At 44.5% G+C, this 72,089-nt stretch overlaps 1 protein-coding gene and 1 non-coding gene across 14 annotated transcripts; both read right to left on the bottom strand.

The window, feature by feature from the left end:
• Positions 1 to 2,397: 2,397 nt before the first annotated feature.
• On the bottom strand, positions 2,398 to 21,619 carry LOC145537512 (ubiquitin-like modifier-activating enzyme 1). Of its 13 annotated transcripts, none has more exons than XM_081568190.1 (25): positions 21,474 to 21,619; positions 18,997 to 19,055; positions 18,727 to 18,895; positions 18,468 to 18,602; positions 17,730 to 17,836; positions 17,429 to 17,519; positions 17,190 to 17,322; positions 14,780 to 14,877; positions 14,531 to 14,677; positions 14,226 to 14,402; positions 14,019 to 14,123; positions 13,848 to 13,928; positions 13,335 to 13,490; positions 11,330 to 11,495; positions 11,014 to 11,210; positions 9,349 to 9,413; positions 8,788 to 8,983; positions 7,791 to 7,865; positions 7,491 to 7,677; positions 4,062 to 4,150; positions 3,742 to 3,834; positions 3,425 to 3,616; positions 3,055 to 3,156; positions 2,848 to 2,948; positions 2,398 to 2,689 (listed from the first exon to the last, which is right to left on the bottom strand). In XM_081568190.1, exons 2-25 carry the CDS (start codon positions 19,050 to 19,052, stop codon positions 2,554 to 2,556), a joined length of 3,054 nt encoding a protein of 1,017 aa, XP_081424316.1. In that variant the 5' UTR covers positions 19,053 to 19,055; positions 21,474 to 21,619; the 3' UTR covers positions 2,398 to 2,553. The 13 variants fall into 13 exon arrangements, with proteins under 13 accessions (XP_081424316.1, XP_081424315.1, XP_081424317.1 ...); XM_081568189.1 differs by having other exon boundaries at positions 8,785 to 8,983; positions 21,474 to 21,604; XM_081568191.1 differs by having other exon boundaries at positions 21,515 to 21,591.
• TRNAW-CCA (transfer RNA tryptophan (anticodon CCA)) lies at positions 15,235 to 15,307 on the bottom strand. The gene has a single exon. It is a non-coding gene; the product is annotated as a tRNA-Trp (tRNA).
• Positions 21,620 to 72,089: the final 50,470 nt, after the last annotated feature.

Genomic DNA, 72,089 nt, shown 5'->3' on the forward strand with positions numbered 1-72,089 from the left:
AGTTGTTTTGTGTGTTTGGACCGGGAAGAGGGGTGGAGGGTCTGAGGAGTCACCCAGAGCAAATCATGTGGCTTGGGGCTTTGAAACCCATGCCTGTGGACCCCTCCGTTTCTGGGGATGTGAGCCGGCCTGCGGAAATGCTGGCCATGCCTACGACAGACCCAGGATGGTGAGGAGGCTAAGGTCCCGCGGACAAGGGCTGAGACCCAAAGGAGGAAGAGGCACAGAGAGCCAGGTTCACTGGAGATTTGTTCCACACACGTGAGGAGGAGACTGGGGAAGGTACTGGGCAGGGCTGCCAAGGATCAGCCCATCAGCCAGCACCCTGCCTCCCTGAGGGTGGCACACCCTGGCACAATGCGAGACGGAATGCGAGACGTGCTGAGGGAGGATGTCTGTGCGAAAACATAGTCATCCTAGGAGAGACGGGCTGTGTGTGTGGCATGCCACCAGGCACTTCCAGCCTCCCTGGCAGTGCAGAAAGGCGAGGAAGGTGCAGGAGTAGGGTGTACGTGTGTGCCCCTCTGCAGGGTGTGCCTGTGAGGGAGGGACCAAGGAGAAAGCAAGGGTGGTGGGCTGGTTGCCTGCAGAGTCCTTGGGATTGTGAGAGACGCGTTGGCATGTCAGCTCCCTGGGGGTCAGTTCAGAGCCTGCTGTCATCCAGTTCCAGGGACTAGGCAATAGCGGTCCTTCTGAAGATGCTCCATTCCTCGGCCTTAAAGTCCTCACGTGAATTCTTTGCTTTGTCTGGGGTCTTGTCCTTGGCAATTTGTTTGTCTCCTGAGTGATTCAGAAGTTGATGGGAGATGAAGGCCAAGGAGCAGGGACATTTTGCTGTTCATTGCAATAGCCCCTTTCTACATGTATATATTTCAAGTTACAAAAAAATGAAGCATTAAGTTAATCAGTAGCAGTAGCCTCATTTCAAGTGCTAAACAGCCCCATGAGGTTTAAGGGTTGTAGTGCTGAGCACTGTTTGCCCAGACAGTCCCGTAATGCCATGCTTGAGGATCTGGACCTATGAGAGTGGAGAAAAGAGGTAGAAGAATACAGTTTCTAGGCAGCCTTCGAACACTAGGATGATGGAAACCATGGATAAATGTTAGTGTCTTCAGTGCTGTAGAGCAATGAGGATGCCCAAGTGCCAATCCTGGAGAAACTTCTCCATTTAAACTCGACAACTAGCACCACCATTCAGTAAGATACCAGAGGTAAAGAAAATCTGCTCATTGTGTCCATGGCTTTTCTGGGAACAAAAAGAACCTATGGAAGAACTGAGGTCACCTGGAAGATTAATACTGTGGTGATGAAGAGTCAAGGACATACACAGTGTCTGGCCTGCAGCTGGCCCAGACAGTAGCCTGGATGTTGACAGGCCTGCCTGGTTCATGGACTTGCTTAGCTAGTTCCAATATCCAGGTTTGAGTTAGGAATGAGGGCTGTTTCTAACTGCTGTGTAAGAACAAGGGTCTTACATATCTGGGTGACATACCGAGGGTTTGAGTAGTTACCTTTAAGCACCCAAGCTGGTACCAGAGGGTAAGGAAGAAATACAGTGGCAGCTGAACACACTCGTTCCTTCAGCTGTCTGGTCAGTGTGCCTGCTGTGCTCTGTGCTCTGCAGTGGTTGTGTGTACTCTCACTGTTCATCTATGATAAAACCCTTTTAAGTTTTCCCAGCCTGCTGATATCGAAGAAGGAAACAGGGAGACCCAGGGATGAGGGCATCAGGGTACAGCAGACAAGGACTTTTCTTCTCTGGTCAGTAATTTCTTCATAAGTGTACATCTTAAGGCCATGAAACCTCAGTTGAGCAGAGCTTAAGATGAGGATCCCGCACAGCAAAAAGGCACGGTTATAAACCATCTGAGTGCAAGTAAGCTAGAAGAGGACCAAGCTCTAGGACACAGAGAAGCTAAAGTATATTCTCAAAAAAAAAAAATAGTATCATGTGCAGTACTACTTGCAACACTTATAGGTATTAATTAAATCTTTTTCTTCTTGCAAACAACTCTTTATCTGATCACTCAAGAGATGAAACAAAGAATATTCACACTGGCAAGATTCAGACCCATAATCCAGACCCAAATTCTACCACCTTGCAAACTGTTATTGCAAGAGAGTAGAACTTGAATCAGATATAATGCATGCGGTAAGGCTAGATATGCTCTACATCCAACCTACAAGTGTCTCTATTTGTCTGTAAGCAGAGGACAGGAGGAAAATGGAGCAAAGCAAGCTCTGGCAAAACAACTGGATTTAATCTTATCTGATAACCCTGGATTTAAGACAAATTCCATGCTGGCGCAGTGCGGAGCCTTTTGGATTAATATGTGAACTTGCTCCTTCCAAAGGCAACTAGGTTCAGGCCTTTGCAAAAGGAAGGATACGGCACACTTGGATTAACACCTCTTTATTAAGAATTCCAACACTAAACACAGGAAGCCACAACAACAAGTTCTCCAAAGGACTTGAGGCTCAGCTTTTGCCAGAAATATAGGGAAAATGGAAACACTGAGTTGAATGAAAACTTGGAAGAGGAGCATAAAGGAATTAGCAAATGGTGTATCGTACATAAGGAACCTCCACATCTTTGCCATCCTCATTATTGCACCACAGCTCAAGCGCCAATGTTTGCACGTGGTGTCCCAGCTTTCGCTTTGATACTTGGCTCACAATTTCTGTCACCCTAGTATGAGGAATAACAGGGTCAGGTAAGTAGAAAAAGAGAAAAGGACATATAGGGGCAAATAACTAAGGAAAACAGTAAATATGAGTTGCATAGAGAGCTGCTACTTCCTAGCCCAGACAGGACCTCTTTCTCCCTGCCCAGGGAGCCCAACTCACGATTGATCCATCCGTTCTTTCAGCTTGCTGGATGGCATGTAAAGGGCGTAGAGCGTGGATACACCGTGGGACAGCATGGTGATCTCCAATTTGTGCTCTGTCTGAAGATAGTTAAAAAGGAGGGACAACCATGTCACTAGGATGGACAAAACCAGGAACCAGGGCAAGCACTACCCTACATGTAGTAAGTGAAGAAGGGGGCCTTACCTTAAAGTGGTCAAGGAACTGCTTGAGGGTCATCTCTTTACCATTAGGCTGCGGCCCCTGCACCTCAAAGCGATCCCATAGTGTCCACTCTTGGTTATAAAACTGTGGGATAAAGCACAGTAGGGTAAATCGGAGGAGAAGCCCAGGTTTTACTCTCCTCTTTCAATCACAAATATGCCAGTTTCACTTCCACAGTGCACAGGTTCAAACAATGAACACAGGATGCACAAAATTAAAGCAACCCTCCAGAATGATGAAAACTAGAGCCACTTCTCCAAGGGTAAGATACATATACCACCTACTCATATACACATATAGTATCACTCACTGATGCGTAATACCAAAAGTTTCCATAAAAACAAGAGTTTACCTGGTGACGGGGTGGGGCAAGGGGCCCAGAGAAGCAGAAAAAGGGCAGGGCCAAGTTGATGAAGCTGTTCTTATAGGACTTAAGCTGTTGGTGTCCCTGTACCACTTTGTACAACTCCAGACATACAAGGCCAACTATAGCTGCTGTGGTTGTAGCAATGGCTGGGATGATCTTCCCTGCAATCAGCTTACTCTAGGACACAGAATGTGATGAGCAGAGGTGGTTGTTATGAGAGGCTGAGGGGCCACTGAAAAGGTCGTTATGTGGCAGATTCAAATTTGGAAAGGGTTCCAGGTTAGATCCAAATTTTTAGTTACCTTTTGCCGGTCTGCGGGGGGAATGTTGTAGTTCTCTGCCCGGAGATTGGATGCAGCCACAATGAAATCCATGTGAAAGTTCGTGTCATCATCCTATTGTTGAGTGGAGACAGAGGAAGAATAGAGGAAGCAGATTAGGAACAAAAGGTTTTCAGCTAGTATGGACTGACATCTATTCTCCTCCATCACCTGCCAGTCCAGCCAAAGATGTCCAGACCACAAAATAACTGGGCCATATGGTAGGCATGTAAACCTCACAAAAGCTAAAGATGGCTCAGCCCGTCCTGTTCTCCTGCTGAGAGTCACCTCCTCCTAATCACCTTCTCAAAGTTGATGGGGTACATCTTGAACCCAGAAAGTCTCTCTGGGTTTGGCAGCATGGCCTTGAGCTCCTGTAAGCTGTTATCATCTGCAGAGAGCAGATAGTACATGTCAATCCTCAGATACATATTCGATTCCATGCCACGGTCTGAGGTGAAAGCAGGAGTCCAAAGTAAGGCAGAGAAAGTTCACACAGATAAAGGATTTAAAAAGGGAAGACACCTTGGAAAAGAGTAAAACAAAGCGGGAAAGGTAAGGCAGAAACACCCCAAAGAAAAAAGAAGTAGACAGGTGTGTGGGTCATGAAAATTGAGTATATCTAGAGACACTGAGGGAAAAAGACTGACGCTAAGAAAGGTTTAGACAGCGATACTATTTGTAATAACGAGGGAAGCAGCCCAACTTGCTCACTGATGAATGAGTGGATGCAAAGATGTGGTCTATCCAGTCAGTGAAACATTAAGCCTCCTAAAAAAAGGAACATTTGCAATCCTGGCAGTTTACCAGCATAAATGCACTCAGAACTACATGCTTAGCCAGAGATTGAAAGGCAAATATTGCATAAGGTACCTAAAAATCAAAATCATAGAGATGGAATATACAGTATTGTTTGCCAGAGGCAGAGGGGAAGAGGTCTGGGGTGTTACTGTTTAATGGGTATAGAGTTGAAGATTTGCAAGTTAAGTTCTAGAAATCTGCTGCACCATATAACTGTATTTAATACTACTTAAGAGTCTATTTAAAAATGATTAAGACGGTAAATCTCTTGTGTTTTTTACCACAATAAAAAAGAAAAACACAGGATGTCAATGAGGACATAAATATAAGACATTTTAAAGAAGAAAGACAGAGCCAAGTGGAGATAAGAAAGAAACCACAAAGGCAAACAGGAGACCAGGGGATAAAAGATACAGAAAGGGATATTGCCGGGAAATGCACCAATAGGAAAGAAGAGAGTAGTATGAAATGGGATAAACAGGACACATCTGAGAAGGAAGGAGGAGAATAACAGTGCAGATTGAAAAAAAAAAATGTATAGGAAAGAAGACAGTAGAAAGTATCTGAAGGGGAGACAGGTAGGGAGATGCATAAAGAGAAATTTAAAGAGGAGTCGGTGAGAGTAGCTATTTCGACCGAAACTGCAAGAGATATATGAGGAGGGGAGAGATATACAAGGGAAGAAATTGAGGGATACATACAAAGAAGATAAAATGTAGACAGGGGCTTATAGATCACGAGACGGGTAGGGGAGACATGGAATTTTAAGTTGGGGGACAGTTACAGATGGGGAGATGAGGAATATCTTGAGAGAGAGGTGAGGAAAGATACCCAGCGATTAATAACAGGTTACAGATACATATCAAAGAGAAGCAGGGATGTAGATGAGGAGATCTGTCAAGACGAACCAGGGAAGAAATCAGGCAGAGAGAGACTAGTGGTAGAAATCACATCCATTTCTACCTCAGAAGAACACAAAAACTAGTGGAGGAAAATAGAACAAAACAAAGAAAAAACACAAAAAAAGACATGGTCCACCTGAGAGAAGGAGAAGAAAGAAGTAGTGCAAGAGAGAATTTGTCTCAATCAAACCCTACTGGATTCCTCCAGTTCCATTCTTCTTCCTCAAGATTGCTTTGGCTATTCGAGGTTTCTTATATTTCCATACAAATTGTGAGATGATTTGTTCTAGTTCTGTGAAAAATACCATTGGTAGCTTAATAGGGATTGCATTGAATCTGTAGATTGCTTTGGGTAGAATACTCATTTTCACTATATTAATTCTTCCAATCCATGAACACGGTATATTTCTCCATCTGCTTGTGTCCTCTTTGATTTCTTTCATCAGTGTTTTATAGTTTTCTATATATGTCTTTTGTTTCTTTAGGTAGATATATTCCTAAGTATTTTATTCTTTTTGATGCAATGGTGAATGGTATTGTTTCCTTAATTTCTCTTTCTGTTTTCTCATTATTGGAGTATAGGAATGCAAGGGATTTCTGTGTGTTAATTTTATATCCTGCAACTTTACTATATTCATTGATCAACTCTAGTAATTTTCTAGTAGAGTCTTTAGGGTTTTCTATGTAGAGGATCATGTCATCTGCAAACAGTGAGAGTTTTACTTCTTCTTTTCCTATCTGTATTCCTTTTATTTCTTTTTCAGCTCTGATTGCTGTGGCCAAAACTTCCAAAACTATGTTGAATAGTAGTGGTGAAAGTGGGCATCCTTGCCTTGTTCCTGACTTTAGGGGAAATGCTTTCAATTTTTCACCATTGAGGATAATGTTTGCTGTGGGTTTGTCATATATAGCTTTTATTATGTTGAGATATGTTCCTTCTATTCCTGCTTTCTGGAGGGTTTTAATCATAAATGGATGCTGAATTTTGTCAAAGGCTTTTTCTGCATCTATTGAGATAACCATATGGTTTTTTTCTTTCAATTTGTTAATGTGGTGTATTACATTGATTGATTTGCGGATGTTAAAAAAACCTTGCATTCCTGGGATAAAGCCCACTTGGTCATGATGTATGATCTTTTTAATATGATGTTGGATTCTGTTTGCTAGAATTTTATTAATATGACCCAGCAATCCCACTGCTGGGCATATACACCGAGGAGACCAGAATTGAAAGAGACGCGTGTACCCCAATGTTCATCGCAGCACTGTTTACAATAGCCAGGACATGGAAGCAACCTAGATGTCCATCAGCAGACGAATGGATAAGGAAGCTGTGGTACATATACACAATGGAATATTACTCAGCCATTAAAAAAAAAAATACATTTGAATCGGTTCTACTGAGATGGATGAAACTGGAGCCCATTATACAGAGTGAAGTAAGCCAGAAAGAAAAACAACAATACAGTATACTAATGCATATATATATATGGAATTTGAAAGATGGTAACGATAACCCTATATGCGAGACAGAATAAGAGACACAGACGCATGGAACAATTTTATGGACTCTGAGGGAGAAGGTGAGGGTGGGACGTTCTGGGAGAATGGCATTGAGACATGTGTATTGTCATATGTGAAACAGAGCACCATTCCATGTTCGATGCATGTGACAAGGGCTCAGGGCCGGGGCAATGGGATGATCCAGAAGGATGGGATGGGGAGGGAGGTGGGTGGGGGGTCCGGGAAGGGGAACACATGTAAACCCATGGCTGATTCATGTCAATGTATGGCAAAAACTATTACAATATTGTAAAGTAATTAGCCCCCAACTAAAATAAATAAATTTATAAAAAAAAAAAAAAAAACCCTACTGGAAACAGAAGAAGCAAGGAAAAAGGGCACTGGATAAATCTCAGACTGGAGATGACAGAGAAGAGCCAGGGGCAAAACATCAGTGCACAGGAGGCTTGCATGGACATGGGCTGAAGTGGTGTGGTGGCTCCAGCCCAACAAATGTGCTCTCACCAGTGGAGGAACCGGTTTGCAGCGCCTGGTCAGAAACCTGGATCCTGATGCCAGACTTTGGGGTGAACTCAGGCAACTGCACAGACTGAATGAGTATGGTGATAGCAGTCCGGTCCTGAGAGCCCACCATCCCATAGGTCTGGGCAAACAGGTTGGCAGCAGCTATCACGTAGTCCAGGTGCAGGGGCTAAGAGAAAGCAAGGTAAGGAGGGGTAAGAACATCAGTACTCCCCTACAGAGGCTCAGCCTCCTTCAGCGACTTTGCACCCAACCACAGAAGACCCAGGAGAGTAGACTTACATTGTTGACATCAAAGATAAGCGGGTGTGGGCAGCGTTTAGGCCCCGACCAGAAAGGGGCTCCTGAACCTTTGAGCTAGAAAACAGAAAGATTTGGGGGAGCAGAACCTGCCACAAGAAGCCTCTCTCATAACCGTGACTCCTCATTTTCAGTCCTGGAAGGCCCAACTCACTATCCTTTGACACTCACTTTCTGCCAGATAGAGAGATATTTATGAACCTTTTATGGACAGCCAGCCACTTTGTTCTTACTGTTCAGACACTACGTCATGTCCAACTCTTTGTGACCCCATGGACTGCAGCATGCCAGGCTCCTCTGTCCATGGGAGTTTCCAGACAAGAATACTGGCATGAGTAGCCATTCCCTTCTCCAGGGAATCTTCCCGACGCAGGGATTGAAGCCAGGTCTCCTGCACTGCAGGCAGATTCTTTACCACTGAGCCACCAGGGAAGCCCACTGGGCAGTGTACTAACAATTTACTATTAAATAGCAATTAACCTTCATAAAACTCTCATGAAATTAGGAATCACTATGCCTAATTCCATGATGAGGATACCGAGGTGAAGAGAGGAACTGCATAACTTGTTCCAAGAGAACACAGCTAGATTCTATGCCATTTACCCTGACTTTTTTCTTCTACACTTTTGACAGTCTTGACTGGTATTTCTGCAATGACACATCCTATGTCTAAGGGAAACTGATAACCAAGTATCTGACGGCTAGAGGAAAGAGTGACTGTGGATTAGAGAAGAAGGGTGGGAGTCTTTGACCTCAAAAATCACTTGCTTAATCATTCTAAGAGCTCTCAAAGCCTTGCTGAGCTTGCCACAGCGGGATTAACTGGAATGAATCATGTCAAAAGCATAGCGGAAGCCAACACAATAGTGTAAAGCAACTATCATCCATTTAAAAATAAATTTAAAAAAATTATAAAACGCTGGGGCAGACTGTTTCCGGTAAACCTGTTGACAAATGGTCCCTGCAACTGTGTTACTACCTGGTTAGGAGGAAAGTTGTGCAGCAGCTGTCTGATGCTGTTGGAGTACTGGGTATGCCAGTGGTAGTACGCCCAGGTCACACAGTCAGCCCATGATTGTGGCCGTTGCAGCACTAAGCTGCGCTGCACATCCTTCAGCACCTCCAGAGGTTGGGTGCCTGTCAGGCGCAGCGTTCGTTCCACAAACTTGGGGTCTCTATCAAGAATCAGAGGGGAAACCAATGCAGAATTACACAGTGATCCCAGGAGTAAGCTTATGTCTGTGGAAAGTCAGTCCTGACTTCCAAAGGTATAAGGCCCAAGCAACCATTAATTTATTCAGAAAGTAGACCAGGGAATTCCCTGGTGGTCCTCTAACTGTGCTTCCACCACAGAGGGTATGGATTCAATCCCTGACTGGGGAACTAAGTGTCCACGTACTACTGTGTGATTCTTGGTGTGTCCCCCAAGCCCCCTAAAAAAAAAAAAAAAAAGTACAGTAGCTCCTAACTGTTAAGAAGTTACAGAGTGCTTTGATGGGCCAGAGACAGGGTGAGGAGGCATTTGGACCAAAGTGCTCACGTAAGGTATTGGTTGACATTTTCTGCTGGCTTCTTGAAGAGACGTTCAAACTCATCCCGAGCCCACTGCAGACAGGGCAGAAAACATTACGTGAGGTACAGGAAACGAATGAGATAACAAAAAGTTTCTGCAGGCATAAGAGAGACCATCAGGGAAATAAAGCAAACAGGAAGAGCATGGCTGCTATGGGAAAACAGGCATGAAGCCATCCCAATGGGACACCTCAAACTTTTGAAGCCCCAACCCCCATTCTATTTAAAAATCAATGATGTTAATCTGGGCAGAGATTACTACACAAGCCGAAGTTTGTGGTAAACTTATTCTGAGGTTGAACACGTTACCCTAGGTATGTCATGCCTAAATTATAAAAAAAAGTTCACCCCAACAAGGAAACATGCATTATCTCTCCACAATGATCTTCTGGGGACTTGGGAGAAATAATAACAGCACTTTGCCCCTGAGAATTAAAGAGATCAATAAATACAGTCCCAGGCACAGTGATATGAGGCATCCTGTTGGTGGAGATCCAGATTCAAATGCCAGCTCTGCCACACTTTTGTGACCTTCATGTACATCTTGACTTTTGTATCCTCCTTTCACAAGTCTGTATCACTACTGTCTATACCTCAAGGAGTGAATATCAAAGAATAAGCACACAGGTGTGTATTTAAAACTTATTTTGAATGTCACAAGGACATACCAATGTAAATGCTTTGCAAAAGTCCTGTGAGTAACTCTCAATGTAAAATTTCCATTTCACAAAGCTCTTTTATTGGCCTCTCTATATGTTAGTAGAAAGAAACAGAGTAACGGAAACATAACCTTGCATAGGTTTTACATATTGAGAGAAACAGACACATACACACCAACACATCTTTCTACCTCTCCCTCCGTCTGTCTCTGACTATAAATATATACATACACACACAGACATGGGAGGCATGGACAGGCAGAGAGACACACTGTGTACTGAGTCCATAAGTATAAACTCATCCTGAAAGGAAAAGTGACAGATTCAACTGTTTCTTCTCATTTTCTGACTAATCTCATACTTCCGACACATCCTCAAAAACTGCATTAGGAATTATTTGGGTAAAATGATGGTTATTTTGGGACCGAAAAGGAGACAGGAATTAGGGCTAGCTTCTGAGTTCCAGTTAAAGGGAGGCTTTTACATTGTCAATCTTGATGACAAATATGTTCATACATTTATATATGCACGTTACATAAACAGAATTAGTCTGACAAACAAGTTGCTAAATGTATTTTGGACAAAAAATCAGAACATCAGTCGTAAATATGTACGCAGTAGAGACAGGTTTAAATAACCAGCAGAGCTGATATTAAGAAGTTGATTTTCTTTAGCAAGAAAACTGTATTCTGTATATAAAGAAAGACATCTTCACTTTTTAGATATACACTTCTTATGTAAAATGTTTTATATAGTATACATAATACTTTCCTGTATGTTACCAAAATAAAATTCCCATGTTAAGAAAAAGCATTCCAAAAAGTTTAGGGTACTAGGTTTAAAGTGAAGGGAGGAGATTTGAAGGGAGGGCACATTTTATATACACTGAGGCTTGCATCATTGGAATAAAAAGAGCTTGGCACTGTCTAGAGGCCTGTCTTGTTCCACCTCTTTCTACCCCCACAGCTGATCACCTGCAAAGTGTGCTCGATGGCATTCGGGAAGTTCTTCAGGGTGCAGATGGGGATGGGCTTCTCAGGAGGGTCCTGGCTGGAGCTGTATGACTCTGTCAGGAAGGGGATAACCACTTGTACATTACCCTTGGTTCCCAGTGTACCTGACTCCAGAAGTGGCTTATGGTAGTAAACACAGCGGCGGTCCATGTATATGCCTGTGGGAAAGAGTCAACAGATGAAGGGGAGGTAAACATCAGTACAGGAGAAGATGACACTCCCTCCCGAAAACACAAACACGGCTCTGGCCTTGTTCTCACCCATCCAGCGCACTTACGGGCATCCACATTGTCCAGGGCATTGGCCACACCATCCAGGTTTTGGAAGAAATCATCATCATATACATGCTCTGTCTCAGGGCCCACACAGTTCTGATGGCTTATAATCCGGATGTGTGGATTTATCTGGCTCACAGCTGCAGCGGCTGTATCAGACTTCAATTTCTGGTTAGGGGCAGGGGAAACAGAATTGTCATGTATAAAATCACCCAACACACCTGTGCAGACCTCTTCTGAAAACTGATTAAGTAATGATGCTCAAGACCAACACTGTTAGTTCAGGGGGCCCTGTGGCATATGACAAGTGCCACAGACCTGAGGCTGAAACAAATTGGGAACAGGGCTGAAAAAGAAAATAGTAATACGATAGGAGACAATCGGTCGAGCCCCTGTTTCTTCTATCTACCCAATATGCATTGTTATTTTTAGTTGCCAGCACCCAGAATGCACATGGTGTGCATTCACTGCGAGAAAACCAAGATCCTCTGGTTTACCAAAAGCACAATCCTCTGAAACCCCGTGTCAGCGCAAGTTCGTGGTCTGTTCAAAACCTTCTATCGGTTCCCACTTTCAACTAAGGATAAGATGAGGTGGCCCCTATTACTTTTACAAGTTTCTTTATTCCCATGATCTCCCACTGTCTCTGTCTCTCAACCACAGAAAGAATATTTCAACCTTGAGATTTTCCTCATGCTGCTATCTTTATGTGGTATACTCTTTCCTGAGATTTCTTCCACTTCACCTGTATTATCTTTAATTCTCTGTGGAAATGCCACCTTTCCAATGAGAACTTTCTTTACCACACTGCAAACTATCCTCTCATGGTACTTGTTCTTTATCTTGCTTTTCATCCTTAGCCCAAAACATTATTTTTCACCCCATGTTTGAACTATACATTGTGCTATTGTTATTTATCCACTCTAGCACTTGGCAAAAGCAGAGCTCTTAGAAAGGTTTTTTTAATGTGATGCAAAGCCATCAAGATTCCCTACATTAGACATTTAAACAGAGAAATGTTTAAATTATATAAGTCTGTTTAAAAATCAGATAATTCCATTACATAACACAAATGTTAAGAAAAACATTGCAACATGAAACTTTAATATTAGACAGGAATCAACTGTATTAACAGTTTTGCAAATTTGTCTTAAGCTGTTTTAGAAGACAGATGAATTTTCACAAGTACTGCAGTCAATGCATTGTATATGTTGCTTAAAAGAACATAAGGGGTATTCAGCCTTGCCAAAAAAAGTTCCAGTAACAGTTTTCAGGTGATATTTAAAAAAATACATAAAAGTAGACAAGTGTTTACAAATGTAGTTGCAAGGTGAAATGTGGAATCCATAGCAACATCCACTGGTTTTCAATGCATTTTGAAAGGATCTCCTTTAATGCACAATTCTGTACCATCATACATTGATCTAGTCATTTGGAAAACACTGTGTCCTTTTCAGACAGCTTTCAAAAGCAGAGAGGAAGGTTCCCCATCCCACTGGTGAGATGAGAATAAGAAGAAAATAATATCCCCGTAAGTCTTAACACAGCTGTGGACTTGAGGAAAGAGCGCTGTCTACCTCCACCGAACTTTGAGACTCTCTCAATGTTATGTCATCACATCAGAGAAGAGCAGAAACTTCTCTACTTTCTTATATATCTCAACTATCAAAGTAGAGCCTAGCACCTGCATGATAAAATGAAAGGCAGACACCGAGCAGGCAAAAAATAACCCTGACTTTAACAAAAGACTTTCCTCTATAACCTAGCTTCTGTAATCTCACATAAGCAGTAACTAAAAATCAAAGGAAAAAAAGAGTAGGGAGAGATGTAAAATGGCAAATGCAAGATATAAGTACTCAGTGAATACCTGCTGAAAAACTGAACTGTAGAGAAAAATTAAGGGAAGAGCTGAAGGAAAGGGGGAAACACAAAAGACCTAAGTCAGTATGATGGATAACAAGAAAAAGGAGAAAAACTCAACAACTTAACCCTGTCCATCTCACTCACCGTGACATCCCAAGGACGGAACAGAAACTGTCGGTTCAGATTTGACTTCTCAACGACGTCCATGTCTGTAACTGTGATTGACCCACCATCCCCACAGCCGAGGCCAATCATGGCAAAGTTCTTGAGCAGCTCACAGCCAATGCCCCCTGCACCCACCTGAAAGGCAGTCAAGAAGAGAGAGAGGTAATGGTTAGGGGGCCTTGGGTAACAAAGCCACCCCTCAGTCCTTATTCTTTCTGGAGACTGTAAGAGAGGTTGGTTAACAGAATCTAAGACTGCATATTTAAGGCCCAGGAGCATAAAAATGCATGCTCATCAGGAAAAAGGCAGAAGACCAGGAATCAAGGACATGGTATGAAAACAAAACAAAACAAAACAAAAACACAACAACAGTAAACAGAAGAGATGATAGTACAATCAAACACCCTCCCTTCTAAGGCAAGGGGAGACTCCAGAAGAGGTGGCCAGAGCTAGAATAAATAAAAGTAGCTTTTGCCCAACAGGCATTCTCACCAAGAAGTATCTCTGCTTTCCCAGCTTCTCTTGCAGGCTGGAGCCAAATACAGCCGCTTGCCCATCGTAACGGTTCTGGCACTGCGTCATGTGAAGGGAGGAGAGGATTAGAGAAAAGGTCCATTAGAGAGGACAAAAGTAATACCTTCTCTGTGGGCCCCCATCACGTACTGGAAGGCATTTGTCCTCTGTGAGAGCCTCTTGGTCCTCAGGGAGACACTCAAGGGCATCAAAGTACAGCCACTGCATAATAGGCATGAACTTTCCAGAGCAGGCCTGAAGAGGAGGTAAGAAAGGGGAAGTGATCCCTGGCTAATCATAGCCTGACAGCAAGTAGCAGAGTCAGGAAGAAACCTGGCCCACTCCCACCACACCTACCTTCATAACCTCCTGAGCAGCCAGGCCCCCAATGAAGGCGTTCATGGGTGCTAGATCCCCAGCAGCCACGTAAGCCAGCTTCCTGATGAGGTCTTCACGCAAACTGTCTTGCTGCACTGCTGGCGGGGCTTGAGCACTCACAGCCTCTGCTAGGACCACCAGTTCTGTTGCATCCTCCTGGTAGGACACAAGAAACAAAGGCTCAGTCATGCCACTGTGGGGAGAGGGAGAAAAAGTAAAGAGATGGAAGAAGTAATGGCGGAGCTTTGGTGCAAGGACCCAGGCTGGCTTGATCACCCACCTACCTCACTGTGGGGCTGAGGGGGCCGGCCATGCTGAGCACAGAACTGGTGCAAGGCCTGGAAACCAATGTGCAGTTGAGCAGAGCGAGAATACTCGGCAATATCTGTTATCACAAAGTCTGGCTCTGCCAGTGAGTTGAGCAAGGATTTCTGGTGGAGAACAGAGAATAGCACATCAGAACTAGAAAAGCAAAATGAAACAAAAGAAAACATACCTGGAACCCTACAGTATACCCTCCCATACATACTCACAAAGCTTATCTTCTTAGGTATTTTGACCTGACTGACAATGCCTCCACGGATATAATCAGAGAAATTTGAAGTATCACAGATACTAAAGGTGTAGGGACCTAGAGGATAAAAAGCATGAAGGCTTATCTGTCAATTCACACCATCCCAAGATCAACAGGACTATCAAAACCAGAATGGCAAAACCTCCCACTCTCACTCTTCGCCACCTACCTCTACCTTGGATTGGAAATGGGATTAGCAGATGCAAACTATTACACCCAGGAGAGATAAACCATATTCAATACCCTGTGATAAACTATAATGGAAAGAAAGAAAGAAAGAAAAGAAAGGGAAGTCGCTCAGTCATGTCCGACTCTTTGCGACCCCGTGGACTGTAGCCCACCAGGCTTCTCCGTCTGTGGGATTCTCCAGGCAAGAATACTGGAGTGGTTTGCCATTTCCTTCTCCAGGGGATCTTCCCTGACCCAGGGGTCGAACCCGGGTCTCCTACATTGGAGGCAGACGCTTTAACCTCTGAGCCACCAGGGAAGCACTATAATGGAAAAGAATACATAAAAGAATATATATACAACTAAATCACTTTCCTATAAAACAGAAACCAACACAAAAGATGCTAAGTCAACTGCACTTCAATTAAAAATACTTTCATTAAAAACTAACAAACAAAAAACTCCACAATCCTGACTTCTTCAATACCATAGCTACTCGATGTCTAAATTGTCACTCTGAAGAAAAAGCAGCGAGCTCTTACAGGATCCAACATCAACGAGATAAGCTCAAAACTTATGAAAACAAGAAAATGTAGCTTGACAACTCTAAAATCCACAATTATGTTGCTTCCATCAAAAATTTCCAGATTATGGATCTCTGGCTTTAGTTTTCATCAAGTCTGTAAACTGTGAAGCATTATATCTTTAAAAAACATTTTTCTGCTCATGCCTTTGTTGGGATTCATTAAATTCCATGTATTTTTTTTCACTTGAAGCAGCTTGTGTTTTTTTCTATCTTCCAAATCACTCTTTACTTAATTTATGATTACTGAGAACTCCACTGACGTATGAAATGTTTTTATGACTTGACAGGGGTTGTTGTTGTAAAGAACCTGCCTGCTAATGCAGAAGATGTTAAAAGAGTTCCAGGTTGGATCCCTGGGTTGGGAAGATCCCCTGGAGAAGGAAAGGCTATCCCACTCCAGTGTTCTTGCCTGCAGAATCCCATGGACAAAGGAACCTGGCAGACTATGGTCTGTAGCGAGGCAAAGACTTGGACACAACTTCAGTGACTTAGCGTGCATGCATGCATGCGTGTGTGCACTGACTTTATATACTTGGTATGTTTGCCAAATTAACACACAAGAAAAAAGTAGTAGATTTAACACGGTAGGAGAAATTATCCACAATACAACAAAGAGGGGGTAGAAAAACCAAAAAAGTAATGTGGCTTAAAATACGTGCAATTGGAGATCTGCAACAAGATGATGGAGTGGGGAGTGAGCTGAGAAAGTAGTATTTTGACCAAGGAAACAGGGGTGGGGAGGACACAGAAATTTTCCAAATCTGATAAAGCTATGAACTCAGAGTTAATATAAATTTGATAAATCACAAAGGAAACATGGAGAAAATTACACAAAGGTCTATCATAAGTGCAAAATTACATTCAGGTGTATCATAATCAATACATTGCTGAAGATCAGTGACAGAAAATATAAGCACATTAAAGACAAAGGAACAACGAAAAGAACAGGAGACTTTGCAGGGAAAACAGGCAAGAAAGAACAGAACCACATTTTTAGAATGCTACACTCTGCAAAAAATTGTTTTTCAAAATCAAGCATTCTGAAAGAAAGACAATTTCAAACATCAAAAAGCAAGAAGAGTCACCACTAAAATACAACATAAGATAAAGCGCTTGGGCGGAAGCAAAACGACACTGGATGCACATGTAAACCTAGAGAACATGTAACTGTCAAACAGAATCAAATAATTTTAATTTGAGCATTATAAAATAAAAATGCTCTTCGAGCTTTTTCATGCTTGAAGAACTTTATGACATGTATGAAATTGCAAATATTTTGTTGTGTGTGTGCAGTGATGAAGTATTACTTGGAAAAGTCAATGCAGAACTTACTTTTATACAGTCTGAAAGTTAAAGAAAAAAAAAAAGAGAGGTGCAATCAATGAGCCAGATGGAATCAAACGCTAGTGGTATTAATCTATTCTGCTTCTAGGTTCAGTTCACAGTTCTCAACTAAGGCTACTTGGATACCTGTATTATAAATCCCAGGTGAGAGATTAGAGACTTATCTCCCCTTGGCGTGTGGTATATATAATTCAGCACACGTCTGTATGACCACAGGGACAATTCTCCTTTTGCTCTAGGTAATCACTTCTTGACCCCAGGCTTAGCATACCCAGCACTTTGATCTCTAGTGGACAGATGCCGTTGAGTTCATTCATGCCCTGAATTTCTGTAAAGGAGACAAAGTCACCGCTCTCAAATCCATGTCGGGCTTCATCCAGGCAAGTGACAACACCAGGGTTGCCCTGGTTGGAAGAGAAGTAAAGAAAACCTCATATGTAGATCAGGGTACCAGGAGCATACACAAGGACCACGGCTACAAACATACCATCCTGGGGCCAGACTCCATACCTTGGTAACCATAGAAACCATAGCACTGAGAGGCTGTTCCCCATTGGAATCTGTGAGGATCATTTCCTCTCCAAAGTCACAGAACAATTGCCTGTAAAAGGAGAAAACAAGACTGAGACCAGGAACCTGGGTATTGAGGCATCATGCTGGTAATCAGACAGTGCTTACGCTGTATGGGCAGAGGTGGACATGCAGACTTGCACACCTGGTTTCCTTAAGAGAATCATTAGGGCACTGAGAGCCAGGGGGTTTGGGCCTGGGCTAGGAAGGAGTTAGGATAAAGGGAGAAGCAGGCACTCACCCAAAAAGACCTCGAGTGTCTGCTACCACCAGCTTGATTCCGTGTCTGTGACAGAACTCACCCACCTGCAGCTGGTCCTCCAAAGGAGAGTTGGTAAGGACCACCACCTGTAACAAGAAAGAAGCTCACTGCAAAAAGGACTGGCACTGAGGAAGGGGAGTAAGAAAATAAAGGAGAAAGGCAGGTCAGGAACTGCCAGATGTTCAGGGCTCAGGCTTACTAGTTCTGACCTGTTCTACAAATATAAAATACACGTATCACACTCAGTGAGGGCGAAATCTCAAGATGAATATGAATTCCCAGACTATGACAAGAAAAGTAAAGAGGTAGTAGTGGGACAGAATGTGAAGACCAACTAATTCACTTTTTTGAAAAGCAAACACCCACTCCTACCTTCCTACAACCATGCGTGCCCTTTTACATACTCTGTAAAAGTTGGCATTTCACCTCCAATCCTACGCTTTCATTAGTTTCCATTTTCAGACTAAACAAAATAGGACAAAGCTAACCCTGTTCAGCAATGATGTGGAAAGAATCATTGTCCAAATGTTCCTCCCTAATCACAAGGGTACGTTTCTACCACTACAACAAGGGTAGATGGGTACCCAGTACCCAAGTTCTCTGGGAAACCCCAGGCAGTGTATCAGCACCCACAGGCCCAATCCATTGAAAAAAAAAATAGTGAACAAACTAGAAAATGGATCTGAGAAAAGTAAGGCAGGTTGATGCTGCAGATACCTGGAAATCACTAAGGAAGTCTTCAACAAGGGCCCCAGAGTAGGTGCTGACTAGCACATAGCGGTTGAGTTCAGCAAGGCGGGACTGTGAGGCTTCAGCCCAGTTCTTACCAATGTCCTCCTCTCGCAGGTAGAACTAAAAGAAGGTACAGAAAGGAACGCGAGAACTAGAAGAAGGTACAGAAAGGAACAAAGTGAAGTGAATGCAGAGATCAAGCAGTTAGGTGCCTGTGCAAGGAAAGGGAGTCAGGAAGGGGTACCTGGGACGAGAGGTCAGCCCACTGAGCAGTGCCCTGATCATGCAGGGTGACAGCTTTGACACCACCGAGGATGATATTCTTGGCAATCTCCACCCCTAGGCCCCGAAGGCCTGATACCAGCACACTGGATGCTTGGAGATGCTTCATAGCCTCGTGGCCGAGGACATATCTGCCAGGTTTGAAGAAGACTCTGGGTCAGGGCTTGGCCCACCCTCCTTTGTCTTCTATGTCCCTCTGCTGCTTCATATACCCAGGTTTAGGCACACTTACAACTGTCGAGAGTAAAGACCCTCATCTATGTCTGTTTCACTGCACTTCTTTGGCATTTCCTAGGAATGGAGGGAAAAAAAGTTTCAGCAAGATAAAATAAGGGCTTAAATAACAGAGATACTGCTACTCGACCACCAACTACAACACCATCCCACCTCCAAGATTTATGTTAGAGACACTGGCTGATCCTGATGGCTCTGTGGACATCACAGAACAAGCAGAGGAGAAATCAGGACTTGGTTTTGAATCAGGTCCAGACATGCATTGTTTCGACAGTGGCAAGCTGGGCATCTTTAGAAAAAGGGTCAGAGATGAGCCAGATGTAGGCAGACTTTTCTTTTTGTTAATGGTAACTCTAAGGGAGAGAAGGGGTTTAGTACTAATAATCTCATTTTAAGAAAAGAAGAATGAAAACATGCTAGGTACTAAAGCCACTGAGAGGAAGGAAACAGAAAGCCGAGCTCAGACAGCTGACATTCCCTAGGAAGAGAAAAGAGTTTCAGGAAGTAACAGACTGAAGACTCAGGACCACACCCCGGCTAGATCACAACGTCTGCCTGGGTTTCAGGCAGGCTGAATAGATGCTGAGCAGGGGATGCAGGCTGATGTAAGGCTGTTGGAGTAGGGGATATGATAATGCTCTATGGGCCAATGAGACCACAAGTGAAGACTTGCAGCTTCTGAATGAGGATGCTGGGGGCCTCCCAAGGCCCTCAGGGTGTAGTATAAGGCAAGATGTGGAGTAACAGGATTTTTTAAAAAGCTAGAAAATTAGCTACTTTTCGAATGCACAGATAGAGCACCAGCAAGACTGGGAAGATGAGCCTCTACCAGGGATGATTAGGACCAAAATCTGCAAGGGTGTTATCAGATGCTGCCACAGAAATGGGGGGAATTGGGGAAGAACTGGGGAAGGATGTCTGAAGGAGTATATATCCAAAGAATTTCTGCCTGGTGTCTTATCTCTTAGGGGGTTCTGAGGGATGATACCTGGGATTATTTGAAAAGAACTGTGCCACAGTGAAAAACCTGGGTATTCTCCAACAGCAGATAATGGCTTAGGAGTAAAGCATATTAGTGAACAACAATATTGGATTCAGAGGTGTTTCCTTATGGAAATGCTAAAGTGGAGTTTGTGGAGCTGGGCCACTAAGCAGAAATCTTGGCCTTAGGAACATTTCTTAAAGGAGATGTAGAAATGAAAGGTCTTTAAACTGACATGCTAAAGAAAGATTGTATTTTAACTGGAAATACTGGGTCCAGAGTGATCTCTGTGATAAGAGATTACAATGAAGGTGAGCTGTGTGGACGGGGTCTCTCAGCAGGGGTTAGTTAGGGTCAGTAGTATTCACTGGTCTTGTACTTTTTTTTAATCTCTGCAAGGTTGCTAGGAGGAGAAAACGAGTGAGTGAAATGGTGTGTCAGCAAAGATGTTCGAGAAAAGTCTCTTTGAGGGAACTGAAGGGTAAACACACCGGGCCCAGGCTTGGGTTCCTCCTGGAAGCTGTGAAGGTACTAATTTTGATTTAAGGTCTTCATAGGAATATATGCCTAGCAATTCTGAGCCTGGTGCTGTAAGATACTAGGGAGTAAGATTTTTGACTAGACATGTGGACCTGAGCCTCTAAAGGCAGAAATCGGGGCCTCTGGAGCCCTGAGGTGCGATTTTGGAACCCAAGGGAAGAAAGGGTAACATCCACCCTGCACTTGGCTGTTATGCCCTTGCACCAGCACTTACACGGCCCCTTAAACTCAGTTTAGGGTATCCCAGTTCAGTTCGGGAGAAGGCAATGGCACCCCACTCCAGTACTCTTGCCTGGAAAATCCCATGGACAGAAGAGCCTGCTGGGCTGCAGTCCAGTGGGGTCGCGAAGAGTCGGACACGACTGAGCGACTTCACTTTCACTTTTCACTTTCATGCATTGGAGAAGGAAATGGCAACCCACTCCAGTGTTCTTGCCTAGAGAATCCCACGGACGGCGGAGCCTGGTGGGCTGCCGTCTATGGGGTCGCACAGAGTCAGACACGACTGAAGCGACGCAGCAGCAGCAGCAGCAGCAGCAGCAGCAGCACAGCAGTTCAGTCCGGTCGCTCAGTCGTGTCCGACTCTTTCCTACCCCATCAACCGCAGCACGCCACGCCTCCCTGTCCATCACCAACTCCCGGAGTCCACCCGAAGCCATTTCCACTGAGTCGGTGATGCCATCCAACCACCTCATTCTCTGTCGTCCCCTTCTTCTCCTGAATCCCAAGAACTCCCCAAAACCCTTCCGAAAAAAGCTGGCTAAAAATCGCTGCCCGAAAGTGCTGCCAGAGGAGAGCAGCAGACAAAAGCCATCTGTTACCAATGCCAGTTCGCCACGTGGCTCCGCCGGCTACTCCACGTGTAGCAGAAGCCAAACCCAGCCAAAGCATTCTTTTTACTCTTCCTTCCCCGCCGACTAACTAACAGATAGTTGCTGCAGCCTCAGCCTTACCTGCTCTCCCTGCTGCCCCTTTCACTGATACACCTTTTTACCTCCAACGCAGAGACAAAATGGTGGCCACTAGGCTTATCGCGGAAAGCTTGCTCTTCCTCTTTGTCTCGCCAACTGGTGAATCACGGCTGACGTCAGCCGCATTAGACACGTCATTACGTATGCTGCAGGAAAGGGGAAGATAGCTCCCTCTGGTGGCTGCATGCACTAGTGTTAATAGCTCAGTCGTTTCCTCCTCTTTGTGACTCCAGAGCTTGTAGTCCCACAGGCTGCTCTGTCCATGGAATTCTCCTGGAAATAATATTGGAGTGGTTTGCCATTTTAAAATTGGTACAAGGTAAAATACAATAGTTACATCGTTTTTGTGGGCTTCCTTCGTAGTTCAGTGGTAAAGTGTTGGCCTATCAAAGCAAGAAATGGAGAAAGTTCAGGAACCCGGGAGTTCAGTGTATTTGGGTGGAAACAGAAATCTTAAAGAAGTAACCTTTCCCATAGCTGCTTTTCTTCTTCTTCTTCTTCTTCTTCTAGCAACACATACTTTCAGTTCAGTTCATTCCCAGTCGTGTTAGGCTCCTTGATACCCTGTGGACTGCAGCATGCCAGGCTTCCCTGTCCATCAGCAACTCCCCCAGTTCTGGCAAACTTATGGCCATCCAGTCAGTGATGCCATACAACCATCTCATCCTCTATCCTCCTCTTTGTCTCCTGCCTTCAGTCTTTCCCAACATCACGGTCTTTTCCAATGAGGCAGTTGTTAACTCAGGTGGCCAAAGTATTGGAGAATAAGCTTCAACATCAGTTCTTCGAATGAAAATTCAGGACTGATTTCCTTCAGGATTGACTGGTTTGAGCTCCTTGCAGTCCAAGGAACTCTCAAGAGTCTTCTTCAACACCGCAGTTTAAAAGCATCAATTCTTGGATTCTCAGCTTTCTCTGGTCTAGTGCTCACATCTGTTCATGACTACCGGAGAAACCGTAGTTCTGAGTAGACCTTCCTCCCCAAATAATGTCTCCTTTTAATATGCTGTCTAGGTTGGTCATAGCTGTTCTTCCAAAGAGCACGTGTATTTTAATTTCATGGTTGCAGTCACCATCTGCAGTGATTTTGGAGTCCAAGAAGATAAAGTCTCCCACTGTACCTCTTGTTTCCCCAACTATTTGTCAAGAAGAGATGAGACTGGGTGTCATGATCTTAATTTGTTGTGTTGAGTTTTAAGCCAGCTTTTTTCAGTCTCTTCTTTCACTCTCATCAGGAGGCTCTTCAGTTCCTCTTCACTTTCTGCCATAAGGATGATGCCATCTGCATACCTAGGTTGTTGAAATTTCTCATGGCCATCTTGACTCTAGCATGTGCATCATCCAGCCTGGCTTTTCCGTGATGTACTCGGCATGAAGGTTAAATAAGCAGGGTGACAGTATACAGCTCTGACGTTCTCCTTTCCCACTTTGGAACCAGTCCACTGTTTCATGTCCAGTTGTAAGTGTTGCGCCCTGACCTGCATGCAGATTTCTCAGGAGGCAGGTACAGTGGACTAGTATTTCCATCCCTGTAAGAATTTTCCACAGTTTGTCATGATCTGCACAATCAAAAGCTTTGAGATAGGCAATAAAGCAGAAATAGATGATTTCTGAGACTCTCTTTCTTTGTGTATGATCCAACGGATGGTGGTGATTGATCTCTTGTTCCTCTGCCTTTTTAAATATCCAGCTTGAATATCTGGAAGTCTTGGTCTCCATACTGTTGAAGGCTGGCTTGGAGATTTTTGAGCAGTACTTTGCTAGTGTGTGAGGTGAGTGCAATTGTGCAGTAGTTTCAACATTCTTTGGCATTGCCTTTCTTTGAGATTGGAATGAAAACTGACCTTTTGCAGTCCTCTGCTGAGTTTTCCAAATTTTCTGGCATATTGAGTACAGTATTATTACAGCATCATAGCCAGGATTTGAAATAGCTCAGCTGGGGAATTCCATTGCCTCCACTAGCTTTGCTCATAGTGATGCTTCTTAAGGCTCACTTGACTTCACACTCCAGGATGTCTGGCTCTAAGTGAGTGATCACACCCTCGTGGTTATCTGGGCCATTAAGATCTTTTTTGTGTAGTTTTTCTGCATATTCTTGCCATCTCTCCTTAATATCTTCTGATTCTGTTAGGTCCAAACCACTTCTGTCTTTTTTTTGTGCCCAACTTTGCATGAAATCTCCCCTTGGCATCTCTAGTTTTCCTGAAGAGACCACTAGTCTTTCCCATAGGAAAGACCTGGCGTGTGGGTCTCTGGCACCCCAGTGGCATTAGGGCACTGAGTGAAGACTTGTTACTGAAGGTCATCCAGAGGACCCAACACATGGTGGCTACTAGTCGACACTACCCACAGTGCTTCTCCATAAATGTGGGCTACCACAAGGACAGTGAGCTTCTCAGCTTCCCTTGAATTTGATCTGGGATGTGAGTGAAACTGTCTCCTGAATTGTCTTCTTGATTTTCTGCTGTGTATTGGATTCTTTATCAATGACCATGCCTAGGACATTGCTTAAGGGCAGTACCATTCTCTCAAGAGGGCAGAGTAGAAGGACCTATACTCATCTTCTCCTGTGAGAACTCCAAAATAACAACTCTGCTGAATAACCATCGGAGGAGAATGTTGGATCCCATCAAAAATAGATACCACACATCCAAGGGCAAAAGACACGCCCCAGCAAGTTGGTAGGGGGACAGAATTGCCTTTAGAATCAAATCCCATGCCCACTAGAGATGCTCAGAGGGTTCAAACAAACTTTGTGTGCACCAAAAGCCAGAGACCCCACAGAGAATGAGCCAGTCCTGACTTTGAGTGTTTGAGGGCCTCCTTTTAGGACTGGATCAGCAGTGGCCTGCTGCGGGGGCAGGGGCTCTGGGTGCAGCAGACCAGGTTCACGGAACATGTAGCATAAGCCCTCTTGGAGGAGGTATCCATTATCCCCCATTGAGTCACTGAGCAGATGACCCATAAACTGAAGAACAAGTATACCAAAGAAATTATCACACTGTTAAGAAAGTTCTAGGACCCATAACAGATTTCCCTACCTGGAGATCTGACAAAGGAACTGAGAAACCCTTTGACTTTGGAGGCCAGTGGAAGTTGATTACAGATCTTCCACAGGACTGGGGAAATAGACTCTTGGAGGGCACAAACAAAACACTGTGTGCACTGGGAGCCAGGGGAAAGGAACAGTGTCCCCACAAGAGACTGAGCTGCATTCCCCTGTGAGTGTCCTGGAGTCTCTGGTGGAGGCGTGGGTGAACAGTGTCCTCCTGAATGGTCAGGGGCACTGAATACAAGAGTGCCTGCAAAAGCCCTTTTGAAGGAGGATGCTATCTTCTTTACCCCTACCACAGTTTGGATAACAGCTCTGCTCATCAACAGAAAATTGGATTAAAGGTTTACTGAGCCTGACCCACCCATCAGGACAAGACCCAGTTTCCCCCAAAGTCAGTATCTCCCATCAAGAAGCTTTCATAAGCTTCTTATCCTTCACCATCAGAGGGCAGACAGAATTAAAACCATAATCACAGCATACTAACCAAACTGATTACGTGGACCACAGCCTTGTGCAACTAATGAAACTATGAGCCATGCCGTCTGTGTAGGGCCATCCAAGATAGTCGGGTCTCGGTGGAGAGTTCTGAAAAAATGTGGCCCACTGGAGAAGGGAAGGACAAACCACTTCAGCATTCTTGCCTTGAGAACCCCATGAACAGTATGAAAAGGCAAAAACATGGGATACTGAAAGAATAACTCCCCAGGTCATAGGGTGACCAATATGCTACTGGAAAAGAGTGGAGCAATACATCCAGAAAGAACGAAGAGATGGAGCCAAAGGGAAAGCAACATCCAGCTGTAAATGTGACTGGTGAGAGAAATAAAGTCCGATTCTGTACAGAACAATATTGCCTAGGAACCTGCAATGTTAGGTCCATGAATCAAGGTAAATTGAAAGCTGTCAAGCGAGATGGCAAGAGTGAACATCGTCTCGTTAGGAATCAGTGAAGTGAAATGGACTGGGATGGGCGAATTTAATATAGATGACCATTGTATCTACTACTGTGGGCCATAATCCCCATAGAAGAAATGGAGTAGCCCTCCTAGTCAACAAAAGAATCTGAAATGCAGTACTTGGGTGCAGTCTCAAAAATGACAGAATGATCTCTGTTCATTTCCAAGGCAAACTGTTCATCATCATGGTAATCCAGGTCTATCCCTCAACCAGTAAAGCTGAAGAAGCTGAAGTTGACCGAAAAAGAAACTAAAAGAAAAATGTCCTTTTCATCATAGAGGACTGGAATGCCAAAGTAGGAAGTGAAGAGATATCTGGAGCAACAGGAAATTTTGGCCTTGGAGTACAAAATGGAACAGGCAAATGCTAACATGAGTTTTGCCAAGAGAACACACTGGTCATAGAAAACACCCTCCCCCAACAACACAAGTGATGACTCTACACACGAACATCACCAGATGGTCAATTCCAAAATCGGACTGATTGTATCCTGTGCAGCTGATGATGGAGAAGCTCTAGACAGTCAGCAAAAACAAGACCTGGAGTTGATTCTCATTCGGATTATTAACTCCTTATTTGAAAATTCAGACTGAAATTGAAGAAAGTAGAGAAAACCACTAGACCATTCAGGTATGACCTAAATCAAATCTGTTATGATTATACAGTCAAAGTGACAAAACAGATTCACTGATAGACAGAGTGCCTGAAGAACTATGGACGGAGATTCATCACATGGTACAGGAGGCAGTGATTGAGACTACCCCCAAGAAAAATAAATGCAAAAAAGTCAACATGGTTGTCTGAGGAGACCTTACAAATAGCTGAGAAAAGAGGAGAAGCAAAAGGCAAAGGCGAAAAGGAAAGATATGCCCATTTGAATGTGGTGTTCCGAAGAAGAGTAAGGAGGGATAAGAGAGCCTTCCTCAGTGGCCAGTGCAAAGAAATAGAGGAGAACCATAGAATGGAAAAGACTAGAGGACATACTATAACAGCCTAAAATTTCACGTCTGTGGCTTCAGCTGGCTGATTTCCGTTCCTCACTCTTGAACTGAATACTTCGCTATGGACGAATGCCTCACTGACCTCTTTTTATACAACTATGATGACAGCAGCACTCTCATATGTTCAGTCAGTTATGAAATTTGAAATACTAGGTGTATAGAAATAAGATATATTATGTAGTCAGTATTGTGTAAAAACTTGCTACAGAAAAGTTAGTGTTCTCTAGGAGTAAACACTGTTAAGTTTAAAGATTACTATAAAATTTATTAATACACCTTTTCCATGAAACTAAAAGAATTACTCCCTATTGTCTCCGACTCTTTGCAACCCTATGGACTGTAACCCACCAGCCTCCTCTGTTGATGGGATTCTCCAGACAATAATATGGGAATGGGTTGCCATGCCCTACTCCAGGGGATCTTCCTGACCTAGTGATGGAAGTCAGGTCCCTTACTTCAGGTGGATACTTCACCATCTGAATTTACTGCCTCTTTTCCATAGTCATATAAAATTAGTTATGGATTATGATATACCCAGGTACCAGAGAAACCTCCATTTGAGAACATGATTTTATAATAAGGCTGTAAAATACCTGTCCAGACTGAGCTTCAGTAGCAAAATGCTGATGTTACCAATGTGATTTCTTATTTTACTACAACGAACTCAGTAAAACACAGTGTCATCCGAGGCACCATCCTTTAATGAACTTCTCAATACACAATAAGAACCCAGTGCATTTCTGTTTAATAAAGATAAATATATATAGCTCTCCAATCAAGAGAAGAAGCTAATATCTCCTTGAGAAACTTTGGGCCTGGAATCTAACCCCAAAGAAAGGTGAAAGAAGAAAGTAATCAAGTTTAGAATTGAAATGCAATAAAATAAACAGAGAAAGAAGAGAACAAAAGTCGAAAAAACAAAGTTAATAAGAATGGGGGGAAAAGTAGGTAAACTGAACAAACAGAAGGGGAAGAGAATCAGTTACTGAAAGGAGAACAAATAAGATGGTCTTGCTATGAAATCATACTAAATAAAGAAGATTGTTAGGTACTTTGGACAAATATTTATGCTAAGAGAAGTTAAGTTGTGTGACACAGTCAAATTGCTATAAGAACAGACTGGCTGAAACAATTTAAAAAGTGGGAAAATCTGAGTGGACTTAACAACAAAGCAGATGAATTAGTAATCCTATTTTCCATAAATAAAAGCATAGAACCAGATATTTTTTTAAGGTGTACTGTACCCAATGGTTTTCTGTGCATGTAAATGGGCAAATATGAAAAGCACAGGTGTACAATATATATTAGCCATCAGTTAAAGTGATATTTTGTGTGCTAAGCCGCTTCAGTCATGCATGACTCTTTGTGACCACTTGGAAGATAGACCACCAGGCTCCCTTGTCTGTGGGATCCTCCTCCAATGGCAATGGCAACCCACTCACGTAACCTTGCATGGAGACAGGAAAAATCAACGAATTTAATTCATGCACACAGAGGTCTCAAGGAAACGGGATGCCTGAAGTGACCAAAGCATGCTCAATCTATATGATTTTATCTTTAATAAAGATAAAATATACAGCTCTCCAATCATGAGAAGAAACTAATGTCTTCTCCAGAAACCGGGAAAAAAAAATATCTAACCCCTAGGCAAGATGAAAGAGGACTCTGTATGATTTTTGGACAGATATTTATTTGCAGTTTTCACAAACAAAGAAGCGTGTGCTTGGAAAAGTACATTCATAGACAACTATAAGAGTTTGTTTATGTAGCTTTCTTACCCTTGAATTCCCTAACTCTGGGGACAAGGACTTTGTTTATCTAACCAGAAGCGAGGCGGCTGCGACGTCTCGGCGCAGAAGCATGGCCGAGAGGAGCTAGGCCGGGCCGGGGGCCGGGAGCCGGGGGCGGCGGCCGAGAGGGGCTAAGCCGGGATGGGGACAAGGATCATTTCTAGGCTCGTGCCATAGGGATGGTAACATCATATGAATTCATTTCCCACATGCAGAGGGAGGCAGGGGGCTGTAATATTTTTATTTTTCTTTTTAATCATTTTACCTCATTGACCATTTCCCAGGCTGGCTTTATTCAAAACAGTCAACATGCCAGTAAGGTATGTCTTGAGAAGCCTGCTATGAGCCCCAAGAGTGTCCACCTCTGCAACTTCCCTGGCAGTTTCGCAAACTCAAAGCTAAGTTGGAGGCTGTGGAGAGCAAAACTGGGTCAGTAGCTCAGTGTTAAGAGATCTGCAGAGAGAGACAAGAATGTAGGCTAGAATGAAGATGAAGGAACTGAAAAGAACAAGTCAAGTCAAAGTACACCTTCGCAAACCCTATTGAAACAGCTCTGCATTCCTGGGGGTACGTGAGTCCAATAAAACGGCTTTGCTTTACCTGACAAAAGTGTTTTCTTCACTTTCCATAAGTTGTGCATCATTTTCCTCATTTGATTTACATAGAAGCAGCAGTTTTAGTGAAACGATTCACAAGCTTTTCTAGGATGAGGAGTCAGGATGCTCAAAGCAAGTCTATTCGAGGATGACTGAGGCTAGGCTGTTAACTTGTGGCTGAAGCTTTTTCTAAGTTTGCATAGGGAAAAAGAACTGAACTCTTCTTCCACTAATATGGAGAGAGAGAAGATGGCTTTTCTAATTTACAGTCTCCAAAGACGGGGAATAAGATCCTGAAAACTGAAAGGAAATTAAGAGTTCTGATATAGTGTGGACTGTCTATGATTTCCCCGCTGAGACATTTATGGGGCAGAGATACATGAGCAAAGGAGCCAGGTTTTCTAATTTGACTGGAATTTAGGGTGGCAGAAGGACTCAGTTACCCAAGTCCCCATGGTCCTGACCATTCAGAGGGGCACTCTATATACATCATTGCCCCCAGCTGAAAAAGACCAGTGTGGTTGGTAGACAAGGATAGAATGGAACCTGTTATCTCCAGGGTCTGGTGTATTCCTTGATCTTTGTCATTGTTAATGCAAGCATCCCTATGCCTCCATTGTCCATGTGCTCCCGTGAGAGCAGAATGGGTTGCAAAAGAGTTGGTATAGGAGGTCTGAACTCTGCCATTGCCAGCTCTGTGGCCAAGTGCGTCTAACTTTTTGCACTGTTTCACCCAGATGCAGTTTATATATAGCCTACTGCAGTCACTTACAGTCCTTTTCAAAGATTTGAAGTGCCATTTGTGGTACACTCTTAAGTGTACCACGGTCCTGGGGTGTCACTAGGGATAGGCCTAGTATCAAGTTTGTTTTCACAGTAAAGGGACCGTTTTCATTTGTACAAGGGACAGTTCTTGAACTTCCACAGAGGTTATCCAAGATCCATCAACTCAGCAGAAAAAGAATCACAGGAACATTTTCTTAGCTGTGGGTTCCATAACTTCTTCATTCATCTCCCATATTTAGACCATCAAATGTTCACATCTGTAGGAACAAAGAATACTCCAGGTTCTTTAGCCAGTGTCTAGAGGCCAGCATGACTATCAGTCAGACCAATTTTGTCAGGCAGTGGTAACCTGGCATAAGTTAACAGTTTGGATTGTACTCTTTGTATTGAAAAAGTCAAAGTTAATAAGAGTACCAATGGGTTGTAAAAAGACTATTAGTATTGGAGGAGACGAAGTATTATGGACAGATACCAGCTGATAGTACGGGTGACTCTCTGAACATTCTCTGACATCTCACGTCTCAGGCAAGTAACAGTTGTTTGCACATATTGAAGCTTAGATCTTGGGGCTACCTGGCCTCATACATGTATTCTTAAGAGAATGAGGGAGGGTATAAGCACAACCTGATTAGTTTAGCTCCAAGTAAAAGGGCATCAACCCACTAGGTAAGCATGGAGCCCAGGGTGAATGCTACAGGGTGTATAGTGGCCTTGAGAACTTGACAAAATTTTGAGGAGAACTCATAACCTTGCTGAGAAAAGAAAATGAGTCACTCAGTCATGTCCAACTGTTTGTGACCTCCTGGACTGTACAGTCCATGGAATTCTCCTCACTGGACTACTGGAGTGGGTAGCTTTTCCCTTCTCCAGGGGATCTTCCCAACCTAGGAGTCAAACCCAGGTGTCCTGTACTACAGGCAGATTCTTTACCAGCTGAGCCCAAGGGAAGCTAAAATTTCTAGGCTAAGGTCAAAAGGGTGAGGAGGAGTTGGCAAACAGTTTGTGGCCTTTGGTCTTGTACAATTTGATAGATCTGATTAGATTGCTGTATTAATCAAATTATCCTTCTCTCTTTACTGACAAGACAGCAGTGTTACAGGGTGGGGAAGTACACCCTAGTATATCTGCTGTGAGAGAAGCTCTATCGTAAGGTTAATTCATCCCTCTGCATCTCTAGAGAGAGGCTATTGACTGAGCTACTGATGTAAATGGCTTATTATTTTTCCAGGTTATGCACACAGGTTCTGTCCTCAGTCACAACTCTACTTCAACTTCAGTTATCTGTGTGGCCCAGAGACTACTTAGGACATCTTGTAAACATTCATCTTCAGAGAAATGTAAATCAGGATGAATTTTTGTTAAGCAAGTGGCTTCATCAGAGGGGAGGGAAATAAAACTTTTTTCTGAAAGTATGTCACCATCTAAAGGCTGGTTCTGCCAGTTCTTCCCAGAGCACAGAGTTCCTCATACTTGATCTCCACCCTGAATGCCTTTTGGATGTGTTTAAGCAGCAGTTTAGTTGCACTCACCAGGGACACAGTCCTTGTAGAGGCAGGTGGCCAGTGACAGCTTTTAGCTGGCGGAGATAAGAATGCATCAGGAAACACATTCACCCCATCCCACTAAATCTGTATATAAAATCTCACGGGCTCTAAGACAGCCCTTGGTGAAGGCCTGGAATTGTGGGGTCAAAGACTGTGCAAATGCAGAGATCTGGGAGACAACCTACCTCACAGCATAGTGACTTCCCAGACATACTCTTTCTGCATCTAGGTTTTCACTCTCAGATTCCCAAAACTCCTTGACCTAAAGCAGAATGAACCACCCCATGGTGTTCGACAGGGTCAGTGACCAAGATGAAGACTTGCTTAGCTGCATAATCAATTTGAATGTCAGGGAGGAAGACTGACAGAACAAGTTTGAGTAGAAAAGGGGCAGAGAACACAGTTTATCTGGAAACAGGCCTCAAAAGAGCTTGTTCTACACGTTACCCAGAATCATGGGAGAACAGCACAGTCACAAGAATTTCTCTAGGATCACATGACTCTTGCAGAATAACTTTGTCTTCCGGATGATCACTGTGTATTGTCAGGTTAGCTCCACTCTGTGGCCCACTGTGGAGAAGATGGTGGTGGCAGAGAGTAGGCAAAATGATCCAGACTCTCCTCCACATTTTCTTTCCTCCAGGACATAGGTTGCCATGTTCTCCTGCAACTCAGTGGGTCTTGGATAAGAAGTTGGGGCCTGAAATGCAGGCCTAAGCACCAGCTGATTCTCTGAGCTCTCCAACATTTTCACTCTCTTCTTTCACTTTCATCAAGAGGCTCTTTAGTTCTTCTTTGCTTTCTGCCATAAGGGTGGTGTCATCTGCATATCTGAGGTTATTGATATTTCTCCCGGCAATCTTGATTCCAGCTTGTGTTTCTTCCAGCCCAGCGTTTCTCATGATGTACTCTGCATATAAGTTAAGTAAGCAGGGTGAGAAGACACATATATGGCTTATAAACACATGAAAAGATGCTCAGCCTCACTCATTATTAGAGAAATTCAAATCAAATCTACAATGATGAGAGAAAAAGATGGCAGAGGAGTACATGGATGTGGAGTACATCTCTCTTCATGAATACATCAGGGATACACCTGCAGATACATAAGTGCATTCAGAACACCAGCTGAGAGTGGACAGGAGTACCGGACCCGCAGAACAGAATAACTAGAACCACCAAAACTCAGTAGGACAAGGGAACTAGGGGGAAACACAGGAGTGTTACTAGGAATGAACCTGCCCTCAGAGGGTGGTGTAACTGAGAAGTGTTCAAGTCTGAGAGTGAAACAACTGATCTGTGGCAGCCTAAATGAAATGAGAAACAGATAGTCCTTGCTGCGGCCATACATACCCCAGACATGGATGCAGATGCCCTAGAAGGCACATAGCTGGGAGCCTGAGCTTAGGGGTTGTGAAGCCATCCCAGGGTGAGGGATTAACTGTTATTAACTGTGGAGAGATGGACTGCAGGGATGTGAGGCAGGAGATCGTGGTTGGAAATGCCTGTGGAGGAAAAGCAGGCAAGCATGGAAGCAAGGCAATACTACTGAGTCTTGTGTAGGGGGTGGAGCCATCACTTTAGCCTCTCTCTCCCCACATGCCAGTGTAGGCAGCTGAATAATAAAGACTGTGGCCCATCAAGGACCTGACACACTTAAATACAGAGTAGACCCTACCCAGGGTGCTCCTTTAAGTGACTGATGTGCCAAACTACAGAGTAGGACCCGAGCCAGGGAGTCCCCTCTACGTGCCTGATGTGCTAACAACAGGGAAAGACACCAGGCAAGGGAGCTCTCTAAGTGGCTGAATGGGTGAGGCTATGAAGAAAGACTAGCCAAAGAGGCATTCTGATCAGCAGCTACCAGAGGCTCAAAAACAGACTCTGATATGGTCATAACTCCTGCAGCTGAGGCAGTCCATGTTCCTGCACACTTGGCACTACCAGGGTCCCTGTGACCCAAGCAGCTGCACCACCTTCATGCTCATCCCTCACTGGGGTAGAACTGCCACAGGCAAAAAAAAAAAAAAATGTCTTTCATCAATGCACGTGGGGTCGTTTAGGTCGTGTCCAACTCTTTGTGATCATGTGGACTGAGGCCTGCCTGGCTTCTCCGTCAGGGGGGTTCTCCAGGCAAGAATACTGGAGTGTGTTAGCCAATACTGGAGTGTGGTTATCATACCCTTCTAGAGCACGGTATTGCCTGCTGCCCTATCTGCCAACTCCTCTGAATACCTGTTGCTGCCAGAAGCCCTGTGATCCAAGCAGCTGTACCACCTCTGCCCCTTGCCCTCACTGGGTCAGACCCAAATCTTCCAAGGCAGCCTCAGAAGCAAACCCCAGTGGATGACGCACACACAAGTTCAGTTCAGTTCAGTCCCTCAGTCGTGTCCGACTCTTGGCGACCCCATGAATTGCAGCACGCCAGGCCTCTCTGTCCATCACCAACTCCCGGAGTCTACCCAAACCCATGTTCATCGAGTCGGTGATGCCATCCAACCATCTCATCCTCTGTCGTCCCCTTCTCCTCCCGCCCCCAATCCTACCCAGCATTAGGGTCTTTTCCAATGAGTCAACCCTTCGCATGAGCTGGCCAAAGTATTGGAGCTTCAGCTTCAACATCAGACCTTCCAATGAACACCCAGGATTGATCTCTTTTAGGATGGATTGATTGGATCTCCTTGCAGTCCAAGAAACTCTCAAGAGTCTTCTCCAACACCACAGTTCAAAAGCATCAATTCTGCGGCGCTCAGCTTTCTTCACCGTCCAACTTTCACATCCATACATGACCACTGGAAAAACCATAGTCTTGACTAGACGGACTTTTGTTGGCAAAGTAATGTCTCTGCTTTTAACCATGCTGTCTAGGTTGGCCATAACCTTCCTTCCAAGGAGTAAGTGTCTTTTAATTTCATGGCTGCAGTCACCATCAGCAGTGATTCTGGAGCCCAAAAAAGTAAAGTCTGACACTGTTTCCACTGTTTCCCCATCTATTTCCCATGGAGTGATGGGACCAGATGCCATGATCTTAGTTTTCTGAACGTTGAGCTTTAAGCCAACTTTTTCACTCTCCTCCTTCACCTTCATCAAGAGGCTCTTTAGTTCTTCTTCACTTTCTGCCATAAGGGTGGTGTCATCCGCATATCTGAGGTTATTGATATTTCTCCCGGCAATCTTGATTCCAGCTTGTGTTTCTTCCAGCCCAGGATTTCTCATGATGTACTCTGCATATAAGTCAAATAAGCAGGGTGACAATATACAGCCTTGACGTACTCCTTTTCCTATTTGGAACCAGTCTGTTGTTCCATGTCCAGTTCTAACTGTTGCTTCCTGACCTGCATACAGGTTTCTCAAGAGACAGGTCAGATGGTCTGGTATGCCCATCTCTTTCAGAATTTTCCACAGTTTATTGTGATCCACACAGTCAAAGGCTTTGGCATAGTCAATAAAGCAGAAATAGATGTTTAAAACCAAAATTGGAACCCAGGGGCACTGTGGGTAAGGAAGAAGACCCAAATCCTTCCCACCAGCTGTACAAGCTGCAGATTAAATCCATGTGATCAACTAGGTAGGTTCTGTGTCCACAGATTATATAAAAGGAGCATTGAGAGCTCCCACAAAAGAAAACACACTACTTTTGATAGCTGTAGATACTGGAGGCAAGCACACACAGGAGTAGGACCAGATTAGAATCTGAGCTTCCCTCACATCAGGTCCAAAGACTAGCACAGAGTTGGAGAGTATTCTAGGGAGATGAGGTGAACTGTGGCTCCCAGTAAAGGAAAGGACCCTGACAGCAGTGACTCAAGAAAGAAACTTATTATTCTTATGCATTGACTTATCTGTAGTTTGTTTTGGATTTTTTTTTCTTTTTCCTCCCCTGCCACTCTGCTGTAGTCATCAATGTTAATGGCACCATGAAATCTAATTAAGCTTTTTAATTTCTTTTTTAAATCACAGTTTTCATTGTTGTTATAAATGCTGAGTCTTCGTTGGGCTTCCACTGTTCTATTTTTTCCTTTTTTTTTTTCTTTTCTTTCCTCTTCCTTTTCTCTTTTTTCAAATTTTAATTTCTTTAAACCTATTATTGCTATTTCCACATTTATGCCTTCATTTGATTTTTTCTACTGTCTTTTCCCCTTGCAGTTAATCTTTAATGTATATACATCTTCTATATGTACATCTATTTAACTTTGCAAGTCTATCCTTTCTTTCTTTTCTTTCCTTCCTTTCCTCTGAACATATTTGCTGGTTTTTTCATTGCTTTATTCCCCACTTGGCACCTTGCTTTAATTTTGTTTCCTAGTTTCTGCTCTAGAGAGTTGTGTTCTTCACCGGTAGATATAATTTTTGGTTTCCTTTGATCACTGTGTCAATCTGTTGTACTTTATTTTTGTTGGATTATTTCATGTTGTTTATGGGTGTATATGTATATGTTTATATTCCATTATTTATTATTTGTCTGATTTTGTAACTGCCATTTGCCTGGGGTTCATCTTTGGATGGTTGTTTTTGGGTATTTGTCCTAAACTCATTTAGTGCCATAACAAACCACTTGTGGAATCTTTGTTCCTGACCAGAGATCAAGCCTTTGACGTGAGAGCACTGACTCCAAGACCTTAGACTATCAGAGAACTAACCCCAGGGAGTATCAGATAGTGAGAACTCCCACAAAGGAAACCAGCTGACACAAGACCTGGCATCACGCAACCACAAGTAACACCCTGTGCAGGACGGCTTATCTGAAAAATGAACAAAACAAAAATACAAACCTAGTCATCAGCAGACAGGATTACCAGCACACTCAGCCTTGCCCATCAGAAGAAAAACAAACAAATCAAAACAAGCGAGCAAGCAAAGAAACAAAGAAGAAAACTCAGCACAAATCTCACTCTATGTGAAGCTTACACAAACCACCAGACCAACCTTAGGTGAGCAGAAGCCAAAAGGAAGAAAGAATACAACCTTGAAGACTGGGAAAAGGAGATCTCAAACACAATAAGGTTAAACAAATGAAAAGGCAGAGAAATACTGCACAAATGAATGAACAGACTGGAAATATAGAAGTCTAAATAAATGAAGAGGAAATAGGCAAACGACCTGGAAAAGAATTCAGAATAATGATAGTAAGATGATCTAAACCCTTGAAAACAAAATGAAGAAAACACAAGAATCAGTTAACAAAGACCTAGAAGAGTCAAAGAACAAATATACAAAGACACAATAACTGAACACAATTACTGAAATTAAAAATACCTAGAAGGAATCAATAGCAGAATATCTGAAGCAGAAGAATAAATCAGGCAGCTGGAAGATGAAATGGTGGAAGTAACTTCTGAAGAGCGGAATAAAGTAAAAAGTATGAAAAGAACTGATGATAGTCTCAGAGACCTCTGGGACCACATCAAACGCATAAACATTCAAATTATACCGTCCCAGAAGAAAAAGAGAAAAAGAAAGGGTATGAGAACATTTTTGAAGAGATTATAGTTGAAAATTTCCCCTACAAGGAAAAGGAAATAGTTAATCAAGCCCAAAAGGGGCGAAGAGTCCCATACAGGATGAACCCAAGAAGAAACATGCCAAGACACATACTGATCAAACTAACAATGATTAAACAAAGAAAGAATATTAAATGCAACAAGGGAAAAACAACAAGTAACATAAAAAGGAAACCCCGTACATTTAGCAGCTGATCTTTCAGCAGAAGCTCTGCAAGCCAGAGAGGAATGGCAGAATAGATTAAAATATCAAAAGGGGAAAATCTACATACAAGCTTACTCTACCAAGCAAGGATCTCATTAAAAGTTGATGGAGAAACCAAAAGCTTTTCAGACAAACAAAAGTTAAGAGAATTTATTACCACCAAACCAGCTTTACAAAAACCATTAAAGGGACTTATATAGTCAAGAAATACAACAGAAGAAAAATGATCTACAAAATCAACCCCAAATAATTAACAAAATGGCAATAGGAACATACATAGTGATAATAACTTTAAATGTAAATGGAATAAATACTCCAACCAAAGACACAAACTGGCTGAATGGATTAAAAAGCAAAAAGACCCAAGTATATGCTGTCCACAAGAAAACCACTTCAGACCTAAAGACCTATATAGACTGAAAGTGAGAGGGTAGACAAATATATATCATGCAAATGGAAAGCAAAAGCAAGCTGGAGTAGCAGTCCTCATGTCAAACAAAATATACCTTGAAATAAAGAACAATACAAGAGATAAGGAAGGACTCTGCATAATGCTCAAGGGATCAATACAAGAGGAAGACATAACAATTATAAATATTGATGTGTACTCAACATAGAACAAACTCCATACATAAGACAAACACTAAACGACATAAAAGAAGAACTTGACAGTAACACAGTAAGAATAGGAGACTTTAACACCCCACTCATATCAATGGACTGATCATCGAACTAAGAAATTAACAAGGAAACACAAGTCTTAAATGATACATTAAATGAGATGAATCTCATTGATATCTTCAGGTCATTGCATCCAAGTGCAGACTACATCTTCTTCTCAAATGCACATGGAACATTCTCCAGGATAGACTGCATCTTGGGTCATAAGTTAAACCTCAGTAAATTTGAGAAAATTGAAATTGTTTCAGGCAACTGCTCTGACCACAATGCTATGAGACTAGATATCAATTACAAAAAAAAAAAACCCTGTGAGAAACAGAGACACATGTAAATTAAACAATGCTTGTCTAAATAACCAACAGGTTACTGAAGAAATCAAAATATTTCTATAAACAAATGACAGTAAAAACATGACAACTCGAAACGTATGAGATGCAGCAAAAGCAGTTTTCAGAGGGAAGTTTATAGCAAAGTAATCCTACCTTAAGGAGCAAACAACAAGAACAATGGCAAACATTGAATATGCAGCCTAGCTTTACCCCTGCAACACCTAGAAAAAGAAGAAGAAGAACAACAACAACAAAACAGCCAAAATTAGCAGAAGGAAAGAAATCATGAAGGTCAGAACAGAAATAATTGAGAAAGAAATGAAAGAAACAATAATAAAAATTAATCAAACTAAAAGCTGGTCCTCTGAGAATATAAACAAAATTGACAAACATGTAGGCAGACTCGTCAAGATAAGAAGAGACGAGAATCAACTCAAGAAAATTAAAAGTGAAAAAGAAGAGGTTAAAAAAGACGATGCTGAAATATAAAGGACTCTAAGAGACTATTATGAACAACTATATGACCATAAAATGGATAACCTGGAAGAAATGGACAGATTCTTAGAAAAGTTCAATCTTCCAGGATGGAACTGGGAAGAAATAGATATTTTGAGGAAGCAAATTACAAGCACTGAAATTAAAGCTGTGATCAAAACTCTCCCCCAAAATGAACGCCCAGATGGCTTCACAGAATTCTATCATACATTTAGAGAAGAGCGAACTCCTGTCCTTCTAAAATTATTTCAAAAAATTGCAGAGAAAGGAACACTTCCAAACTCAATCTACGAGGTCACTATCCCACTGATATCAAAACTGGGCAAAGACAACACACAAAAAAGAAAACTACAGGCCAATATCCGTGATGAAAATAAACACAAAGTTCAGGTCAGTCGCTCAGTCGTGTCTGACTCTTTGCGACCTCATGAATCGCAGCACGCCAGGCATCCCTGTCCATCACCAGCTCCTGGAATTGACCCAAAGTCTTGTCCATCGAGTCGGTGATGCCATCCAGCCATCTCATCCTCTATCGTCCCCTTCTCTTGCTGCCCCCAATCCTTCCCAGCATTAGGGTCTTTTCCAATGAGTCAGCTTTTCTCATGAGTTGGCCAAAGTATTGGAGTTTCAGCTTCAACATCAGTCCTTCCAATGAACACCCAGGACCGATCTCCTTTAGGATGGAATGCTTGGATCACCTTGCAGTCCAAGAGACTCTCAAGAGTTTTCTCCAACACCACAGTTCAAAAGCATCAATTCTGCGGTGCTCAGCTTTGTTCACCATCCAACTCTCACATCCATACATGACCACTGGAGAAACCATAGTCTTGACTAGACAGACCTTTGTTGGCAAAGTAATGTCTGTTTTTTAATATGCTATCTAGGTTGGCCATAACCTCCCTTCCAAGGGGTAAGTGTCTTTTAATTTCATGGCTGCTATCACCATCTGTAGTGATTTTGGAGCCCAGAAAAATAAAGTCTGACACTGTTTCCACTGTTTTCCCATCTATTTGCCATGAAGTGATGGGGCCGGAAGCCATGATCTTAGTTTTCTGAATGTTGAGCTTTAAGCCAACTTTTCCACTCTCCTTTTTCACTTTCATCAAGAGGCTTTTAAGTTCCTCTTCACTTTCTACCATAAGGGTGGTGTCATCTGCATATCTGAAGTTATTGATAGTTCTCCCGGCAATCTCGACAATCTTGATTTCAGCTTGTGCTTCCTCCAGCCCAGCGTTCTCAAAATATACTCTGCACAAATGCAAAAATCCTCAACGAAATTTTAACAAACAGAATTAAATAAAACATTAAAAAGCTCATACACCATGATCACTTTGGCTTATTCCAGGGATGCAAGGATTCTTCAATATATGCAAATCAATCAATATGAAACACCATATTAACAAACTGAAAGATAAAAACTATATGGTAATCACAATACAGGCAAAGAAAAAGCCTTTTCCAGCACCCATTTATGATTAAAATGCTTCAGAATGGACATAGAGGGAACCACCTCAACACAGTAAAGGCCACATATAATAAGCCTATAGCAAACATTATTCTCAATGGTGAAAAACTGAAAGCATTCCCCCTATTTTCAGGAACAGTATAAGGGTGCCCACTTTCACCACTATTATTCCACATAGTTCTGGAAGTCCTAGCTACAGCAATCATGGAAGAAAAAGAAATAAAAGGAAATCAGATTGGGAAAGAAGAAGGAAATCTGTCATTGTTTGCTGATGATACTGTACATAGGAAACCCTAAAGAAAGTATCAGAAAATTACTAGAGCTCATCAGTGAATTTGGCAACATTGAAGGATACAAAAGCAATACACAGTAATCACTTGCATTTCTATATGCTAACAATGAAAAATCAGAAAGAAAATTAAGGAATAAAGCCCACTACCATTGCCACAAAAAGAATAAAATACCAGGAAATACACTCATCTAAGGAGACAAAAGAACTGTACACAGAAAATTATGACACTGATGAAAGAAATCAAAGATGACATAAATAGGTGGAGAGATATTCCCTGTTCTTGGGTAGGAAGATTCAATATTGTGAAAATTACTATACTACCAAATGCAACCTACAGATTCAGTGTGATCCCCATCAAATAACCAACGGCATTTTTCACATAACTAGAACAAAATTTTCACAATTCATATGGAAACACAAAAAGACTCCAAATGGCCAAAGCAATCTTGAGAAAAAAGAAGAGAAGTGGGGAATCAACTTTCCAATCTTCAGATTATACTACTAAGCTACATTCCTCAAGACAGTATGGTACTGGCACAAAAGCAGAAATATAAACCAATGTAACAAGATATAAAGCCCATAAATCAATCCAGGTGCCTATGGATACCTTGTTTTTGACAAAGGAGGCAAAAATATATGATAGGGAAAGATAGCCTCTCAATAAACGGTGCTGAGGAAACTGGACAGCTACATGTTAAATAATGAAATCAGAACACTTCCTAACACCATAGCCAAAGATAAACTCAAAATGGATTTAAGACCTAAAGGTAAGACCAGAAAATACCAAACTCTTAGAGGAAAACTCAGGCAGCACACTTGATGACATAAATCAAAGCAAGATCCTCTATGACCCACTTCCCAGAGTAATGGAAATAGAAACAACAGTAACAGGTGGGACCTGGTTAAATTTAGAAGCTTTTTCACAGCAAAGGAAACTCTAAGCAGGGTGAAAAGAAAACCCTGAGGATTGGAGAAAATAATAGAAAAGAAGCAAAGGACAAAAGATTAATTTCCAATATATACAAAGAGCCCATAGAACTGAATACAAGAAAAACAATCAACCCAATCGAAAAGTGGGAAAAAGCCCTCAACAGACATTTCTCCAAAGAAGACAAACAGATGGCTAAGAAATATACATGAAAAGATGCTCAGCATCACTCATTATTAGAAAAACGCACATCAAAAGTAGAATAAGATATCACCTCACACTGGTTAGACTGGCCATCATCAAGAAGTCTACAAACAATAAATGCTGGAGAGGGTGTGGAGAAAAGGGAATGCTCGTACACTGTGGTGGGAATGTAAATTGATCCAGCTGCTATGGAAGACGTTATGGAGATTCCTTAAAAACTAAGGATAAACCCAACATATAACCCAACAATGTCACTCCAAGGCATGTACCCTGAGGAAATCAAAACTGAAAAAGACCCATGTACCCCATTTTTCATTGCATCACTATTTACAATAGCTAGAACATGGAAGCAACCTAGATGTCCTTCAACAGATGAATGGGTAAAGAAATTGTGGTATATATGTGCAATGGAATATTACTCAGCCATAAAAAGAACAAGTTTGAAACAGTTCTAATGAGGTGGATGAACCTAGAGCCTATTATACAGACTGAAGGAAGTCAGAAAGAGAAAGATAAATATCGTACACTAACGCATATGTATGAAATCTAGAAAAATGGTACTGAAGAATTTATTTGCAGGGCAGCACTGGAGAAATGCTGTCTCTTGAGAAACCTGTATGCAGGTCAGGAAGCAACTGTCTCCTGAGAAACCTGTATGCAGGTCAGGAAGCAACAGTTAGAACTGGACATGGAACAACAGACTGGTTCCAAATAGGAAAAGGAGTACGTCAAGGCTGTATATTGTCACCCTGCTTATTTGACTTATATGCAGAGTACATCATGAGAAATGCTGGGCTGGAAGAAACACAAGCTGGAATCAAGATTGCTGGGAGAAATATCAATAACCTCAGATATGCAGATGACACCACCCTTATGGCAGAAAGTGAAGAAGAACTAAAGGGCCTCTTGATGAAGGTGAAGGAGGAGAGTGAAAAAGTTGGCTTAAAGCTCAACGTTCAGAAAACTAAGATCATGGCATCTGGTCCCATCACTCCATGGGAAATAGATGGGGAAACAGTGGAAACAGTGTCAGACTTTACTTTTTTGGGCTCCAGAATCACTGCTGATGGTGACTGCAGCCATGAAATTAAAAGACGCTTACTCCTTGGAAGGAAGGTTATGGCCAACCTAGATAGCATGTTCAAAAGCAGAGACATTACTTTGCCAACAAAAGTCCGTCTAGTCAAGGCTATGGTTTTTCCAGTGGTCATGTATGGATGTGAGAGTTGGATGGTTAAGAAAGCTGAGCGCCAAAGAATTGATGCTTTTGAACTGTGGTGTTGGAGAAGACTCTTGAGAGTCCCTTGGACTGCAAGGAGATCCAATCAATCCATGCTAAAGGAGATCGGTCCTGGGTGTTCATTGGAAGGTCTGATGTTGAAGCTGAAGCTCCAATACTTTGGCCAGCTCATGCAAAGGGTTGACTCATTGGAAAAGACCCTCATGCTGGGTAGGATTGGGGGTGGGAGGAGAAGGGGACGACAGAGGATGAGATGGTTGGATGGCATCACCGACTCGATGAACATGGGTTTGGGTAGACTCCGGGAGTTGGTAATGGACAGAGGGGCCTGGCGTGCTGCAATTCATGGGGTCGCAGAGAGTCGGACACGACTGAGCGACTGAACTGAACTGAATTGAACTGGAGAAATGCACACAGGAAATAGACTTATGGACACTGGGAGAGGGGAGGAGAGGGTGAGATGTATGGAGAAAGTAACATGGAAACTTTCATTACTTTATGTAAATTAGATTGCCAATGGGAATTTGCTGTATGTCTCAGGAAACCCAAAAAGGGACTCTGCATCAAACTAGATGGCTGGGATGGGGAGGGAGATGGGACAGAGACTCAAAGTGGAGGTAATATATGCGTGTCTATGGCTGATTCATGTTGAGGCTTGACAGAAAACAAAATTCTGTAAAGAAATTATCCTTCAATGAAAAAATAAATAAACTTAAAAAAAGCTTAAATGAGAAATAACATTACACTGGTCATAGTGGCCATCTTCAAAATATCTTCAAAGAGTAAATGCTGGAGAAGGAGTAGAGAAAAGGGAACTCTCTTGCTCTATTAGTGGGAAAGAAAATTATTCCCATTATGGATAGACACTGTGGAAAACAGGAGGGAGATTCCTCAAAATCTTGGAAGGATACTACCATTAACCCAACAGTTCCACTGCTGGGATACGTATACCGTGTGGAAACTGTTATTGAAAAAGGCACATGTACTCCAGTGTTGCTCACAGAATTGTTTACAATAGCTGGTACATGGAAGAATATTAAATGTCCATCCATTGACAGGTGAATGAATGAAGCAGTTGTGTTACATATACACAATAGAACATTACTCAGCCACTAAAAAAAAAAATGCATTTGACCCATTTCTAATAAGGTGCTTCAACAGGGCGTGAACCGTGACTTTCAGGATGTTTAAGTTAGATTAAGAAAAGGCAGAGGAACCAAAGATAAAATCGCCAACATCTGTTAGATTATAGAAAAAGCAAGAGAGTGCCAGAAACACAGCTACTTCTGCTTGATTGACTATGCCAAAGCCCTTGACTGTGGCAATCACAACGTACTGTGGAAAATTCTTCATGAGAAGTCTACCTTACCTGCCTCCTGAGAAATCTGTGTGCAGGTCAAGAAGCAAGAGTTAGAAATGGACATGGAACCACAGACTTGATCCAAATTGGAAAAGCATTACCTCAAAGCTGTATATTGTCACCCAGCTTATTTAACTGATGTACAGGGTACATCATGTGAAATGCCTGGCTGGATGTATCGCAAGCTGGAATCAAGCTTGCTGAGAGAAATATCAATAACCTCAGATATGCAGATGACACCACCCTTATGACAGAAAGTGAAAAAGAACTAAAGAACCTCTTGGTGAAAGTGAAAGAGGAGAGTGAAAATGTTGGCTTAAAACTCAATATTTAGAAAACAAAGATCATGGCATCAGGTCCCATGATTTCCAGGCAAACAAATGGAGAAACAAAGGAAACAGTGACAGACTATTTTTTGTGGGCTCCAAAATCCCTGCAGATGGTGACTGCAGCCAAGATATTAAAAGACACTTGCTCCTAGGAAGAAAAACTTCGACCAACTTAGACAGCATGTATTAAAATGTAGAGACATTACATTGCCAATGAAAGTCCATCTAGTTAAAACTATGGTTTTTCCATTAGCCATGTATGGATGTGAACATTGGGCTATAAAGAAAACTGAGGGCTGAAGAACTGATGCTTTTGAAATGTGGTGTTTGAGAAGACTCTTGAGAGTCACTTGGACAGCAAGGAGATCCAACCAGTCAATCCTACAGGAAATCAGTCCTGAATGTTCATTGGAAAGCCTCATACTGTAGCTGAAGCTCCAATACTTTGGCCACCTGATGTGAAGAACTGACTCATTGGAAAAGACCATGATGCTGGGAAAGTGTGAAGGCAGGAGGAGAAGTTGATGACAGAGGATGAGAGTTTGGGGTGGCATCATCGACACGCTGGTCATGAGTTTGAGTACGCTCTGGGAGTTGGTGATGGACAGGGAAGCCTGGCATGCTACAGTCCGTGGGGTCACAAAGAGTTGGACACGACTGAGGGACCGAACTGAACTGAATAAGGGGGATGAAACTACAGCCTGTTATATAGAATGAATCAAATCAGAGAGAGGACTTCAAATATTGTATATTAAAGCATAGATCTAGAATGGAATCTAGAAAAATGGTACCAATAACCTATCTGAAGGGAAATATTGGAGACGAAAACATAGACAACAGATTTCTGGACCCAGCAGGGAAAGGAGCAGTTGGCACGGTTTGAGAGAATAGCATCAAAACCTATATATTACAATTCATAAAATTAGATAGCCACTGCAAACAAGCTATGTGATGTAGAAGCTCAAATCCAGTGCTCTGTGACAATTAGAGGGGTGCAATGGGGTGGGAGGTGAGGCAGGCTCAAGATGGAGGAGTCATAGGTACACTATGGCTGATTCGTGTTGATGTGTGGCAGAAACCAACATAATATTGTAAAACAATTATCCTCCATTTAAAGATAAAAAAAATCTATGTAGAGAATTATATCGTCTGCAAAAAGTGAGAGTTTTACTTCTTCTTTTCCAATCTGGATTCCTTTCATTTCTTTTTCATCTGATTGCTGTGGCCAAAACTTCCAAAACTATGTTGAATAGTAGTGGTGAGAGTGGGCACACTTGTCTTGTTCCTGACTTGAGGGGAAATGCTTTCAGGTTTTCACCATTGAGGATAACGTTTGCTGTGGGTTTGTCATATATTTATTATGTTAAGGTATGTTCCTTCTATTCCTGCTTTCTGGAGAGTTTTTTTTTTTAATCACAAATGGAGGTTGAATTTTGGCAAAGGCTTTCTCTGTATCTATTAAGATAATCATATGGTTTTTATTTTTAAATTTGTTAATGTGGTGTATTACATTGATTGATTTGCAGAATGGCATTGAAACATATATATTATCATATGTGAAACGAATCGCCAGTCCAGGTTCAATGCATGATACAGGGTGCTCGGGGCTGGTGCACTGGGAAGACCCAGACGGATGGGATGGGGAGGGAGGTGGGAGGGGGGTTCAGGATGGGGAACACATGTACACCCATGGCGGATTCATGTCAACGTAGGCAAAATCAATACAATATTGTAAAGTAAAAAAAAAAAAAAGAAAAAAAACTGAGATAAATTCAAAAAACTAAAATATAATAAAATAAAATAAACAAATAAAAATAGAAAAATTACATTAGAAAAAGTAGAAATATACCATTCAATTCATATTTAGTCAAGTAGGTGGAACCTAGCTAATTTTTTAGCTAAGCAAAATTCACATTCTCTCTCTCTCTCTCTCTCTATATATATATATATATGCGTATGTATATACAGAAGCTCTTTCACTACACTTGATAAAGACTTGCAAGATGATGATAACAATAACAGCAACCAAAAAGCATGGACAAAATGGAAAACAAACCAAATGAAATGGGAGAAATGAATATGAAGTAGGAAAAGTGAAACAAACTAGAAAAAAAGTAGATCATCCTATATAGTCCAGTTGTTTTTAGACATGGATGCTCACTAGAATCACATCTGGGCTTTGGACAAAAACCATTATTCAGCATTTGCATTTTTCAAAAAATTCAAAGATAATTTTACTGTGCACATGGAATTTAAAAGTGACTACAAGTTGTTTTATTAAATGGCAGTTTTAGTAATATAGAATGCTATTGTTTTCTGTTGACAAATGCAAGAATATTAAAACAAATAATAGTTTCACAATCACAGTAAAAATATTTATCAGTATTCACAATCAATAGTCAGAGAAAAGATAAAAGATAATTACAATTGCAAGGCATAATGGCAACACAATTAACCTAACTATATAAAATAACTACATACAGTTTGGGGGGTTGAGTAGAGTGATGTGGGAAGCAGATGTGTACACATGCACACGTTTACATATACCTAGCCAGTGTATGTCTTTCCAATTTACAGTTAAGGTGATTAATGATATGTATGTGCCTATACCATTTTCTTAATTGTTTTGGTGTTATTTCTTGTAGATCTTTTCCCTCTCTTATGTTTACTGCCCAGAGAGTTTCCTTTAGCATTTGTCATAAAGCTAGCTTGCTGCTGCTGCTAAATCTCTTCAGTCGTGTCTGACTCTGTGCGACCCCATAGACGGCAGCCCACCAGGCTCCCCTGGCCCTGGGATTCTCCTGGCAAGAACACTGGAGTGGGTTGCCATTTCCTTCTCCAATGCATGAAAGCGAAAAGTAAAAGGGAAGTCACTCAGTCGTGTCTGACTCCTGGCAACCCCATTGACTGCAGCCTACCAGGATCCTCCATCCATGGGACCCTCCAGGCAAGAGTACTGGAGTGGGTTGCCATTGCCATGAGGCCATTTGACTAGTATACCCAGGTAGAACAAAAGTTGTTTATCTGCACTATATTTAGTGCCTGCAACTCTGAAGTCATATCTGTATGAATTAAACCAAAAGGTTTCCGTCTAGAGCTCTGCCAACTGAGTTAATTCAGCCACTTAAACCAACAAGCTTAAAGTTAGCTTTTATTTACCAAAGATTATCCTAGATTATGTGAACTTGAAAAAATATTTGGGTTAGATTTTATTGTATTTTGAATTTTTCTTTTTTTTTTATAAATTTATTTTAGTTGGGGGCTAATTACTTTACAATATTGTAATAGTTTTTGCCAAACATTGACATGAATCAGCCATGGGTTTACATGTGTTCCCCTTTCTGGACCCCCCACCCACCTCCCTCGGCACTTGCTTGTTTAGGTCAAATAAATAGACCTCTTTTACAAATTAATTTTGTCAAATATATGAGTGTAGAAAAATATGGTATCTACAATGTACATGTATAGGTGTGTAGAAAGGTACCATCAGAGATTGCAGTTATCATTTTAAAACTTTCGTCATTAATCAGGTAATCTAAAACACTTGCTAGTTTATCAATAACAGTTAAATGAAGTTTACTTGCTCATATAACTAAATTCTCTTAATATTTATGGAGAATACTTTAATATCTGTATTTGCCCGGCCCAAGCAATTATAAGGAGGCTGTGATTTATTAGAGATACAAGAGTATCCTTTTAACAATTTGTATTTAAAAAGACCTGTTTCCTTTTTTGTTTGTTGTTTGTTTCACATTCAACAAATGGAACTAATGCGGGCTCAGTCTCAAGCAACATGGGCTATGTTTACATTTCCAAGACATCATAAGATTTATGTCTTTAATGGACAGAGAAAAAAATTCAAGTTTTCTCCTAGGAATTTTGGAGTGTATTTGTCTATTATAAGTCTCAGGGCAATCATTACTAAAAAAAAAAAAAAAAAAAAAAAAAGTTTATTTTAAGTGTGGAAAATTTTACTTCAATATCCTGATCTTTTATACTATCAACAAGCATTTTGAGAAGAATAGGCAAAGCTTTGGGATTGGTAAAAATAAGTGGGCCTTGATTTGTTTCTAGAGTTGCATTTCTGGTGCTGTTGAGGTTTGTAAGACAAAGACAGCTGTTTCTAATGGTCCTTGGTATTGAGTTCCGATGATCTATTTCTTGATAGTTTGTTGGAGAGTCTGATGATGGTCCTTTTTTTCCCCCTAAGAGGAGGAATTTATGTTGCATCCTTAAGGCTAATTTTGTTTTTTTGTTTCTGTTTTTGTTTTTCCAGAATAAGGGATCCTTAAGGCTAGACATTACACTTCCCAACCCCTCCCACACTTTGAGTACTCCTATGATAGTTGTTTCCAACGAGAGCTCTCAAACTTTTTCTTTTAAATATAACCATTTTAAAGGTCCATTGTCTTTCCACTGATGAGTAGGATCTCTTATTAATTTCAAATAATGACTCAAACCAATAAGCCTTTTTCTGTGGCCTAACTAAAGATGCAAAGAGGCATCTCACAAGAGAGCCATCACAAAATCCAGAAAGCTCATTCCCAGAGTTTATCTAAGAAAAGGGATAAACTAGGAATTTAAGGTTAACAGGTACACACTACTGTACATAAAATAAACAATAAGGTCTTACTGCACAGGGAACTAGATTCAGTATCTTATAATAACCTATAATGGAAAATAATCTTAAAATATTTGTTTGTATGTATGTGGAAAACTTAATCGCTTTGCTGTACACCTGAAACCAACACAACGCATTGTAAATCAACTATGTACTTCAGTTAGAAAGAAAAAAAAGAGACTATCAGAGACCAGGATTTCCAGGGCTCACAGAGTCCAAGAAACTAGCTCTATAAACATTTTCCCTTGCTAATTTTAAATTTATAGAGGGTAAAGAGAGTCTCACCACTTTTCCTGCCACCAGCCCTTGCAGGCATTTGGTAAGAAATTTAACCTCCTACCACCTTTAGTCATGTATGGATGTTAGAGCTGGACCATTAAGAAAGCTGAGAGCTGACGAATTGATGCTTTTGACCTGTGGTGTTGGAGAAGACTCTTGAGAGTCCCTTGGGCTGCAAAGAGATCAAACCAGTCCATCCCAAAGGAAATCAACCCTGAATATTCATTGGAAGGACTGATGCTGAAGGTGAAATTCCAATACTTTGGCCACCTGATGAGAAAAGCTGACTCATTAGAAAAGATCCTGATTCTGAGAAAGATCGAAGGCGAGAGGAGAAGGGGACAACAGAGGACGAGATGGTTGGATGGTATCACTGACTCAACAGCCATGAGTTTGAGCAAGCTTCTGAAGATGGTGATGGGCAGAGAAGCCTGGCATGCTGAAGTCCATGTGGATGCAAAGAGTTGGACAAAACTGAGTGACTGAACACCACCACCACCACCAACTACCACCTTTGTCAGAAGTCCCAGTTCTTATCAGCTGCAGCAGTCTCAGGGTAGGAAGTGGGCATTCAGCTAGCCCTCTGGTGGCTCACCAACTGTCTAGAAGGGAAAAAATTTCCCCTCTACCTCTCTTGAGTTCTCATGGCTGGACAAATAATAAAATGGACACTGGAACAGGTTGACATTTTCCTTCTCCTAGGGATCTTCCTGACCCTGGGATTGAACCTAGGCCTCCTGCATTGCAGGCAGATTCTCTACTGTCTGACCCACCAGGAAAGCAAGCTGGACACAAGAGAGGTTAACTGGAAAAAAGAAACACATTTTAAATCATGTGTATGGAGATTTCATATTAGTGGCCACAGCAGGAAACTTTTGTGCTTTTTAGACAAGGAAACAGCGTTCTTGTGAAGCTATGGACAGGACAAAGAAATATAGCCTTTGGGTACTTAATGAGTAAAGAATCTAAACAGAGTTTGGGCTTGTAAATTAAAGAAGTAGCAAGGTTTGTTTACATAGACTTCTTGGCCCCATGTTCCCAATTTCTGGTGATAAGAGTATCCTTCTACCTCTAGACACATGGAGGGCACCTGTTATATGAGAGTTTTATTTCTTGCTTTAGGGAAACATAGAGACATTGTCCCTGTTGGGTTGCCTCTTTCTTCAGTAACTTTAATTCAAAGGAATCAGCACACCATTGAGGCACATTTTGGGACAGCCTGCCATGGACCCCAACACACTCAACTACTCTCCAACTGTGCTCCTTATCTAGTCAGGGGAACTTGAGAGACGTGTAATATGCCAGAAGTTAATTGGTCAAAATCTAGAGGAAAAGCAGACACTTAGGGTGGCTTCTGAGTACAAATTGATTCAGAGACAGATGTTAAAACTGTGGCTTCAAAATTTCCTGGGTAGCCAGTACAAGTTCTACTAATAGAGTTATTTCACAACCTTTAATACAATTATTTCCACCAGAAAGGACAAAATATGTTATTTGCGGCTTCCATTTTACATAAATTCATAGTTGCTTTTTTTTGTTTGTTTTTTTTTAGGACTAGGACATAAGGCAGAGACTCCAAGTTTCAATCCTTTGTTTGGGCTGATTTTCAGGCATCCTCAGGAACCTGGTATTAACATTTTTAATCATTTATCCATGGCTTTTTTTTTACCTTGAAATTTACATCTCTTGGACTCAAGTGGTTAAGTGTAATTTTTATTCTTCTTAAAGTAGCACAATAGTTGAGAAATCTATTGCATCAGTGCAGTTGCAATTTGTTTATTGTTTTCCTCTTGAGAGTTGGATTCCATCTTTGATAATTTAGAATGCCAAATGAATAAGAAAGACAATATTTTAAATATTTCATTTGTATTAGAAATTTTTGGTGGTAAAGCAATGTTACAATCTCAATTATCCTAACAGGTTTCTAGAGGAAAGCAGTTCTATCTGCCAAGGAGGTAAGAACCAATGCTTAGAGAATGATTATAAAGCAGAGAGAAGTAGAGTAGCTATTCTCCATATATGCCATTGAAATCGGATAGGCTCAGCTTTGATACCTTGTCAGCTTTCGAAGTGTCTAATGGTGAGTTGAGCCTCAAGGATGATTGAATTATGGTCTTTAAGCATATTTACTGGTCGACTACTGGCTTCATAAAGTTTGGTGATTTTGTTGTGAAGTTAGTTACTCATAATAACATGACTGAATAAAACAATAAATTTCGGGGCATTTGTATGAAATGGAAACTGGAAATTGGCAACATCGACATGTAAACTGAGAAAGTAATCCCTATGATTGTCCTTTATAACTACCCTGTTTGCTCCCTTGCATTAGCTATACTTTGCCAGTGGGAGAGAAAGGACTTATAAGAAAGAAGACAAGAATTTTGAATAGTTGGCTAGTAGCTCAGTAGTAAAGATTCTGCCTGCCAATATGGTAGATGCAGGGTTTGATCCCTGGTCTAGGAAACCTATATACTGGGAGAAACTAAGCCCTTGTACCACAACTATTGAGCCTGCACTCTAGAACCCTGGAACTGCAACAAATGAGTTCAGTTCAGTTCAGTCATTCAGTCGTGTACGACTCTTTGCGATCCCATGAATTGCAGCACGCCAGGCCTCTCTGTCCATCACCAACTCCCAGAGTCTACCCAAACCCATGTCCATCAACTCGGTGATGCCATCCAACCATCTCATCCTCTGTCGTCCCCTTCTCCTCCCACCCCCAATCCTACCCAGCATGAGGGTCTTTTCCAATGAGTCAACCCTTCGCATGAGGTGGACAAAGTATTGGAGTTTCAGCTTCAACATCAGACTTTCCAATGAACACTCAGGATTGATCTCTTTTATGATGGATTGATTGGATCTCCTTGCAGTCCAAGGGATTCTCAAGAGTCGTCTCCAACACCACAGTTCAAAAGCATCAATTCTGCGGCGCTCAGCTTTCTTCACCATCCAACTCTCACATCCATGCATGACCACTGGAAAAACCATAGCCTTGACTAGATGGACTTTTGTTGGCAAAGTAATGTCTCTGCTTTTAAATATGCTATCTAGGTTGGCCATAACCTTCCTTCCAAGGAGTAAGTGTCCTTTAATTTCATGGCTGCAGTCACCATCAGCCGTGATTCTGGAGCCCCCAAAAATAAAGTCGGACACTCTTTCCACTGTTTCCCCATCTATTTCCCATGGAATGATGGGACCAGATGCCATAATCTTAGTTTTCGGAATGTTGAGCTTTAAGCCAACTTTTTCACTCTCCTCCTTCACCTTCATCAAGAGGCTCTTTAGTTCTTCTTCACTCTCTGCCACAAGGGTGGTGTCATCTGCATATCTGAGGTTATTGATATTTCTCCCAGCAATCTTGATTCCAGCTTGTGTTTCTTCCAGCCCAGCATTTCTCATGATGTGCTCTGCATGTAAGTTAAATAAGCAGGGTGACAATATACAGCCTTGACGGACTCCTTTTCCTATTTGGAACCAGTCTGTTGTTCCATGTCCAGTTCTAACTGTTGCTTCCTGACCTGCATATAGGTTTCTCAAGAGACAGGTCAGATGGTCTGGTATTCCCATCTCTTTCAGAATTTTCCACAGTTTATTGTGATTCACACAGTCAAAGGCTTTGGCATAGTCAATAAAGCAGAAATAGATGTTTTTCTGGAACTCTCTTGCTTTTTCAATGATCCAGCGGATATTGGCAATTTGATCTCTGGTTCCTCTGCCTTTTCTAAAACCAGCTTCAACATCTGGAAGTTCACAGTTCACACATTGCTAAAGCCTGGCTTGGAGAATGTTGAGCATTACTTTACTAGCATGTGAGATGAGTGCAATTGTGTGGTAGTTTGAGCATTCTTTGGCATTGCCTTTCTTTGGGATTGGAATGAAAACTGACCTTTTCCAGTCCTGTGGCCGCTGCTGAGTTTTGCGAATTTGCTGGCATATCGAGTGCTGCACTTTCACAGCATCACCTTTGAGGATTTGAAATAGCTCAACTGGAATTCCATCACCTCCACTAGCTTTGTTCGTAGTGATACTTTCTAAGGCTCACTTGACTTCACATTCCAGGATGCCCTGCTCTAGGTGAGTGATCACACCATCGTGATTATCTGGGTCATGAAGATCTTTTTTGTACAGTTCTTCTGTGTATTCTTGCCACCTCTTCTTAATATCTTCTGCTTCTGTTAGGTCCATACCATTTCTGTCCTTTATTGAGCCTATCTTTGCATGAAATATTCCTTTGGTATCTCTAATTTTCTTGAAGAGATCTCTAGCCTTTCCCAATTTGTTGTTTTCCTCTATTTCTTTGCACTGATCACGGAGGAAGGCTTTCTTATCTCTCCTTGCTATTCTTTGGAACTTGGCATTGAGATGGGAATATCTTTCCTTTTCTCCTTTGCTTTTTGCTTCTCTTCTCTTCCCAGCTATCTGTAAGGCCTCCTCAGACAGCCATTTTGCTTTTTTGCATTTCTTTTCCATGGGTATTTTCTTGATCCCTGTCTCCTGTACAATGTCATGAACCTCTGTCCATAGTTCATCAGGCACTCTGCCTATCAGGTCTAGTCCCTTAAATCTATTTGTCACTTCCATTGTATACTCATAAGGGATTTGATCTAGGTGATACCTGAATGGTCTAGTGGTTTTCCCTACTTTCTTCAATTTAAGTCTGTATTTGGCAATAACAAATGAGTTCACTGCCCTGTAATTACTGAAGCCTGCACATCCTAGAGACTGCTCGGCAACAACAGAAGCCCCTGCAATGAGAAGCCCTTGGACCACAATGAAGAGTAGCCCCTGATCTTGGCAACTACTGAAATCCCAAGTGCAGCAACAAAGACCTAGCACAGCCAAAAATGAATACATAAATAAATATGATTATAAAAAATAAATATCCTGATACATTTATGAAAATGCTTTCTATCACACATATGGAAACTAATCAAAATATTGAGAGCTACTGGTCCAGTCTATTACATGACTTTGTATACTTGTGCACTGTGTTGGAGCCAGCAGTCTAGTAGGGCTAAGATTTCACAGTAGAGACTGACTCTATGGCAATTTGTCTACTTTTAAAATTTAAACTATACCTCATCTCTAAAATTCGCTCCTCTTTTCCATTCATATAACTGGATTAGGAAGCCACTAGGCTTCCCTAGTAGCTCAGACCATAAAGAATCTACCTGCAATGTAAGAGGCCCAGATTTGATCTCTAGGTTGGGAAGATCCCCCGGAGTAGGAAACTGCAAACCACTCCAGTATTCCATGAACAGAGGAGCCTGGAAAATTCCACGGACAGAGGATCCTGGCAGGCTGAACTCCATGTGGGCATAAAGAGTTGACACACCTGAGTGACTAACACACACACATCTTCATTTGTATTAATGTCATCATTAACGACATTTCTGGAAAGGGCAGGTGCTATTTATGTGTAACAAAGTGTGTAGTAAATCCACTTAGATGAGGAACATGTTCTAACATTAATCTTATCAGATCACTTGCTGCATGTCGTTCTCTTGCGTACTACTTGAGGGAACTTTATTTGTATAGCTTTCCCATCAGGTGTCTGGCTAGAGGTTTTGCTGAATACCTCCAATATCAACAATTCCACTAATTCTTTTGGTGACTCATTAAGGCAGGAGGAGAAGGGCACGACAGAGGATGAGATGGTCAGAGGGCATCACCAACTCAATGGACATGAGTCTGAATAAACTCCAGGAGTGGGTGATGGGCAGGGAGGCCTGGCATGCTGCAATCCCTGGGGTCGCAAAGAGTCAGACATGGTTGAGTGACTGACTCTGTCTAATTAAACTATACATTAAAGTATGTTAAAAATGTATTAAAAACTAAATTTATATCCCCTTATTTTTGACTGTTTCTTTACACACAATTAAAGTTTATTATCTCCTTTCCTTTCACACCTTTATTTCTTCTAGGATTTTGTAATGGGTACATTTTCACTGATACTATATAAATTCTTCATTTACAAAATTTGGCTCCTCCTGCATACAAGGAAGAACTGGAAAAGGTGCTCATTGAATCAACAAAGAAAATCCCTGGGGGAAGGGCACTGCAGGGGGAGGAAACAGCCAGCCAGTGCAAAGGCCCTGAATCAGGGTTTCTGTTGCTTGCCACCAAAGGAGTCTGATACAGAGGCTTTTGTTGTTGTTTAACTGCTAAGTCCTGTTGGCACAGTCTCTGGAGTCAGCCTCCTTGGATTTGAATCCTGGCTTGGCTCCTTATGATCTGCGTGACCTGAAGCAAGCCACCGGAACTCCGTGCCTCTGTTCTCTTATCTCAGAAAGAGACAGAATAGCAGAATTGGCCACGTGGTCGTGAGCATTAAGGGGATCAGCATGTGTAAAGACACTGGGCTGGTGCCTACCGCATGGTCAATACCCAAGAAAACATCTTCATTCTAATTATCTGCATAAAAAAACAGAGAGGAGATTCTGGTCCATGGAGGAGAAATACATCTTGGGGCTTTGAGAGTAGGCCACTGTGAGCAGCAGTGAGTGTGTGGGCGTGCCTTGGGGGTCACTGTGTATCTGAAGATGGCACAGGGCGGGCCCCCAGGGCCCAGACATCAGTGCCACCCCCCCGACCCCCGGGCATCCAGGCCCTTGGGTCTCTGCGGCTCGGCAGTATAACACGGTTCTTGGTTCTTCCCTGTCAACCCCACCTGCCTCCTGGAAGACCTGGGCCCGGGCTGGGTCGAGGTCGGGGAGGGGAAGGGGCGCTGGGGGCGGGGGGCCCAGTTGGAACCCCCGCCAGGGAGACAATATTTCAGGGACGCTGGGCTCACAGAGCAGGTATGAGAACAACATTTCCAACCCTCCAACCCTGTTAATAAAACCACAGCCAGCACTAGCACTTGCTCTCTGTTTTGGGCACAGTTGTAACCACCCGATCTGAGTCCCTGTGGGCCGGGGCGGGGTCGGTGGTCTGGAGCCGCTCCTTCCGTGCTTTTGTCCAGGGTGTCCCCAGGCGGGTTTTCAGGGAACCCACCGCCCACACCACCCACGCGGGACGCCAGTAAGCGGCGCGGGGCCAGCCCGCCCCGACTCTGTGCTCTGGGCAGCCCAGAGCCGAGTCGCTGCCGGGGCTTCGAAGGGTCTGCACCATCCGGGCGAAGGGCGGCGGGCCGCGGGCTGGCGCTGCGGAGTCGCCGCGGGGAGGGCGGAGGCGGCCCGCCCGGAGGTGCGGGTGCGTTCTGGCAGCGGGGCGCGGGCGCGCGCGCCGAGGAGCCCCCCGAGGAGCCCGCGGCTCCCCGAGGGCGGCCATAGTCCTCAGACCCTTCTGAGGCGCGAGGCGGGCGATTCGTGGTCCGAGGGCTCCTCGGCGGCCTGGAAGAGAGCAGGCTGGAGGGCAGCGAGGAGGACTGGGCCGTGTAGGTGAGGGCCTGGCTGGGCCTCCTCCCTGGGCAGGTGCAGGAGGAGCAGGCGCCCAGCCCGAAGACGCCAGGAGGTAGGAGCGCGGGTCTGCGGGCCGCGCGGATTCCGTAGGGGACGAGGCGCTCTAGGGAGGCGGCAGGGCCAGGGCCTCCTTCCGGAACGGCCGGAGGCAGCTCAGGAGGCTGACTCGGGGGGGCCTAGACGGGGGCCTGGGGGAGTGCGGAGGGGCGTGGAACCCCTCCGGAGCCTTTCGGGGGCACCAGAGCAAGCTGGCGAGAAGCATGCTTGCCAGAGCGTTATGGAGCCTCGTGTGTCTCCGCGCCCGCGCCCGCTCCCGCGCCTGCGGCCTGCGGCCTGCGGGTGCCTGGAGCGCGCCGGAGACGCACATCTGAGGGCGGCGACCAGGCCAGCCCGAGGGGATCCTGTGTCTGGAGGCCTATTCCGGCTTTCGAAACGTGTCTGCCAAGGCGTCTGCGTCTTTATGCCCCCGTGTCCAAAGTGTCTGTTTGAAAATAGGTGTTTCTGCAAGTCCCTACATGCCTGTGTCTGTGTGTGTATCTGCCCGGACTGTCTGCTCTTTCAAGCTCCATGAACCAGAACCTGCACGTTTGTGTGTGTGGATCTGTGAGCGGGTCTTAGCGTTTCCAAAAGGCCCGCGAGCTGAAGGGGTGTCTTTGATTTTCCAGGAATGTCTGTGACTGTGCTTTGGATGTGGGTATGTGTGTGTCTGTGTGCACGCCTGGGTGTCTCTGAGGGTTTCTGAGAGAGACACGCCAGGGTTTCTCTCTGCATATCTGTCTGATTTGATTTCCTAGTAGGTTTCACTTTTTTCCAAGCCTGTAACTCCAAAGGAGTAATTCTGAGGTTTAAGAAAACCATTGGGAGAGAGTGTAAAGGGGAGTGAACCTCAGGGGGTGGTCGGAGAGGGGAGGGCTCTGGGGGATGGGTCCCCAGAAGAGACTGGGGGTGGAGTCTGGGGTGTCAGACAGAGGTGGTCTGGGTGTCCCATTGAGTGTCCTTTCAGATCTAATTGTGCAAATATGTGTGTCCTGAGTGTGTGTGCCTGGAAGTGCCCAGTATTTGAAGCTGTGTGTATCTGCACGTCTATGTGTGTGTGTGTGTGTGTGTGCGTGCATGCATGTGCCTAAGCGTTCCTGAACCTCAGGATGTTACTGCCCATTTGCATGTGTTTCAGGATCTACAAGTGTGTCTTCATTTGCACACATGGGGCTCTGGGCCCAGGGGTGTGTCTGGGAGTTGTTGAGAATGTCCCCCTGTGAGTCCCGGGCAGGGGGTTAGCTCAAGAGAGGGAGTCACTGTGTGTCTGTGATCCTGCAGGACCCAGCCCCTCCCCCCACCCCCAGGGGGCCCCAGCTCTCCCCAACCCTGGGTCTCGGAAGCCTGAGCCTCTGTGCCTTTCCCAGGAAGGCCTGGCCCCCCAGTGGGGGAGGGGCACTGGGGAAGGGGCCGGGCGCTGAGGTCCAGTAGGGACAGCTCATAAGAGGGACAGTGATGCTGGCAGGCTGGGGGTCTTCCTGGAGGAAGAGGCCCAGGACCTTCCCCATGAATAACAGAATTGTAGTGAACATTCTGACCTGCCTGTGCGGGTGTCACAGACCCTTTTAACCACTTGACTTAATATTTGGGGGTTGGGGGCAGGGATGGGGGCCTTGTGTGACTGGGCAACCCAGGCGCATTCATTCTCTCGCATTTGTCCATAGGCTCTGTGGGCATCCCCAGAACCAGACCTGTCCGGGCGTCAAGCAAAAGCACCGGGGCCCCCAACCCGCTCATGCCCAGGGTGGAAGACCTGGGTTGCGATGGTAGTCTCGAGGTCACTTTCTTGGCCATGGTCCTGAAGGGTCTCCACCTTTCACATTCGGGTGGGATGGTGCTGTGGGGGTCTCCACGGGGAGCATGGGGTAGGGGCACCCGGGGAGGATGTGCGGGGGCCTCCTGCGGAGGGGGCACAGGGGCGTGGCCTGGGGGTCACTGAGACCCAATGGGGAGGGCGGTGGTGCCCCTTGAGGAACCAGGCCTCCCTGAGGGCCATCTCACCTTCTGAGCCTCCTGGCCCCTCCCAAGTCTGAGGGTTTCTGGGGTCACTGGGAGGAGCCACGACTGCAGTGGGCAGAGGAGGCTGGGGTATCTGCAAGAGGGGATGGCGGTGACCCCCTCCAGGACAGCGGAGGGGGAGCTGGGTCCTGGTCCCCAGGTTTTAGGGAGCGCAAGGGACAGACCTGTGGACTTGTTAGTTTGGGGGAGGAGGCGGGACTTTGTGCAGGACACAGGAGAGGTCAGGTGGGAATCACGGGTCCAGGCACAGCCCTGACCAAAGAGAAGATTGAGAAATTATGTCTGGGGGGAGCCTGTTGGGACAAATAGGGGCAGAGAAATTTCTGGAGGCATTTGGAGGTCCTTGGAAGATGGCTGTGATGATGTGCTGCTAACTACGGCCCTTAGAAATGGGCTGTTGACCTCCAGGGACTTTGGGGGGTCGTGCCTGGTTTTGGGGGCCCGGGTGCCTCTCTGAGGGGCAGTCTCTGGGGGAAGCACCAGGCCCGGGCAGGCCAGGGTCAGTGGGTGGGGACGGTGGGTACAGGGCAGCTTGTGTCAGAGGGGCAGCCTCTGGGGGAGGTGCCAGGGCTGGGGGACAGGCTCAGCAGAGGGGACGGTGGGCACACGGCTCTTGTGTCTTCCCTTCTGGGGCTTCAGGGTGGTGTGTCCACCTGCGGCTCTCGGTTCTTTCGAATAAACTTCTGGGTGCCCCAGGTGCCCCAATCTCTTTGAGCATGTCATGGAGAGCCAGAGTGTGTGAGAAGCCCCGAGGGGGGCACCCCATTCCTGGGGGTTTGTCCCAGCTCTGAGGGTCCTGGAGGGCTGCCCCAGTTCTGAAGCCCACATGCCCTACTGACCAGCACCTTGTCCCTGTGCCTCAGCTGCTTGGTGACCCAGGGGCCTTTTCCCTCCCGCAGGGTTTCTCTCCCCCAGAAAACCTGGCCCAGAACGAGGCCCTGGACTGATGGGAGAGAGATCAAAGGTCAGAGGTCAGGCTAGAGGGTCCCAGGGTCAGAGACAGTGATTCAGGGAAGGTTGGTGGGAGACGGTGAGGGGAGGCCTCCTGACACCGCCCCCCCGACCCCCCACCAACAGCGATAGAGTTTGATCCGACACGGGACTGCCTGAGTCTGGGTCAGACTGTGTTCTCAACACTTGACATGGAATTAATTCTATTTAATCCTCATGTTTCATCATTCTGCTCATTTTGTGGATGGGAAAGCTGACAGCACAAGAGGTTAAATACCCCCAAACTGGGGTGTCCCAGGTAAAATACATGATAAATACTTAAATTGAAATTTCAGATAAACAATGAATTACCTTTTAGTATAAGTACATCCAGAATAGTCCATGGGATTTGCCAATACTGAAACACAATTTAGCAGAATAAATACAAAATGAATTTTTATGTCATGTAGGACATGACCCATGCAGTGTTTGGAGATACTTATGCTAAAAACCGATCTGTGTGTCTGAAACTCAAATCTCAGTGTGCTGTGCTTTCTTGTGCTGTTGGTAAACCTTGAGCTCTCTCAGCTAGTTACTGGCAAGCTGGAATCGCCCCAGTTCTCACCCCCAGACCCACTGGCCCAAGTCCTGCCCAGGGAGATGCTGGGGCAGAGGTGAGGACCCCAGACTGAGCTTGTGCGGAGCACCCTCCCTGCAGGGCCGGTCCCTCCCCAGGGCTGTGCTTGGGGGTCTGGGGCTTGGCCCCTCCCTTTCACCTCAATCCTGAAGGCAGGACTGAAGCCCCCTGTTCCTGGACAGCACTGAGGACAGGGAGGGGAGGGCCTGTCTGAACCCTTTGGTCAGACTGCCTGGTAGCCCTGGGACGGAGCTGAAAGCGAGCCCTGGAAATGCTCCAGGAGTGCACTTACTGACTGCCTGCTGTATGCCAGAGTCCTGAGGCCCTTTTGATACCCAGTTGGCCAAGCTGCAGCTTCTTGGCCCCAGCACTTTGTGTCACAGGTTTTCTAGTTTTAGTGGGGGGTAAGCCCCAGGTACCACGAGCTCTGCCCTTGTCCTTACCAGGCGCCATGACAACCGGTCTCCCCAGATCACATGCTGGGCCTTGGACGGAACCAGGAGGGAAGCATTGTCAACACGTCCCCTTGGATGTTGGGGACCTGGAGACGGGGGGAGGGGGTGGACTGTCTGAGTCCACCTGACCTCTGAGAGCCACACCCAGGCCCCCGGCTCCACCGCCGAGGCACTGACTGCACTGTCTCCTGTCTGCAGGGAGCACCTGTGGAGTCACCATGTTGCCTCTGAGCACCATCGAGGGCCAGGAGACTGAGGAGGTTCAAACCAGGCCACCGGAGAAAGGAGGTGAGACCCACGTGGGGTGGGAACTCTGGGCAGGTGGGAGTGGGGAAGTGTCTGGGGCATGGGTCTCCAACCCCAAATATTTACCCTGGCTCTGCTAAAGGAGGAAGGGCCCTGAGTGGTGCCCGGGAGGAAGCCCGAGACATCACCGCATGCAGTAGGCCCCGTGACTCCCCTGCTTGTAGAATACTGAAAAGCGTGCCTGGCACATGGCAAGTACTCAACATGGGTTACTTTTTATCACTGGTTTCATGATGAAGACCTTATTACTGAGTTTTTCAAGCCTCAGAGGGTACGATGGCCTCACACCTCTTTCTCCCTCCCTCAGCTCTGCCTTCTGAGAACCCTGACAACCTGCTAAACAAAGAGGAGGGGAAGATGTCAGCCAAGCTCCTGCCCATCTGTCCCTTGGTAAGTCTGCTCCTTTCGTCACTTTTACTGGAGCCCCCTTGGTTCTGAGACGAAAGGCACATACATCACCCTCTCTGCCCAGGAGAACCTGTGGGTGGCTAGGGACCCCTTATACCCTTGAGGATGTGGCCCCATCCTCTGGGGGCTGGTTTTCTTGGAGATGCTGCCCTCTCTCCTGCCTCCTCTCTCTCCTAACTCCAACTTCTGCTCCAATGTCACCTTCTCCATGAAGCCTCCCTTAGACACTTCCTCCCCATCTGGCTCTAACCCTCTGCCTTGCTGAGTTTTCGTCAGCGTTATTATTGCTACCTGAGAACATGTCTTGTATCTGTGTGTTCATCATCTGTCTTCCCTCCTAGAGTAGTTCTGTGGGGGCAGGGCCCTCCTCCATTGTTCAGTGACATATCCCCCTCTGCCTAACACAGATGTAACCCATGTGAGGCACTGTATACACTCGGGCTGATTAAATGAAGGAACGAATTAGGGAACGGTCCCTCCTACGGAGGCAAGCATGGCCTTGTCCACCTGGGTACCATTCCTCCTTCTCCTACTAACACCCTTGACCTTTCTGGGGGAGACCACGTGTCTCCATGCTCTTTGGATAAATCTGATCCCATCCTCAGACCAGCTCCAGGTACGTCCCTGGCCAGTCAGAGCCGGCGGTGCCAAGGTTCCCTGTGATTGGACCTGGGCTGGGCACGTGACTCACCCTTGGCCAATGAAGCATCTGCTCTGTCTCTGGGCTTCTTAGCAGGCAGGTGGGGAGCCGGAGGGACCCTGGGGAGGACCAGGGAGACCCTGGGGAGGGGTCGGGGGAGGCAGAGGTTCAGATGTCTGCGAGAACGTCTTTCCTGTTAGTGCCTGCCACAGTCCCGGGAAGGTCTGGTTAGAAAATCTTATTAGAAAAGAACACGAGAGACACAGATTTTGCAAAAATAATATAAAGTTCACCCAAATTCACCAACAGTTAATATTTTATTTGCATGTTCTAATAAATATATTTATACATCCATTCCTCAGTTTTTATGTTCTTAGATAGAGAATGCACTCTTACATATGTGTGGGCTGTTTTAACATTCAGACTTTTCACCTTAAAACACATGTTCATCTAGTCTTTGTCCATGTTCCTGTTTCGTGAATTAGCTACATGCTACCTTGTTTTCATTCTTTTCCCCAGACCACAGGGTACATTCTGGGCCAGGTGATGTGGTTATCTTTGTGTGAAAGTGTGAAAATGTTAGTTGTTAAGTGTGTCCAACTCTATGTGACCCCACAGACTGTAGCCCACCAGGCTCCTCTGTCCATAGGATTCTCTGGGCAAGAATGCTGGAATGAGTAGGCATTCCCTTCTCCAGGGGATCTTCCTGACCCAGGGATCCAGCCCAGGGATCGAACCTGGGTCTCCTGCATTGCAGGTGGACTCTTTCTCACTGAGCCACCAGGGACCCTAAGGGTAGAGGCCAGAGATATCTCCCAACACCCTGCGATGCCCAGTATGGCCCCCTGCTCCTCACTGCAAAGGATGATCTGGACCCAACATACCCTTAGTGTGGAGGCTGAGACACCCAGGAAGACAGGCAGGCTGGTTTTGGTCAGCCTTGTTCAGGCTGCCTGTTAGCCCTGGGACGGAGCTGAAAGACCACCCTGGGAATGCTCCAGGAGTGCACTTACTGACTGTCTGCTGTATGCCAGATTCCAGAGGCCCTTTTGATACCCAGTTAGCTGAGGTGCAGCTTCCTGGCCCCAGCAAATTGTGTCACAGGTATTCTAGTTTTAGTTGGGGGTAAGCCCCACATCCCAGAAGCCCTGCCCTTGTCCTTGCCAGGCACCATGACAACCGCTCTCCCCAGATCACATGCTGGGCTTGGATGGAACCAGGAGGGAAGCATTGTCAACATGTCCCCTTGGATGTTGGGGACCTGGAGATGTGGGGAAGGGATGGAGCTGTCTGAGTGCACCTGACCTCTGTGTTCACACCCGGGCCCCCTGGCTCTGCCACCCAGGCACTTACTGCTCTCTCTCCTGTTCATAGGGAGCAGCAGTGGAGTCACCATGCTGCCTCTGAACACCAGTGGGGGCCAGGAAAGGGAGGATGTTCAGACCAGGCCTCCACAGGGAAGAGGTGAGACACACGTGGGATGGAAACTGTGGGCAGGCAGGAGTGCGGAGGGCCTCAGGGAAAGGCTGATGGGGAAGGGATGACCCTGAAGACTGGCCACAACCCCAAGTATCTCCCACTGGCTCCTCTTAGGGAGGGGGGCCCTGGGGACACCCAGTCATGGTAGCTGACGTGATGATAGTACAACAGATATTGCCACAATCCACCATGTCTTTCCCCACGTATATTATCAAATCTGTAGCAGCCTATAACTATCACACAAAACAAAAGACATGCCTCTCCGTCACTCAGCTTTGTAGTTCCTTCCCCAGACATAGGTACTTTCCAGCTCCTTGTCCAGTCTTCTAGAATATTCTATGCTCACTCAGGGAGACAAGGATGTGTATGTGTCTGTTACTGTGTATTTATGTCTGATATATGGGTGCATACTACACATACCACTTTCATTCATACTGGGTCTTATTTCATTTATTTCTGATCTGACAATAAGAATCTTCCAGTCACAGTCCCAAGGCTTTCCACACATCCAGTCATACATGGTTCACAGTGAGGGAGGGACAGGAATTACCTCCTTTTCAGATGGGAAATCTGAAGGGTGACAAGTGTGAATAATCAGCTCACGGTGGGATCTGAACCCTGGCCATCTGGCCTGGGGGTCTTTGACCTTAAGCACTTAAGGACAGTCCCCTGTCCATCTTGAGGACTCTCCCCCTCAGGATGCCCGGTTTGTGTTCCAGCTGCCTGGGATTCCACAGTCTCTCTGTGCTATGTGTGTGTGCTCAGTTGCTTCAGTCATGTCCGACTCTTTGCTACCCTTCAGACTGTAACCGTGCCAAGGTCCTCTGTCCATGGAATCCTCCAGGCAAGAATATTGGGGTGGGTTCCCATTTCCTTCTCCCAGGGATCTTCCTGGATCCAGGGATTGAACCCAGGTCTCCTGTGTCTCCTGCACTGGCAGGCAGATTCTTTACCACTGAGCCATCAGGGAAGCTTAACCAGGTTCGTGCAGGTGGCCATTTGGGTTATTCCCAGTGTTTGATGATGACAATATATGCAAGTAGAAACAGGACTCTACTTGGGTCACATTACACAGGGGAGTGGATCCAGGACCATATGTTTAGAAAGGGAGATGGCAGTGTCCAAGGGGACGTTTGCACAGGTGGCCTGGATGGTCCTCCAGAGAGGGGCCAGGAGTGGAGGAGTCTGTAAGGAAATAGATGGATTTGTGGGCAGCTTTGAAATAGCAGGAACTTGGACTCCAAATCGACATGTCTGTCTTCTTCGAGGAAACCCGAGTGTTTTCTGGAGAGATGTGCCCCACTGGCACCTGCATATCAGCTGTGCCTTCCTCCTGGGCACGGGAGCCCCAGGGCGTCACTATCTCCAGAGCTCCTATTGTCTAACTCTAGCCTCTCCACTCACTGACAAGCCCTGTCTGTTCCCTGGGGACCTTCAGGATGCAACTTCATGCATCTCTGCAGGCACTGCTGTGCAAACTCCCACAAGTGTCCCAAGCTCTCTGTTTCCTTATTGCTAAAGTTGGAGGAATACAGTGCCCATCTCAGAGAGTTATTATGAACAGCCAAACAAGCTAATACCTGCAAAATACTTAAAAACATGCCTGACACATAGCAGGTACTCCACACGTATTAGCCGTCTTCACTGGTTTCCTGATGAACATATTATTATCGAGTTTCTCAAACCTCAGCGGGCGAGATAGCCTCATGCCTCTTTCTTCCTCGCTCAGCCCTGCCTTTTGAGAGCAGTACTGGTTGGCGAAGGGAGCCCACCAGAAAGAATGCAAGAGTGTCAGCCAAAAGGGTGCTGACGTGTAGCATGGTGGGTCTAGTTGTTTTCTCCTTTGCCCAGAGAACCCTGGGCCTGAGAGGTCAGGCTTATTGGCCAGCCTCTCTGTCCAGCAGAGACCCTTGGGTGCCTGGGTGCCCCGTGCCCCTCCACCGTCCCAGATGGGACCCCTTCCTGTGGAGGGGATGGTTTTCCTTGAGGGTGCTGCCCTCTTTCCTGCCTCCTTCTCTTTGCTGATTCCAACTTCTGCTCCTGTGTCACCTCCTTCATGAAGCCGCCCTTGACACTACTGCCTCCCCGATGCCTTGCCTTGCTGAGTTTCTTCAGCACTATTACTGCTACTTGAGATTACACTGTGTATCTATTTGCTTCTAATCTGTCTCCCTTAGGAGAGTAGTTCAGGCGGAGGATGCCAGCAGGAACCCCCGTGTTGTTCAGTGACACATCCCCTGTCTAGATCAGGTGTAACCGGTGTCAGGCTCTGTATACACACGGGCTGATTAAATGAAGGAATGAATTAGGGAACGGTCCCTCCTGCGGAGGCAAGCATGGCCTTGTCTACCTGGGTACCATTCTTCTTTTTCCTACTAACCACTTTGACTTTTCCAGGGGGACCACTTGTCTCCATGCTCTTTGGATGGATCTGATCCCATCCTCAGACCAGCTCCAGGTATGCCCTGACCAGTCAGAGCCGGCGGTGCCAAGGTTCCCCCCGTGATTGGGCCTGGGCTGGGCACGTGACTCACCTTTGGCCAATGAGGCATCTGCTCTGTCTCTGGGCTTCTTAACTGGCAAGAGGGGAGCCTGGAGGGACCCTGATGAGAACCAGGGGGAGCCGTGGGGAGGGGGAAGGGGAGGCCCTGTGTCAGATGCCTGAGAGAATGTCTTTCCTATTAGTGCCTGTAGCACTCCTGGGAAGGACTCCTTAGAAATCATATTGGAAAAGAACATGAGAGTCATAGACGGTATAAAGATCATTCAAATTCGCCACTTGCTAACATTTTTTCTGTTTATATATTTTCTTAAATAAAATGTAATATATATGTATATTTATTAAACTATATATACACATAATATACCTAAGTCTGTATCGCCTTAGACATACAATATTCTGTTATATAAGGGTGGGTCTATTGTCACCTTCCTGCATTCAGCCCTGATACACACTTCATCTTATCTCTGTATCGGTTTTGATATTAATAATATGCTTCATATTGTTCATTTGGCATTCTTTTCCCTCCAACACTAGGTCTAGTTGTGTATGCAGGGATTCTACTTAGTAATGTATCTGTAGTTTTATTTAAGCTAGACAGTCTCCAAAGCCTTGTTTGCCTTTTATGAAGGCATTTTGAAGTCCAGAGTCACACCCATCCCATATTGTGGTTTATTGTATTTTTGACCATCTCACTGTGAATGAGATTCAGGATAAGCTATGATTCTGGAGCACCACCTAAGTGATGCTGTGTCCTTCTCAGAACATCACATTTTGATGCACATGAGGTCTGTGTGTCATCACTGGTGATGCGAATTTTGAGCCATTGGGCCAAGATGCTTGTTCCATTTCTTCGCTGAATAATATCTGACTTTCCCATTTCTAATAGGAACTCATTGGGGAGACACTTGTAGATGCACTAAATAATCTAGAAGCAAAGAGAATTCTGACTGTTCCTTCCAGGTCCTTTGCTCACCTGTATCCTCCACAGAACCAATCATGAACTGAGGTGATGCAGGACCCTAATGGCCCCAGGCCAAGTCACCTACCATGGGAATGCAATGGGAAGATGATCCTTCCCTTTCCCCAAACCTGGAGAACACAAGGAAGGGATAAGGTGGTTATTCTCCTCTGGAGGCAGTTTGCCCCTCAGGGGACGCCTTCAATGTCTGGAAACATTTTTGTTTGTGACAATTGAAGGGGTCATGCTAATGGCATCCAGTGGCTAGGAATGCTGCTTAGCATTTCTGCAATGCTCAGGACACCCCTGCCCCACCCATCGCAAAAAGGATCTGGACCCCAAATGTCCCAAGTGGGAAGGGCTGGTAACCTGGGAACAGGAGTAGGACAGTTCTGCAGAGGTGAGGGCACCGTGTGGAGGGAACGCTGTCCTGCCCACCCCAAGCCTCCCAGCTGGCATCCCAGCCCTCTGAGGCTAAGGGCCCCAACTCCAGGGTCTCAGCACTGGGTTCAAACCCAGCTTCAGCCACTACCAGCTGTGGGGCCGAGGACCAGTTCCTGAACTCCTCTGTGGCTCAGTTTCCTCATTTGTGAAACAGGGCAGTAGGAACTCCACATGGGATTACTAGGAAAATGAAATGAGTTCACATCAGTGCTGCGCTTACCTGGAAAAATGGGCTTCCCAGCTGGTGCCAGTGGTAAAGAACCCATCTGCCAGTACAGGAGACACAGGTTTGATCCTTGGGTTGGGAGGATCCGCTGGAGGAGGGCATGGCAACCGCTCCCATATCCTTGCCTGGAGAATCAAGAAGGTTATGTACTCACTTCTAATCCTGAGTGCTCCATGCTCCCAGTCTTCTCTCTCCTCTCTGTAGTCTTCTTTCCTTCCAGCCGGGTTTTTGCTTCACCTTCTACATGGATTCGAACGACTCCGAGTTTGATTCGCAACCTTCTCCTGGAAGTTCGAGAGCTGGCTCGAAGTACACCTCCCCTTCGAAGCCTCGTGCAAAGTATCAGGAGATCCAGGCCTGGGATTGTCCCCCGTGCGGCCTCAACATCCTCTACATCTCCTGAAACCTGAGGTCCCCCCGGCCTCCCGCTCCAGGCCACCCGCATGCCCCCTATCATGCATGCTGGGCTACTGTCATGTGAAACCCCCAATATGGCGGTTTCAATGAACCCAACTTGCTGTCTCTCCCAAGGCTGCGATCTGTGTGTGAAACTCCAGGGCTGGGGCGGTGCAGCTCTGTGGATTTGGGCAGCCAGGGTCCTTTGACATTGGTGCTCTGCGCCACGTGTCTGGAAAGGGCTCACCCTCTACACCCAGTCCAGCTTCTGGTTCCAGGGCAAGTGGGGGGATTAGAAGAAGGGAAGACATGCTTCAGTCCTTCAAAGGGCGACTCCTACAAGAAGCCCAGATCACTGTTCCTCACCTCTCGTTGGCCAGAGCGGGTCACATGACGACATATAGTTGTAACAGATGCTGGGAAGTGTAGTCCCTAGCTTGGTAATCCTGTGTCACCTAATAAGCTGCCATCATTAGAGCAAAGTTGTGTCTGTACTTAGTGCAACTCCGTGACCCCCTGGACTGGAGCCCACCAGGTTCCTCCGTCCATGGGTTTTTCCAGGCAACAAGAGTAGAGTGGGCTGCCATCCCCTTCTCCAAGGGATCTTCCCAACCCAGGGATTGGACCTGCATCTCTTGTGTCTCCTGCGTTGCAGGCAGATTCTTTACCCATGGAAGCCCTTTTATAGCAAAGGAGAATGCTATGGTTTCCACCACTGATGAAATCTGTTATGTTTTATGTTTATGTTTATCTGTTATGATTTATCCCCAGCCATAGGTCTGTGCTGAATACAGGAGTGAATAAACTTGTTCTTTAGTTCTGTATCTCTCTCCCACTGACTAGGATCTCCTCCCTTTTTACACAGATATTTAGAATATTTACAGCACCGTCCATGTGGGAGGCACTGAGCTAATGTCTTTACACATTTTGATTCCCTTAATTGCATTGTATTATTATTCCTCTTTCTGAGATAAGAGAACAGAGAGTCCACATCACTTGCTTCAGGTCACACAGATCAGAAGGAGGCAGCCAACTTTCAAACCCAGGCAGGCTGGCTTCAGAGTCTACACCCTTAACCATCATGGTAACAACCTCACAGAGGTGCACATGGGGAGATTCCCAGATAGTCACACAATTGTGAGTCAAAAAGCCTCTTTCAACACTCAGACCTTCCAACACTCCCTTCATTTACCTCTTCAGATGCTGCAGAAATACTTGGAATATGTGTGCAGCATGTTTCTGTAGCCACAATAGTGCCAGTTAACAACCACCACCACAAAATCCATAGAAGGTGTTCACTGAGGTGAAAACGCACAACATGCATGCTGTGAGTTTCATTTTATCTGGGGGATTTATAGCCCAGTTGACAGCCTCTCAGAGAGGGGTGAGGAACTGCTCCAAACACGTCGGTATGAGGTCTGTTTATAAGGGATTTTTGGAAAAGGGGTCCGCGCAATCACGTGCTCCCCTCTTTATAAGGTTCATTTGGTTATGATGCATGGACATCTACATTAAAGACTGTAGTTCTTTTCTATGTAAAAAGTGTAGTTTGGGCAGAAATGTGAACAGATATGCTTTTTATAAAAATATTTTATGAAAATTTAAATCCTGTGAAGTGTAATATAAAAATAGTAATATATTCTTGATACATGTGCAAAATTTGAAACAACCACCTTTAAAAACAGCTTTCATGAGCCTGGGTACTTTCCTATAAATTGGGGGTCATTTTAGTTCCTATTTGATAGGACTCTGGTGAGGGTTACTTGAACTCGTCCATGTCAAGTGCTCAGCACCACACCTGACAGATGGAAAGGGCCCAGGAAATCAATCATGACACAGACCTTTCAGTGACCACAGAATTGCACTGGAGAGGGATCCAGGTTTAGTTTTCTTGCCTCCAGCACAATAGCTTCATGTGGATCCTTCAATGTAAAGGAATCTAGGACATTTCAGTGGCCTCACATGACCAGTGGCTAACCCACTGGATGCCACAGATACAGAGCATTTCCGTGGTCACTGAAGGATCTGTGTCAGGACTGGCTTAGACCGCTTGTGTTCTGCTGAGTGCTCAGCCATGTCCAACTCTTTGGACCGCATGGATGGTAGCCTGCCAGGCTCTTCTGTCCATGAAATTTTCCAGGCTAGAACAATGGAGTGGGTTGCCGTTCCCTTCTCCAATGCATCAAAGTGAAAAGTGAAAGTGAAGTCACTCAGTCCTGCCTGACTCTTAGAGACCCTGTAAACCACAGCCCGCCAGGCTCCTCTGTCCGTGGGATTTTCCAGGCAAGAGTACCGGAGTGGGGTGCCATTGCCTTCTCTGAGAATCATCATGAGGATTAAGTAAAGTTAGTACAGGTGTAATGTGAGATTCGTGCCTGGTATGTAAAACCCTGTGTCTCTACTGCTTTCTCCAAATGGGTGAGTCTGTGTTTCTCAGAACTGTGTGGGACGGACTCTTCATGGATATAAATAAATAAATAACAATACTGCAAACATCACGATTGGGGACTTCCCTGGGGGTCCAGTGGTGAAGAATCCGCCTGCCAATGCTGGGGGCCCGGGTTCGATCCCTGGTCTGGAAAGATTCCACATGCTTCAGGGCAGCTGAGCCTGTGCACCAGACATGACTGCAGAGCCTGTGTGCTGTAACTACTGAAGCCTGTGGACCCTGGAGCCCGTGCTATGCAACAGAGAAGCCGCCGCCATGAGAACGCCACACATCGCAACCCCAGGATAGCCCCCATTCGCTGCAACTGAAGAAGGCCCTTGTGCAGCAACGAAGACCCAGTGCAGCCAAAAGCAAATACATAACTTATGAAGCATCATATTCTGAAGCAGTGGAGGGGAGCAGACACCCTGGGTTTGAGCCACCAGCCAACGTGAGACATCAGCTTGGCGGCTGAGTGGCATGGAAGCATCGCTTCAGGGGTAGGATGAGATTTTAGGAACTGCCTCTCCACGAGCACTGCCCACAGTGTTTCCATCCTGCTGTCTCACAGCTCTGGCTTACATGCCTCCACTCACGGGGATCTCACGTAGAACAGTGGTTATTCAGACAAGGATGACCATGCTCCCCTAAAAGGGATCTGTGGCACCATCTGGGGACACTTTTGGATAGAGACAGGGGATGTTGGTCAACCTCCTGCAGTGCACAGGAGCACCCCCACAGCAAAGATGGATCCGGCTCCCATGCAACAGAAGAACCACGCTAGCCGCTTTCAACCCTCAGTCTTGAATCCCTGATACTACAACAGCAGAGTGAAAATGAGGATTTAAATATCGTTTCCTAAGAATTCCCCTTCCAATGTAGGGGGTGCAGGTTCGAGGCCTGGTCGGGGAGATAAAATCCCACATGACTTGTGTCCAAAAATAGCCCATAAAACAGAACCAATATTGTCAAAAAAATGCAATAAAAACTGGTCCACATTTTTAAAATCTTTTTTTTTCTTTCTAAGATTGTGACTTTTTTATTTTTTTAATAAATTTATTTATTTTAGTTGAGGGCTAATTACTTTACAATATTGTAGTGGTTTTTGCCATACATTGTCATGAATCAGCCATAGGTAAAGAATAAATAAATATTGCTTCCTGAGAGCCAGATACCAACCTGAGTGAGTGCTTTTGCATATGACTCACTTAATTCTCCCAACCACCCCGAGGCAGGACCCATTTGATCATTCCCCCTTTCACAGATAGAAAAACAGGCATAGAGGTTAAACAATTTGCCAAGGTCTCATACATGGTGCTGAAGAAGACTCCTGAGAGATCCCTGAACAGCAAGGAGACCAAACCAGTCCATCCTAAAGGAAATCAACCGTGAATATTCATTGGAAGGATGGATGCTGAAGTTGACGCTGCAATACTTTGGCCACCTGATGCGAAGAACTGACTCACTGGAAAAGACCCTGAGGCTGGGACAGATTGAGGGCAGGAGGAGAAGCGGAGAACAGAGGATGAGATGGTTGGATGGCATCACCGACTCAATGGACATGAGTCTGAGCAAACTCGAACTAACTAAAATAGCATCTATTTGGCCTCCTTTCTATGCATTGTATATCTTCTTCAATTATTCAGGAAAAGGGCACCTTGACCAGAAATAA

This window comes from Giraffa tippelskirchi, chromosome Y, assembly GCF_054371585.1.
Source record: "Giraffa tippelskirchi isolate mGirTip1 chromosome Y, T2T-mGirTip1v1.2.pri, whole genome shotgun sequence".
Lineage (NCBI taxonomy): Eukaryota > Metazoa > Chordata > Mammalia > Artiodactyla > Giraffidae > Giraffa > Giraffa tippelskirchi.

Excerpts from the sequence above, each read along its gene's own strand:
- LOC145537512 (XM_081568188.1), bottom strand. The coding sequence starts at position 19,287 with ATGCCCAGCTTGCCACTGTCGAAACAATGCATGTCTGGACCTGATTCA. Across the intron at positions 11,211-11,329 it reads CCTGGACAATGTGGATGCCC|GCATATACATGGACCGCCGC; the intron begins GTAAGTGCGCTG and ends TCTTTCCCACAG. Across the intron at positions 2,949-3,054 it reads AGTTCCTTGACCACTTTAAG|ACAGAGCACAAATTGGAGAT; the intron begins GTAAGGCCCCCT and ends AACTATCTTCAG.